This window comes from Bubalus kerabau, chromosome 5 (genome assembly GCF_029407905.1).
Source record: "Bubalus kerabau isolate K-KA32 ecotype Philippines breed swamp buffalo chromosome 5, PCC_UOA_SB_1v2, whole genome shotgun sequence".
In the NCBI taxonomy this organism is placed as follows: domain Eukaryota; kingdom Metazoa; phylum Chordata; class Mammalia; order Artiodactyla; family Bovidae; genus Bubalus; species Bubalus kerabau.
Genome location: NC_073628.1, coordinates 13,370,817 through 13,442,905, shown reverse-complemented (window position 1 = coordinate 13,442,905; position 72,089 = coordinate 13,370,817). Strand labels below are relative to the sequence as shown.

Genomic DNA, 72,089 nt, shown 5'->3' with positions numbered 1-72,089 from the left:
TGTCTAGCTCTAGGTGAGTGATCACACCATTGTGGTTATCTGGGTCATTAATATCTTTTTTGTACAGTTCTATGTATTTTTTCAATCTCTTCTTAATATCTTCTGATTCTATTATCTCCATATCATTTCTGTCCTTTATTGTGCCCACCTTTGCATGAAATGTTCCCTCCTTATCTATAATTTTCTTGAGCAGATCTCTGGTCCTTCCGATTCCATTGTTTTCCTCTATTTCTTTGCACTGATAACTTAGGAAGGCTTTTTTAAAAATCTTTCCTTGCAATTCTTTGGAACTCTGCATTCAGATGGGTATCTCTTTCTTTTCTCCTTTGCCTCCTGCTTCTCTTCTTTTCTAAGTTATTTGTAAGATCTTCTCAGACAACCGTTTTGCATTTCTTTTTCTTAGGATGGTCTTGACATGGTATGTACAGATCAAAAAACGAAGATCATGACATCCCATTCCATTACTTCATGGCAAATATATGGAGAAACAATGAAAACAGTGACAGGCTTTATTTTCCTGAGCTCCAAAATCACTGGAGATAGTGACTGCAGTTGTGAAAAAAGAGACGCTGATCCTTGGAAGATAAAGCTATTAAAAACCTAGACAGCATACTAAAAAGCAGAGACATTATTTACCAGCAAAGGTCTGTATAGTCAAAGCTATGGTTTTGCCAGAAGTTGTGATGGGTGTGATAGTTGGACCATAAAGAAAGCTGAGCACAAAAGAATTGATGCTTTTAGACTCTGGTGTTGGACAAGACTCTTGAGAGTCACTTGGACTGCAAGCAGATCCAATCAGTCCACCCTAAAAGATATCAATCCTGAATATTCATTGGAAGGACTTATGCTGAAGTTCAACCTCCAATACTTTGGCCACCTGATGGGAAGAACTGACTTAGTAGAAAAGTCCCCAATGCTGGGAAAGATTAAAGGCAGGAGGCAAAGGGGAAGACAGAAGATGAAATCGTTGGGTGGCATCACCAACTTGACGAACATGAGTTTGAGCAAGCTCCAGAAGTTGGTGTTGGACAGGGAAGCCTGGTGTGCTGCACTCCATGATATAGTAAGAAGTTAGCATGATATAGCAAGTCCTCTGAACTGATGTACAGAGGACAATCAGGGAGCAGGCAGAAGTCTTTGAGGAAGGAACAGTTCCTGGATAGCTGACAATGATAGGTTGGTAGGCCTTTTCAAGCAAGAGAAGCTGTAAGGAGGCAATTCTATTCCAGGTTCAGAGAATGGTAAGAGAAAGGCAGGGCAGCAGTGCTGGGATTTCCCAGGGGGCAATATCCCTGTTCTATTAAACTTTATCAATGCTCAATATTGTTAGGTGACTGGAGACATGAGTTTTGTTTTGGAAGTGGTAGAGCAATATTCAATGCAAAGACTGATGCTGAAGATGAAGCTCCAAAATTTAGGCCACCTGATGTGGAGAGCCAGCACACTGGAAAAGACCCTGATGCTGGGAAAGATTGTTGGCAGAAAGAGAGGTGTCAAAAGGATGAGATGATGAGGTGGCTTCACTGACTCAATGGACATGAGTTTGAGGAAACTCCACAAAATAGTGAAAGACAAGGAAGCCTGTTTTGCTGCCGTACATGTAACCACAAAGTGTCAGACATGACTTAGCAACTGAAAAATACCAGTGAGGACACAGGGTCCAGTGAAGCCTCTGGCCCTGGTGGGAATAGAGAAAGATTTAGGTGGAAGGGGAGGCTTCCCATCCTCTGGTACAAGCCCTTGAATCCAAGGCAAGGAGCACAAGATTTTGAATGTGTTACCGAACATTGTTTTCTAAAAAAACAAAAGCTGTTTTCTGCATAAGTGAGGGCTTTGACTGAGTTTGTTCTCCAGATTTTACTGACGGATGTGGAAAAGATCTGGATTGGGTAAGTCTGCAAAAACCAGGTGACCAGATGCTGGAGGGCCAGGCTTGTGGTAGACATTCTGCACTAGGTGGAAAATGAATCCAGAGGAAAATTGTCCCATCTAGAGTTTACATGCCAATGTATCAGATTGTTGTGGCAGATCACTTCAGTATTGTTTTGAGGTAAGGGAGAAATGTATGATGGGTAGTTTGCTTTTGTCAATTTCTGTGGGTAGTTAGATGAGTAAATGTCTGGTTCCTTCAATGCCCAGTTGGAATCATGCTTGGAAAAGCAAACTAGATCAGGTCCACACATATTTCCTCACTAAACAGCAGGCATAGGAAGGTTTCTAAGGCCACTGTAGGTATTTTAACCATGAGGGGCCATATGGGGACACTTTATATTAACAGGCTGAGATTGGAATGTGCGGGTTCCCATAGTTGTTGCTATGACAAGTAGCCATAACAACCTACTTGTTGCTACACTGGAGATTTGGGAAACTGAAAAGAGACCAAAAGCCTTACAACTCTCCTTGCAGTGTGATTTCAGGCTAGAAGCAGTTGGCAAGGAAAGGCTGACTTGTAAGGCTGAGGAAGGGTGACTTCTGAGACAGTAATCATTAGCTCTCTGGGACCCCAGAAAACAGAAGCATCGGCTCAGTCAGAGTTCTGTGTCATGGTTCAGAGATAGATGTCATTTGGCTTGAATCAATATTTAGCCTTGGGGATGGCAGTCATAACTTCTAAAGAGAAGATTGCCTTCTCCCCAGGTGGCAGAATAATTCATATTTGTTTCAGATTCAGGAACCCAGAAAGACCTCTCAGGGCCACCTGCTCTTTGCAGGCACGTATGCAATCTAAAAGGTTGAAGTATCATGGTGCCCATTTTCCAGATGAGAAAACTGAGGTTAAGGGACTTGATCAAGGTCACACAGCTAAGTATGTGAAACGCCAGAACAAACCTAGGGTCAGTTCAGTTCAGTCGCTTAGTCGTGTCCGACTCTTTGAGACCCCATGAATAACAGCATGCCAGGCTTCTCTGTCCGTCACCAATTCCTGAAGTTCACTCAAACTCATGTCCATCGAGTCGGTGATGCCATCCAGGCATCTCATCCTCTGTAGTCCCCTTCTCCTCCTGCCCCCAATCCCTCCCAGCATCAGGGTCTTTCCCAATGAATCAACTCTTCGCATGAGGTGGCCAAAATATTGGAGTTTCAGCTTTAGCATCAGTCCTTCCAATGAACACCCAGGACTGATCCCCTTTAGCATGGACTAGTTGGATCTCCTTATAGTTGAAGAGACTCTCAAGAGTCTTCTCCAACACCACAGTTCAAAAGCATCAATTCTCTGGTGCTCAGCTTTCTTCACAGTCCAACTCTCACATCCATACATGACCAATGGAAAAACCATAGCCTTGACTAGATGGACATTTTTTGGCAAAGTAATCTCTCTGCTTTTCAATGTGCTATCTGGGTTGGTCATAACTTTCCTTCCAAGGAGTAAGCGTCTTTTAATTCCATGGCTGCAGTCACCATCTGCAGTGATTTTGGAGCCCCCCCCCAAATAATGTTTCCACTTTTCCACTGTTTCCACAGTTTCCCCATCTATTTTCCATGAAGTGATGGGACCAGATGCCATGATCTTCATTTTCTGAATGTTGAGCTTTAAGCCAACTTTTTCACTCTCCTCTTTAACTTTCATCAAGAGGCTTTTTAGTTCCTCTTCACTTTCTGCCATAAGGGTGCTGTCATCTGCATATCTGAGGTTATTGATATTTCTCCTGACAATCTTGATTCCAGCTTGTACTTCTTCCAGCCCAATGTTTCTCATGATGTACTCTGCACAGAAGTTAAATAAGCGTGGTGACAATACACAACCTTGATGTACTCTTTTACCTATTTGGAAACAGTCTGTTGTTCCATGTCCAGTTCTAACTGTTGCTTCCTGACCTACAAACAGGTTTCTCAAAAGGCAGGTAAGGTGGTCTAGTATTCCCATCTCTTTCAGAATTTTCCACATTTTATTGTGATCCACACAGTCATAGGCTTTGGCATAGTCAATAAAGCAGAAATAGATGTTTTTATGGAACTCTCTTGTTTTTGTGATGCTCCAGTGGATGTTGGAAATTTGATCTCTTGTTCCTCTGCCTTTTCTAAAACCAATTTGAACATCTGGAAGTTGACGGTTCATGTACTGCTGAAGCCTCTCTTGGGGAATTTTGAGAATTACCTTACTAGCGCATGCTACTGCTAAGTCGCTTCAGTCGTGTCCGACTCTGTGTGACCCCATAGATGGCAGCCCACCACGCTCCCCCGTCCCTGGGATTCCCCAGCAAGAACACTGGAGTGGGTTGCCATTTCCTTCTCCAATGCATGAAAGTGAAAAGTGAAAGTGAAGTAGCTCAGTCGTGTCTGACTCTAGTGACCCCATGGACTGCAGCCTACCAGGCTCCTCCATCCATGGGATTCTCCAGGCAAGAGTACTCTAGTGGGGTGCCATTGCCTTCTCTGAGATGAGTGCAATTGTGTGGTAGTTTCAGCATTTTTTGGCAATACCTTTCTCTGGGATTGGAATGAAAACTGACCTTTTCCTGTCCTGTGGCCACTGCTGAGTTTCCAAATTTGCTGGCATATTGAGTTCATCACTTTCACAGCATCATCTTTCAGGATTTCAAATGCTCAACTGGAATCCCATCACCTCCACTAGCTTTGTTCATAGTGATACTTTCTAAGGCCCACTTGACTTCACATTCCAGGATGTCTGGCTCTAGGTGAGTGATCACACCATCATGATTATCTGGGTCATGAAGCTCTTTTTTATACAGTTCTTCTGTGTATTCTTGCCACCTCTTCTTAATATCTTCTGCTTCTCTTAGGTCCATACTATTTTCTGTCCTTTATCGAGCCCATCTTTGCATGAAATGTTCCCTTGGTATCTCTAATTTTCTTGAAGAGATCTCTAGTCTTTCCCATTCTATTGTTTTCTTCTATTATTTGCATTGATTGCTGAGGAAGGCTTTCTTATCTCTCCCTGCTATTCTTTGGAAATCTGCATTCAGATGCCTACATCTTTCCTTTTCTCCTTTGCTTTTTGCTTCTCTTCTTTTCACAGCTATTTGTAAGGTCTCCTCAGACAGCCGGGAGAAGGCAATGGCACCCTACTCCAGTGCTGTTGCCCGGAAAATCCCATGGATGGAGGAGCCTGGTGGGCTGCAGTCCATGGGGTCGCTAAGAGTCAGACATGACTGAGTGACTTCACTTTCACTTTCCACTTTCATGCATTGGAGAAGGAAATGGCAACCCACTCCAGTGTTTTTGCCTGGAGAATCCCATGGACAGAAGCCTGGTAGGCTGCAGTCCATGGGGTCGCACAGAGTCGGACACGACTGAAGTGACTTGGCAGCCTCAGACAGCCATTTTGCTTTTTTGCATTTCTTTCCATGGGGATGGTCTTGCTCACTGTCTCCTGTACAATGTCATGAACCTCCATCCATAGTTCATCAGGCACTCTGTCTATCAGATCTAGTCCCTTAAATCTATTTCTCACTTCCACTGTATAGTCCTCAAATTGTGTTTTTTGCTCCATACCGACAGGGAGTGGTGGGTGGTAATCTAGCACTATTGTTTAGGCAGAAGCAAGCAATATTCAGGCCTCAATTGAAGAAAATAAGGAAAACCACTAGACCATTAAGCTATGACCTAGATCAAATCCTTTATGATTATACAGTGAAGATGAAAAATAGCTTCAAGGGATTAGTTCTGGTAGCCTGAAGAACTATGGATGGAGGTTTGTAACATTATACGGGAAGTGGTGACCAAAAGCATCCTCAAGAAAAACAAATGTGAGCAGGGAAAGTGATTGCCTGAGGAGGCCTTCAAAACGGCTGAGAAAATGAGAGAAGTGAACAGCAAACAAGACAGGGAAAGATACACCCAATGAAATGCAGACTTCCAGAGAATAGCAAGAAGAGATCAGAAAGAATTTGTAAGTGAAAAATGCAAGAATTATAGGACAATAATAAATTGTAAAGAGTATAGATCTCTTCAGGAAAACTGAAGATTCCATAGGAATACTTCATGCAAAGTTGGGCACAATACAGGACAGAAAAGTCAGAGACCTAACAGAAGCAGATGAGATTAAGAGGAGGTAGCAAGAATGCACAGAAGAAATATACAAAAATGGGCATAATGACCAGATAGAGATGATGTTGGGGTCACTCATGTAAAGCCAGATATACTAGAGCATGAAGTCAAATGGGCCTTAGGAAGCATTACTACAAGCAAAGCTAGTGGAGGTGATGCAATTCCAGCTGAGCTGCTTAATACATCCTAAAGAATGAGGCTGTAAAAGTGCTGCATTCAATATGTCAGCAAATTTGGAAAACTCAGCAGTGGCCACAGTGCTAGAAAAGGTCAGTTTTCATTCCAATCCAAAAGAAATGCAGTTGCAAAGAATGTTCAACCTATCATGCAATGGCACTCATCTCACTTGCTGGCAAGGTAATGCTCAAAATCCCTCAAGCTAAGCTTCACAGTAAATGAACTGAGAACTTCCAGATGTACAAACTAGTTTGAGGAACCAGAGACCAAATTGCCAACATCCATTGGACCATTGAGAAAGCAAGGGAATTCCAGAAAAACATCTACATCTGCTTCACTGAGTATGCTAAAGCCTTTCACTGTGTGGACCACAGCAAACTGTGGAAAATTCTTAAGAGAATGGGAGTAGCAGATCACCTTACCTGTCTCCTGAAAGTCTGTATGTAGGTCAAAAATTGGCAGTTAGAAACAGACATTGAACAACTAAAAGATTTAAATTGGGAAAGGAGCATGACAAGGTATACATTGTCACTCTGGCTATTTAACTTATATGTAGACAAGATCATTTGATATGCTGGACTGCATAAATCCCAAGATGGAATCAAGATTGCTGGTAGAAATATCAACATCCACAGATATGAAGATGACACCACACTAATAGCAAAGAGCAAAGAACTGAAGACCAATTGATAAGGAGAGGAGATTAAAAATGCTGGCATAAAACTCAACATTCAAAAAAACTATTCACAAAAAGACAGTCAACATTCATGGCATCCAGTCCCACCACTTCATGGCATATAGATGAGGGAGAAGTGGAAACAGTGGCAGATTTTATTTTCTTGGGTTCCAAAATCACTATGGACCTTGACTGCAGCCACAAAATTAAAAGACACTTGCTCCTTGGAAGGAAGAAATGGTATGAAAAACCTGGACAGTGTATTAAAAACCAGAGACTCACTTTGCTACAGAGGTCTGTAGTGTCAAAGCTATGATTTTTCCAGTAATCAGGTACAGATGTGAGATCTGGACCATACGAAAGGGTGAATGCCAAAGAATTTAGTTTTTGAACTGCAATGTTTGTGAAGATTCTTGAGAGTCCCTTATACAACAAAGAGATCAAACCAGTCAATCTGAAAGGAAATCAAATTCTGACCCCTGCTGTCTTAGCTGCGGTATCTACTGAGGGTCTCCAGGTGGAAAGAACAGATGCTTCCACTGCAAAAGTGCCTAACCATGGCAGCTCCAAGTAAATAGTTTGTAGCTCCACCCCAGGAGGAAGCTCAGAAAGGCTGAAGGCTCTGTGTACTCTGGTTCCCCGAATACATGTGTTTCATTCTCCCCAGCAGCACTGGAGGCCAAGGAAGGGATATTCTGGGCCCTGGAGGAGGTGGATGGCTCAGGGATCGACTGGGGCCACCACTTACCAAATAGGACTGGAAAGGACAGAGCAGGCATATGTGGCAGAGAGCTGGTGACTGGGGTGTGGGGACAAAAGGGAACCAGCTCTGCATGAAGTACCTCACCCAAAATACCCTGGAAGAGAAGCCCAGTGATAAGATCATCTGAGATGGGATGAAGAGAGTTTATTTCATTATCCCTTACAATTCCTCCAGAGAAGGCAATGGCACCCCACTCCAGTACTCTTGCTTGGAAAGTCCCATGGATGGAGGAGCCTGGTAGGCTGCAGTCCATGGGGTCACTAGAGTCAGACATGACTGAGCGACTTCACTTTCACTTTTCACTTTCATGCATTGGAGAAGGAAATGGCAGCCCACTCCAATGTTCTTGCCTGGAGAATCCCAGGGACGGGGGAGCCTGGTGGGCTGCCATCTATGGGGTCACACAGAGTCAGACATGACTGAAGTGACTTAGCTTAGCTTAGCTTACTATTCCTCTGAATGAGGAGGCTGTGGAGTTGGTGGATCATCACAAACTCTTCCATGGCCTAGACCATCCCTCAGTTGCTATCCTTGGGGCTGCTTCTCCCCAGCTTCAGTCATGTAGTTCTGGAGGAAATTGACAATCATGTGTCCTGCTGGGTCAGGGTCAATGACCATGTAAAGCTAATCATAGGACCCCATGGCCCTGCCAGGATGGCTGATCTAGGCCTGTACATGTGAACTGAGGTGCGTCATTCAGAGAACACACTTGAACTCTAATGGCTCCAAGCTTCTTTCCTTACTAGGAGATACCTTCGGGATATAAAACCCTAGGGCAGGTACCTTGGACTCCCTCACTGGGTGTAGAAGCCTTAAGGAAGAAAGTTGTCAAGATAAGATCATCAAAGAATTGGGAAGGGAAACAGCGAGGGTGAGAGCGAATTGATAACTTCTGATTTCTTGGGTCCAGTCACTGAGATCTTTGTATTTGTTCTTAGTCTTGAGTCCTGGACTCCCAGAATCATTTCAATGAATCTCCCCTTTCCTTGAAGCCAGTTGGAGGTGGGCTCCTCTCAACTGTGATTCAGACTGTTCTAGATCCTTCCCAATCATTGTACACCTCCCAGACTCAAACAGAGACACCCATTTGTTTCAGCAACATTACGAGTGAAACCCTTTATTCTTTAATGAGAATGGGGTTTGCAGCCCACCAAATACAGTTCACCAGCATCCTGGGCAAGAGTGCCCAAAGTGTGAGTGAGTGTTTTCTCGGAGCAGCCTTACTGATTCCTGAGCCACACCAAGCATTTACACTGCCTGTGCCAGGCCAATCCTGTCATTTCCTTGATCATAAACCTAGAAGTACTGCCTCAGGAAGACGTTACCCAGGATCCAGGTCTGTAGATATACTCACTGCGTTCTCTTTAAAGGTGGTATAGCAGTGGCCTCTAGAATCTTGGGGAAGTCAAAGACAAACACTAGTCAGCCTGAGCTCTTACCTGCGACTCCCACCATATTCAAATCCAGCACAATTATTGGTTTTATTTTCCTCTTTTGGTAAGTATCAAGGGGTTTTATGAGCAGCAGGGAATGTGAGAGTTCATCCAAAACCAAAACTGAACAAGACATGCCTTTGCCATAAGGAAGGGTATGGGGGAGTGGAAGACTGGGAGTTGGGGATACGACAAAATGATAAAAAACAAAGTCTTACTGTAGAGCGTAAGGAACTATATTCAACATTCAGTGATAAATCACATGAAAAAGAATATACATTCTTAAACGAATGTGTAGTTTTTATGTGTATAACTCAGTCACATTACTGTACAGAAGAACTTAACACAACACTGAAGATCAGCCATACTTCAATAAAATTTTTAGAAAAGAACAAGAGTGTCCATAGTTCTCCTCATTCCCTGTGTCTTTCCTTCTGACTCCTGCTCCTTGTTTTCTCTGCAGAGAATGCTGGTTCTCCACCTGCATCCCCACAATCCATACTTTATTAACAAACTTTATTTTGTATTGGAGTATAGCTGATTAAAAATATTCTGAGTTTCAGTTGGAGAGTAAAGGGCCTCAACTGTATGTATCTGGGCATCCTGGTGCCAAAGATACCCCTCCCATCCAGGTTGTCATATAGGTGAGCAGAGTTCCCTGTGCTACAAAGTACTAGTTGCTGGTTATCCATCTTAAATAGAGCAGTGCCCAAAACACGTTCTTGAAGACTTAACTCAGGAACTCTGGGAAGCTTCCTTTGGCCCACACTCACCCTCTTTGGCCACTCCAGGCTTGGTTGGGTAACTTACTCTGGTTCCCCATCCCCACCGGTCAGTCCATAGCCCTCATCACCCCATGCCCCAATGCAGAGCACCTTGGGATGCCATTTGCATGGAATCCAGTGCAGTTTTTCCCAGAACCAAGAAACCCTCCAAATGGCCCCATGAGTTTACAGTTTTAAAATTCCTGAAATTCCCTCAATTCCCCAAAGCCTTCTTTGAGCCCATCAGCCAGCTCTGAACTCCCACAGGGAGCTGACATGAAGCCTCCACCCTGTGCCAGGGCTGAGCAGTCACTGTGCACCCTTTATTCACATTAGCATCCAGCCTCCCCACAGAGAGGTCAGGTATCCCAACTGACAAAGGGGGCACCCGGCCAGAGCAAGGGGAACATGCATCTGAGAACTAGGGTGACCATGCAATTTATCACCAAACCAGGAAAACTGCGAGAAGGAAATGGAGACTGTTAATCCCTATGGTGGGAGAGCACACTGGGAGTGTCCCCAGTCATTCTTCTTTTCACATGGCCTATTTCAGTGACCGCTAGAGCTGACTTTCATGTTCATGCATCTGAGGTTTCAGATTGAATGAAGCTCTTTGAGGACTGAGGACCATAGTGTTCCCCTCTCCTTGTGACTCCCACCATGCCAGCATGGTGTGGCATCTCCACATTTATTTCAGGATGATCAGTGTCCCAGACGGCCCTTTACTCTCAAGTGGTTGATTTTGTGGCAAGCTCTGGCCCAGCCACAGGGCTCAGCAGCGTCTGCAATAGTGCGAGATGGCCTGCAGAGGGCGCCCTCCTCCCAGCAGCAGCCCAAGGGTTCCTGCAAGTTCCTATTTGAAAACCACCCCTCAGGGTTCTCCCCTCACCTTGAGGATGTAGGCTCGAGCCAGCTCTGGGTATTTGATGCCATGATAGTGAAGATAATAGAGGGCAGGGTATTGACCGCAACATGAAACAAAGTGCTGTTAGAGAGAGAGGGTGAGAGGTTGGCCCTGGAGATCCTTCTTGTGTGTGGAACCTGGGAGTGACCCTGGGGCATGACCCTTCACCTCAGAACCCCGTGGCCTGGCGCCGATGAACTTCTGGATGTTACTGACCAGTCTTCTTGGGCCAAGGATCAATGATGTCCTAGAGTCCACAAGGGCCTCACAGCAGCCAGAACAAGCAATAACCTTTCTTTACATGGAGATGCTGAGAGACAGTGTGACAAAGCGGGCATCAAGGCCACTCTGAGTCTCCCCAGAGCTGCCCCCTTCCCGACTGTCCCCTAAACATCCCTTCATCTTTTGGACTGACTCTTTTCCTTTGCTCTCCACACGGCACCTTCCTTGACATCCTTGAGTGCAGTATTCAAATACACCATGATCTTTTGTATCTTGACACAAGCTGGTCTTCCTTCCTAGAAGAGTCCCCTCCCCTTTGACTAGCAAATTTCTTCTGTGGAATCTTCCAGATTCCATCTTAATTGTCATCGATTCAGGGAAGTCTTTCCCTCAGTGTTTATCAGTGTCCTGTCTTGGTCACTTTCTGTAGACCCTTTCTCATGTCTGCTGCTGCTGCTACTGCTAAGTCGCTTCAGTCGTGTCCAACTCTGTGCGACCCATAGATGGCAGCCCACCAGGCTCCCCAGTCCCTGGTATTCTCCAGGCAAGAACACTGGAGTGGGTTGCCATTTCTTTCTCCAATGGATGAAAATGAAAAGTGAAAGTGAAGTCGCTCAGTTGTGTCCAACTCTTCGTGACCCCATGGACTGCAGCCTACCAGGCTCCTCCATCCATGAGATTTTCCTGGCAAGAGTACTGGAGTGGGGTGTCTCCCATGTCTAGCATGTAACAAAGTCACAATTCACTATGTTGCCCTAACATCTAAGAAGGCAGATGCACAAGAAATGAAACACACACATAATGAATTGTGACTTTGTTACATGCTCATGACACACGCACATAGTGAATTCTGACTTTCAAAGTCACAATTCACTATGTGTGTGTGGCATTTCTTGTGTATCTGTCTTCTTAGATGTGAGGGTGTGTTTTATTGCTTCCCTAAAGTGCCTGGCACACAGTGAATGACCAATGCTTGTCTGTTTAGTGAGTGGATGAAGACTGTGAAAATAATGAATGAGAAACATCCAGAGAGCTGTATCTGGTGGGAAGCAAATAATGGGTCAACCACAGAGTGAAGTTGGAGATTCACAGGGACAGCAGATTCTCATAATGGAGGGAGAGAGGGGCTCCTCTGGCAGAAGGTGTCTCCCAGCACTGCTCCTACAACCAGCTCAGACCCTGAGACCCTGGCCAGGAAATACATGACTAGCCCACAGAAACTCCAAAGGACAGGTCAGCTTTTGTCTGAGGGTATCACACAGAATCCTATCAATTATGCCTCTTGTCCTCAGGTCACTCCTGGATCACTTTCCTGATTCTCTGTTCTAGCCCCTGCCCCATGGTGTGCCCAGGTACGTGGGGTGTCTTTTTTATTAGTTATTTTCAAGTCTTAAGACTGCAGCCAGCCTCTCTCCACTGCTGGGTAGCTGCTCCCTAAGAAGACCAGTTTTCCCCATTTGCTCAGGAATTTCCCTGTTTTTAAACTCACATTTATCTGTACTGAGAACTTCCTTGGTCCCAAGTAGCCCTGGACAGTTGATCATCTTATAACTCTGTCCAGGCTAGTGAAATTCTCCCTGATCCTCTGTACACCAAACTGTAGAGTCCTCTAACCATGCTCCATGCCTCTCATAGGGCAGTGGGTGCAGCCCTCTCCCAGCTGCAGACCTCTCTGGACCCTTTTAAAGCCCTAGTCAGAGCCCTGGTCAGAAGGCCTGGGGATTATGAACCCATGGGTTGTTTGTGTATCTATGTGTTTATGTGTTTGTATATGTGTTTGTATGTGACTCTAATTGTGCTTTTGTGTCTCTGACTAGCTATGCATGTTTATATGTGTCTCTGTTTATATGTGTTTGCTTCTGTGTTTTCATGTGTCTGTGTGTCTGTCTGTGTCCTTGTGGGTGGTGTATATGTCTGTGTCACTATGTGTCTGAGAATGTATTTGTGTGTGTTTGCCTGTGTCTGTGTACAGATGTGGAGCATCACTTGGGCTGACCCTCAAAGTGAGAGGCTTACTGGTCCATGTGTACATGCCAGTCTCCTGCTTGGATCAATGGTATCCAATTGCACACTTCTGGTAGTAGGCTTTGTCTACCCCACCAAACATCACCATACTGCCCTTCCCCTGCATCTGTAGAGAGAAAAGAGGGGGAGATCTTTGGAGGACAGTAACAACAGCACTGTTGGAGAGCTTGTGTTTGTGCTTGTCTACCCATCAAGGCCCTAATAAGGTCTCCATTTACAGGTGCAGAAATCAAGGCTAGGAGAGATTGAGAACCAGACTGAGGTCAGTTACTGGCTAATGAGTGGCACAGAGGAGGTTAGAAGCTGAGTCACATGGCTGGGCTCCACCCACTATGTCTTCTGAAGAGGCCCAGGACCTCCTGCTACCTGTGTGCTCAGAAACCCTCACATGACAGGGTGCTGAAAAGTTTTTGCTTTCCCATTGTCCATCTTGTCATTTTTCAGGAAAATCAAAGCCTGGGAGTGCTAAGGATGTGGGTTCAAGTCACCCAGAGTTGGCCCTGCTGGCCTGTGACCTCTACTGTCCAAAGGGCCCCACACTCAGAAGGGACCCCACCTCTGCTCTCCCTGTCTTAAAATGACTACTGTTTCTTGAACAAGGGATCCCACATTTTGTTTTGTGTCCCATACTTTTCTTTTTCACTGGCTCCTGCAAATTGGGTGGCTGGTCCTGGGCTTCCAGTGGAAAGCTATGAGGAAGGAATGATATCCACCATCCTTCTTCTTCCTTCCTTATCAAATTCATAAGCAAATTGTATTGCTTTTTCCTTCAACTTGCTTCCTGTTGCTTTCCATTAATCTTCCTCCTCACACCCCTCTAGACTAAGTTACTGGTCTTGAGCCCAGGAGTAGGGATGTGTTCCAATAAAACATTATTTATAAAAACCAGCGGTGATGCCAGGTAGGGCCCTGGGGCCATAGTTTTCCTGGGTTAAATTATCTCTCAGGATACTTCTTTATTAAGAGTTCTATAATTTTTGTGCAACTGAAAGCATCTTACAGCTAATTTGGAGAAAGGTATTGTCCATCTCAGGCTTACATGCTCAATTAGAAGGCAAAAACAGGCTCAGAAATGGCACCTTGATTCTTCAGGTTGGCAAAGATGGGGATGGCTCCAGTAAGGGATATGTTAGGGTAGTTCAAGCCCAAGATGCCATCGAAAGGTATACCCTCAAACCTGGATTCTGCCAGGCTTATACCAAACGGCTGGTCAGTACTTACAAGGTCCCCAGTCTGTGGGAGAGAAGATTGCTCCCACTTACAGATAGGTGAAGTGGGGCTAGAACTGGGCTGGGGTGCATTGCCGTTAGATCCTCAAAGAAGAACTGAGGCTGGGCTGTGTCTTTGGTGGACCTCAGACGGTTAGACCAAGCTTGGAGGGAAATTTGGGTTCCATTTGTGAGAGGCTGTGAATTTTAAAACATCTGCCCCTCTGAAAAACACCACCTGAGTGAGTCAAATTGGCCTTGTGGCTTCTGTCCAGGTGGGGCAATCAAGAGTCAGGCCAGGACCCATTGGCGCCACCTTGTGGACAAAACGATCAAGAGCAAGATAGCCTTCTCTTTGACATGATGTAATGACAGGAATGGACTGCATTCTCTGTAAGGTGCTGTGGATTCTGCATCTGACCGGGAAGGCAGAAGCCGAAAACACAGTCTTACTTGCAGGGTTCTATGAAATTCAGTTCAGTTCAGTCTTTCAGTCGTGTCCGAATTTTGCGACCCCATCAATCACAGCACACAAGGCCTCCCTGTCCATCACCAACTCCTGGAGTTTACTGAGACTCATGTCCATCGAGTCAGTGATGCCATCCAGCCATCTCATCCTCTGTTGTCCCCTTCTCCTCCTGCCCCCAATCCCTCCCAGCATCAGAGTCTTTTCCAATGAGTCAACTCTTCATATGAGGTGGCCAAAGTACTGGAGTTTCAGCTTTAGCATCATTCCTTCTAAAGAAATCCCAGGGCTGATCTCCTTCAGAATGGACTGGTTGGATCTCCTTGCAGTCCAAGCGACTCTCAAGAGTCTTCTCCAACACCACAGTTTAAAAGCATCAATTCTTTAGCGCTCAGCCTTCTTCACAGTCCAATTCTCACATCCATACATGACCACAGGAAAAACCATAGCCTTGACTAGACGGACCTTTGTTGGCAAAGTAATGTCTCTGCTTTTCAATATGCACTATGAAATTACTGCCTGGGAAATTTCCTTTTAGGGATATGTGTGTATTTCTGTGAGTGTGATTTAAAGAGAAAGAGAAAGAGAAGGGAACTACTCAAGTACTTTGGAGAGGTAGGCCATAGATTTTATTAGACTCTCAAAGGTCTCCTAGAGTGAGAACTCATTTATCAAGGCCCCTGACATTGCTGGCCTCCAGTTTCCCACTATGAATACTTGAAGCTCTTGACTGTCCCCAGGGTCCCCAGACCAGTTTTATCTTGTCCCAAACACCCCACAGCAAGTACAGTCTTGAAAAGCCAGCACAGCTCCACCACTTACCATATATGTGACCTCAGCAAGGCCCTGAGACTTTTTGTTTATTGTTTATTAGTTTATTTCAGGTAATAAACTAGTTATTACCTGAAAGTGGCTGGAACAGCCTGTGAATATACAAGTGGGTGCTTTTATCCCCTCTTCTTGCTCCCAACAAAATGAACCTTGAACTGCTCATGGGCAGAGGAGCTGCAAGTCCACACCTCAAGTCACTCTCTAGGTTAGCTAATCCGTTTGCTTGTGTTTCACCATGGGCAGTGCCTCTCCAGAGACATGATCCTATGGGTAAGATGGCCAATATCTATGGGAGTTAGGCTAGGAAGGGTCCTGCCAGATGGTCCTGCATCTGTTTTGCAAGCAAGGGTCACTCCATAGCTAGTCCTGACTCAGCTTCTCTTTACACGTTACCGGAATGGTGTCATAAGCAAGAAATCCCTTCATGCTCCCAGATCCATAGGCAAGCCTGAAGGTCTTCTGGGTAGGCCGGAAGGTGGAGGACTTGTAATATCTGAACCTAACTTGTGTAGCTGCAGACACTAGAGATGAGTGTCATCAGGTGCCAAGGGTGGAAAACAGGGTGGCAGGGCAAGTGAAAGCTGATCTGGGTAAGGGATGTCTGTACTTACAACAGGCTGGACTGGGGCAAAAGAGAGAGAGCACCCACAAGTCAGATGAGAATCTGTCAAAGATAACCTCGAATTCCTAAGGGAGTGTTCCAATGGTGATGTTACCTACATAGAGCATCTACAGCGAGAAGGAGGGAGTGGGTTAGTGCAGAACTTTCTACCCTCTATTCCCACACTGCTGCCTCCCTTTGGGTGTCACACATCTCTTGAGATCACTTTCTAACCACTGTGCAGCTCACAGCCTTTGAACACAAAAGTGCTTCATTTTATATTTTTTTTTTCCTGTGCTACACTGTATGCAGGATATCAATTCTATCACCAGGTGTTGAAGTGGTACTTCTTGCATTGGAAGCCCAGAGGCATAACCACTGGGCCTCCAGGACCACTGGACATGCAGGGAAGTCCTGCTGCCTTCATTTGAGAAGCTCTCTCGTCTCTTCAAACTCAGCCTTAGCACCCCCTTCTCCAAGAGGTCCTTCTTGATCAACCCCAGCCACTCCTTTCAAACTCAGACAACATGCAATCAACACCACACAGGTGACCCTTTCATTTGACATGTATTTACTCTTTGCCTATCTTTGAGGCTGGCATGGGCATTTGGTAAGACAAAATAAGCCCTTTTCTAATCTAAAAACAGTAAGCACTCTGTTAGCTTCTGATGGCTTTACATAGAATATGGGTTCAGTAACTTTTTACTGCTGTGATTCTTGCATCTCTGGAAACTGAATTCCTCTGCCTGGGGATTCACAGTTGCTTTGCAGTTGGTTCTACCTTTTGATAAGATACGGTTCACTCTTCATCTGTAACTGAGTGACTCCCTTAGTTCATAAGGATATGCTGCTGCTGCTGCTGCTTCTAAGTCACTTCAGTCATGTCTGAATCTGTGCAACCCCATAGACAGGAGCCCACCAGACTGCCCTATCCCTGGAATTCTCTAGGCAAGAACACTGGAGTGGGTTGCCATTTCTTTCTCCAATTCAGAAAAGTGAAAAGTGAAAGTGAATTCGCTCAGTAGTGTTCGACTCTTAGCAACCCCATGGACTGCAGCCTACCAGGCCTCTCCGTCCTTGGGTTTTTCCAGGCAAGAGGATGGAAATGGGTCGCCATTGCCTTCTCAGAAGGAACAATCTCCATCAAACTAATGACACATCTTTGACACAGAAATGGATGTTTACCTGCCACCTGGTAATTTCTGGGCCCAGTCACCAAGACCAAGATTGAGGATGATAGTGCCTTCTGCTCTGGGTGGGGCCTCTGTTGCCCAGGGTTTCTGTCTACTGCTGGAGCCCCAGGCCCAACATCCCACCTGTCACCTCCAGATGACCCCAGTGCTAGGCTAGAGCACCAGGGGGTGCTGTGGAGCATGATCCTCCCAAAATACTCACATCCATGATGTTCCTCAGGGGGTAAATAGTAATATTTGAGCCATGAGAAGAAATCTGGGACAGTCTGTAAGCATGTTCCTTCAGGAAATTGTTCAGCATGTTTTTTTCACAGAGGGTTTTTCTCATGATCTTCACTTTTGTTAGAGGTATTCTTTCATCGAGCATTTGACAAAGAAAACAAATAAGAAGCTACAATTAGCTGTCAGTGTTAAGCTATAACTGTCATTGCAATGGCACTGTGTATTTTCAAATCATTTTTATGAGTCACCTTATTATCAGAATTTTATGCATATACCATGGCAAAGACATAGGTTTGAATAAAGATTCGGTTATGTAACGTTGGGTAGGCCATATGACCATGTGGGGTCTCAGTCTCTCCTCAATAAAATGATGGAATGCAATGATTCAAACCTTCCAAATAGAATATTTTGGGGATAAGTGAAGTGATGGATATAAGGTACCTGATAAATAGGAAATCTCAACAATGACAGTCATTAGCATTGCTGTTGCCATCCCACTGTATCCTTCTCATAGAAGCTCAGGGAAGGAGGTAGAAGTGGGATTCCTATCCTCTTTTACAAAGGAGGAATTTGAAATGCAAGAGGTTTGAGAATTGGCTGTGGTCACACTGCTTGTCAGATATAAAACAGTGTATAAGTAGCTCTGCCAATCTTTCTCCAAGTTGAAAGAGAAGAGATAGTTGAAAAAAGAATCCAGGACACAGGGAAAAATTTAGGGCAATGTGAAGGCTTGAGAAGGGACGACAGAGGATCAGATGGATGGATGGCATCACTGACTCAATGGACGTGAGTCTGAGTGAACTCCAGGAGTTGGTGATGGACAGGGAGGCCTGGCGCGCTGCGATTCATGGGGTCGCAAAGAGTCGGACATGACTGAGTGACTGATCTGATCTGATCTGAAAGGCTTGAGAAGGAAGGATGAGTCAAATGAAATATTAAAAGAAAACAACACAGGGAGAAATACACTCAGAGCCTTCCAAAGAGATAGAGAGATAAATGATAGTGATACAGAGATGCAGACATAAACATATACACACTGAAGTAGAGAGGAAACAAAGAGAACATGCTAAATAAAATGTAGAAAAGTGCTATTCCACAGTACCACACCTACATCTGCATTGACTGTGCACTGAACAATTGCAAGGAGTTCCAATTTCAATAGGTCATGACATGACTGGACCCCAGAGTTGTGCAACTATGCAAATCTACACCAAGAACCTTGGGACCCACAGTTCCTATAGAAAGATACTTATCAATAAGTAAGGGTTGAACTTCAAGATTGTCAGGGAAATATTCCATTCCTGTGTAAACCTGATGAATAGAAGAATCAGATGAAAAGAAAAATCACAGAAATGAACATGATGTGCCTTACAGTCTCCATACTTAATGACTCTGCAATCTGAGCAGGCCACCAGCCCGAGGAGCACAAGCCATTTCATGCTTCTTTCCTGGGTCCAAGTACTCAGGGAAGTTCAAGTTCTTAGCATGTAGTGGTGACCAGGAGCCCCTGGTTACATATGCTCTGACATGCCCTAGTTTAGCCCTTTAGGCCAATAATAGGTCTGCAAAAAACAGAACGATCTTGATAAAATCTTTACCTTCATCAGTGTCCTTGGCGAGTGGACTTTGAAGCTTCACAGAATACAGAGAATTGAACTGCAATCTCCTCTTTGAAACTTGGTTGGATAATCAAACTGATCTGTATGGACTCTAAGAAGATGGAGAAACTTGCCTACTTGGAGAAAAAACTGCTAAGAACATCATGAAAATGGATACTAAGGACCATACTCAACATTCTTGGTTTCATGTCATCTTCCTAGCCACTTCATGAGATATGCATTTCTGTCTTCATTGGAGAGGAGATTGCTAGGAGGATAAGTTGTCAAATGGCAAAGTGAAGACTTCAGGGGCAGCCCAGGGACATACGACTGGCTTTAGGTAGTGAGTCTAATGGCAGATATCAGGGGCACCTATGATGCCAGCCTGCAACAAAGATTTAGGGAATAGTAGTACTTCAGTTGCATGGTTTCAGTATTGGAAGAAATGTCATATGCATCCATAAGATATTTTATATCATCCAAAAACTATACAAGGAAGAAGTGTGTTCTGGGTTCTGGGTTAAAGGCTTCAAAGTCAAAGTTGATCAAGACAAAAGTAGTCTTTATCTTAAGAGAGCTAGAAGTCTAGTTCTCACAAACTCATGGCCCTAGGAGGCAAGATAAATGATACTAGGACCAGGTTGCCATGTTGGACCCTGGGCAGCACAGGACCCTCCCAGCACAGCACTGGGAGCAGCCTTTCCGACACTTCACCCATGCTGAAAGCAGGCCAGTTGGCCATCTTTTCAAGAGAATCAGAAGTTTGGATATTTACTTACAATCTACTGACTTTAATATTAGCAACTAATCCCCCCCCCCCCAAAAAAAATGGTGGGAATGAAATCTCCACAGCGATGTTCTGGAATCAGCTTTCAGTCTCTGCAGGTTTTTATTTCTCACCTAGAGTTGGGACTGCAGTGGGGACAGAGAGGAATTTAATTCATGTTGGCTGATTTACAAAGAGACTGAATGCATACTGAACAAATGTGTTTCCTTTCTATTTATAAAGAAATATCACCAGGGACATACAAATCAACGAATTTAACTGCTGAAGATAAATGGATATATTTCTGAAATAATTTCCTCATAGGTTCTATGCCATGAAAAATTTTGTCTGCCAAACCAAACATACAAAAAAACAATTTTGAAGTGTCTTCCCAATCAAAGAAGACAAAACAATTGTGGCAGCCAAGTAAAGACAATCGTGTTTAATGACTCATCCAGGATTCCCAGGTCCTATTCCTGCCTGAGATCTATCAATGACTGTCCCTTGAATACAACAGGAGCCTCTCCTAGTCTCCAGATGTGTGTAGATGGGCCACTGTGTCTTAACACTCATTTTTGCACATTGCTTAAATTCAGTTTTGGTGGTTAAATCCCAACAGGGGTAATATGATGTCACTGACAAATGACACACATATATGCCCTTTGAACTATGGTGTTGGAAAAGACTCTTGAGATTCCCTTGGACTGCAAGGGGATCAAACCAGTGCATCCTAAAAACATCAGTCCTGAATATTCACTGGAAAAACATGCTGAAGTTGAAGCTCCAATTATTTGCCCACCTGATGGGAAGAACTGACTCATTGGAAAAGACCCTGATATTAGGAAAGATTGAAGGCAGGAAGAGAAGGGGAAGACAGGATAAGATGGTTGGATGGCATCACCAAGTCGAGGGACATGAGCTTGAGTAAGCTTCAGGAGTTGGTAATGGATAGGGAAGCCTGGCATGCTGCAGTCCATGGTGTTTCAAAGAGACCGACACAACTGAAGGATGGAACTGAACTGAACAAATTGAGAACAAAGACTGATTAATTGCATCAAGTTGGTGACTAGCTGCCCAAAACAACACATTACTTAAGTGGCTTTAAAATTCAGAATTATGACTACATTCAGAGTGGAATATCTTCTAGGAAAAAACAACAATACTGCCCATCCAAAACAAAACCAAAGAAAATAAAAAGATACACATGAAAGAAATCTGAAACTATATTCAACAACTTATTATTCCTCATGTTGCTTCTTTTATTGTGACAGAATCATGTATATATTAACAGGTAAAAGCAACACAATAATTAAAACTAATGTTCTGAAGTAAGCCTTTCAGTGACTAGAAAAAGAGGTTCACTCATAATATAAAGAACTTTAATTAAAACTTTGCTGTCTTAAATCTTGAACTGAAAGCATGTTTGTATCAACTAATTATATTCCTTTTTATTTTATTTTTTAAGGAAAATGTGTCCTTCCTACTCTGACCAATGTAAAGTCTGCAATCAATGAAAACTTGATAACAGTGACTATTCTGAGGTATAACATGTAGCTTCTAAATACATTTCCCATCAGATGATGCATGGATTCTTAAAGAGATGGCTGATTTCAGGACTGGGTAAAGAAATGTACAATATAATCTTGGGAATCATGAAGGACCAGAAAGCTAAGGGACTTCAAAGACCAATGGGGACTGGACAGAAAGTTTAGGAATCCAAATGAAAAGGCCAAACATTTGCCAGTTTGTTGAGCAGAATGATGCTTCTGCTTCTCAACACACTGTTTATGTTTCTCATAGCTTTCCTGCCAAGAAGCAGAAACCTGATTTCACAGCTGCAGTCACCATCCACAGTGGTTTTAGAGGCTAAGATGAAGAAATCTGTCACTCCTTCTGCCTTTTCTCCTTCTATTTACCATGAAGGATGGGACTGGATCCCATGATCTTAGTTTTTTAATATTTAATTTTAAGCTAGCCAAATGTGTCCAAATGTTAACAGGCAACATCTTATTTGTCTATGTGATAGATTGCTAAGGCACCAACTCACAATTCTGAGCACTGAGAAAGGAAAATGATCATCAATATTTAAGCTATTTTTGTTTCTATTAAGCATAGCTTATGTAACTACAAAGAGTTCCAGGAAAACAAGCTAGATTGTCTCTTCTGGGGGTGATGAGAGAGTGTGATGGGCAGCAGCTATAATACACATGAAGCCTCACCCACTGGCCTGAAGCTCACCTCCTGCTGTGGAGATCTGATTCTAATAGACCAAGGACTGGTACTGGTCCTGACCCACTGTGCTGGTATTGTGGACTCCTGCTCTAAACCCAATAATGGGACATTCTGTAAAACAAACTACCCTGCTTCCTCCCAGTTTCTGAACAAATGAATGGCATTAAAATTGGGAGAGGAACAGTTATTTCATCTAAAGGAAGACAACCAAGTGCAACATATGACTACATTCTTTCAATAAACTGTGAAAATACATCTGCTTTAGAGATTCAGGAAAATTTGTACATGGACTGGATATTAAATGTTAACTTTATTGGGAACAAAGAGCATTTTTTAACATCCAATTGTGTTACCCCAAATTATGTACATTTTGTGAATTGTTCATCTAGTCCCTAAAACACTTCAGGAAAAATGAATAAGTAAAAGCGAGAATGAAATGAGTGTCTATCTTGATTTAAAAACAGATCTGCATAGCTGCTATGGATTGAATTGTGTCTACCCTTGACTCCCAATGTGATGGTATTAGGAAGTAGGGCCTTTGGGAGGTACCCAGGTTGACATGGGGTTTTGATGGTTGTCCCTCATGATGGGATTAGCCTCTCCCTATTTTTCTCTCTTATTCTCCCTCTTCCTCTTTCCCTTCAACAACCACATGTGAGAAGATATAAGAAAAGAAAGACAGATGCAAGTCAAGAAAGTCTTCACTGGGAACTCAGTTGGCCATCACCTTGATGTTGCATAGTCTCTAGTCTATGACAACCTGTGAGACTATGAGGTTAGTTTTGTAGTTATTGATGCCGAATTATGAAATATAGGATTTATGACACTCTTATTTATTATATTTGTTATGTTTGAAATCATTTTGTAGTAAGAAGTTAATAGAAAGTACATTTTAAAGTTTCTGTCTTAGTTATACCCTGAGGATCCCAAGATAACAGATTCAGGAAGGTCCCCAATAAATGAGTGGTGGGAGGACAACATGCTCCTTACTCCAACTCATCTCTTGTCATCTGAAAACAGTCCCCTACACCTGACACTCTTACAGCCTCCCTCCTTCATCTTCATCTCCATTCCCCTGCTAAGCTGAGTCATCTAGCTGGCAATGTTGATGATTCAGGACAGGGTCTGGAAGCAGAAGGAATGCAGACAGTTTTAGAAAGAATGAACTGGGAAGACCCATCTTGGTTTTCCCTTCTTTAGTGTCATTTGCAGGTAAGGGATTGAGGCAGGGCAGGGATGGAGCCACAAGTGGGACTGCCTAGATAGCTACAAGTGAAGGGAGGAGGAATTCAGAACCCAGTAACAAGAAGTGTTCTGGGCAGCTTACACAGGACCCAGGAGGGAAGGAAGAAGCAATGGGAAAAGAATAGTGCCTACCTGAGGACCAGACCTTCTTGAGTCTTCCGGTTAAACTTGGAGGTCATGTCCTTCGGCTGGAATTCCCGCCCCAGATGTGGAGGGGAGAGAGCTGTACTCAATGCTAATGAATCACAGGGAGAGGGACTGCCTCCCCCTGAGGCCCTTTTATTCCAGTCTAACTGTGAGTATCATCCCAAGCCAGAGAGCAAATGGCAGGTCATCCAAAAGATGACTTATTTTAATTGGTATTTAAAATATACAAATATTGTCTAAGAGTCCTGGCATATCTAGTTCCCAGAGTTTTTTTTTGGAGAGATGATTCATCAACCTAATTTGGGTTTCTGCTGAGGAATCTACAATATTCTCCACTGGTAACTTCTGACTTATAACTACCTGATCTCATCCCACAGAACCCAAATGATGGTAAGTTCCAGTGGGCAAGGCCTTTAAGGTCCTCAGTGTCACAGTAGCTGTGTTCCAAGTGGTCTACCACTCCCAGTCCTGAGCCCAGGACCCATGAACATCACCAGACAGTTACAGCCCCCTGACCACCACAGGCAGTCTCAGCAGCCTTAGCAACAGGCACCTCTGATCCACTTGTCCACTGATTGGCATTGAGTCTTAGTCTGGAACAAGTGTTCTGGAGCAAGACCAGTCTCCATCTTCCAAGAGATGGGAAATTGAACCCTGGGGTGTATGACTCACCTTAGCTGTAGGTGAGTTAGTGAAGACTTGGGACCCAGGAACTCTGGTTCTCAGGCTAGGTGACTTCCAGGAAGGGAATGAAGTGAGAAGCTCAACTGCATCCACTTCTGGGTGACTCTCAGATGTCTGCAAGCACCAGAATGGAAGTTTCTTTCCTGTTGCCCCTCAAGTCTGGTTCTGATTTTATCAGCATACCTGCCTCCACGTAGCAGAAGGAAAGCAATATTCAGGGCTCTTTCTTCTGGGTTCCAGGCACAATGGGAGAGCCCCAGCTGTAGTGACCCTAGGAGGCAGTCGTACAGGTGGTGACTGACTCACTCCCAACTCAGATCCCCAGAGCTCCCGCTCCTCATTCACACAAGACAGACCCTTGGCTGACTGGGTATCATGAACCTGCATTCACAGCAAGGAGCATTCTCTTCTCAGCCTTCTTCCAACTTAGATATGTGCCTTATGTTTCCTCAGGGAACCACTGGCTGAGCGAGGTCAGGTCTGAGACTAGCCTGGATGCAGGGGATGTGTTCCCTCTTTGATGCTCCAAATAGACCTTGGAGATTTTGCAATCGCCCTTATGTTCTGTAGGGACTTTGCTTTATGAATCTGGTTGGAGAAAAAAGACAGAAACACAGGACAAGGCTGGACATCTCTGGGTCCCAGCTGACTGTGAGTTGAGTTCCAGCCACCAGGCTTCACAGTCAGGTGCTGATGTTATTCACAAGCCACCTTTGAAGATGGAATAGAGGAAAGAGATTTTTGTCAGAGAGCAGTGTGGTCAAAGGGCCTGGGAATCACATGGGGCAAGATGAAACAAGAACACATGTATACTTGTAGCGGATTCATTTTGATATTTGGCAAAACTAATACAGTTATGTAAAGTTTAAAAATAAAATAAAATTAAAAAAATTAAAAAAAATAATAAAAATAAAAATTAAAAAAAAAAAAAAAAAGAGTCATTACTTGTTTCTTGCTCTATTTGTTCCTTGGCGTTTGTGCTCCCGAGCACAAGTACATGGAGGTAGTCAGAGGCATTGGTGGTGCCCCTGGCACCTGATGCTCCTGGTGATAACCAGTTTGTGGACACGTCCCTGAGTCCAAAGCATATTCAGCCTCGTGATAGCCCCAAGTTCTCCCTTCTTGGGAAGGCTGACATGCTTCATTGCCGCTAACCCACAACTGAAGCATGGGATGAGCTCATGCTGGTTGACCTGTAGGCCAAGTTCCAAGCATGGAAAGAAGATTCGTAGTGGAAGGGTAGCCATTCATTAAACTTGGTTACCTTGGTCCTTAGCAAGGGCTACTTCCCACATCTACAATGTTTTTCTCCCAACTTTTTGCTTTGCCGGGTCCTTCTCAACATTTAGCATTATCTCAAATGAGTCTCTCTCAGGCTTCCTTTCAGACCCTGATCCAAAAAGCACCTAGACCCTTCCCTCCATCAAAACAATAATTATAGCTAACAAAGTGGAAAGGTGGGAGAGGGATAAATTGAGAGTTTGAGATTAATATATGTATACTATTCTATTTAATAGATAATCAACAAAGACCTACTGTACAGCACAGGAATTCTGCTCAATAGTCTGTAATATGCTGCATGGGAAAAGAATCTAAGAAACAATGGGTACATATATATATGTATAAGGTAATTAATTTCCCATACAACTAATATTAATACAATGCTATAAATCAACTACACTCCTATATAAATTAAAACCTGATTAAAAAAAATGCTTACATGTAGAGACCCATGGAGTTCTTTAGACTCGTAGGATTTCAGATATGATGCTGAAGATGACAGACTGGGTGCAGAAATCTAGACATTATCTGAGGTTGCATTTTCCTGAGCTTTGGTGTTTTTTGCTTCTAGCATCACCTTTGATTTGTCTTTGAAGGATCTAATACAAGGGCTTGGAGACACCAGCTGGGTATTTGTTGAAGGATGAGAGTGAGGCGCTAGTGGGAGAGTTAAATCCCAGCTCCTTAGCCTTGGGTTAGGGCATGTTTGAGGCACAACTTATATCCCAAGTTCCCTGTGAAAACAGGCTGTAGCTTCCCTCTCAATACTTGTTGAAGCTGAACCTCCATTACTTTGGCCAATTGATGGGTAGAACTAACTCATAAAAGACCCCGATGCTGGGAAAGATTAAAGGCAGGAAGCAAAGGGGAAAACAGAAGACAAAACTGTTGGGTGGCATCATCATCTTGATGAACATAAGTTTGAGCAAGCTCTGGCAGTTGGTGATGGACAGGGAAGCCTGGCATGCTGCACCCCATGATATACCAAAGAGTTGGACATGACTGAGAGATTGAACTGAACTGATGTACACAGGACAATCAGGGAGCAGGCAGAAGTCTTTAAGGAAGGAGGAAAGAAAAATTCCTGCATAGCTGACAATTTTGGGTCAGCAGGCCATTTCAAGCTGGGGAAGCTCTAGGGAAGCAATTCTATGCCAGGTGGAGAGAATGGTAAAAGAAAGGCAGGGTGTCAGTGCTGGGATTTCCCAGATGACTAGATCCCACTTCTATTAAACTTTATCAATCGTCAATATTGTTAGGTGATTGGAAATATGAGTTTTGTTTTTTTAAGTGGTAGAGCAATATTGAATGGAAGTACTGATGATGAAATGAAGCTCCAACACTTAGGCCAATGATGTCAAGACCCAGCTCTTGGAAGAGACCTTGATGCTGGGAAAGATTGTGGGCAGAAGGAGAGGGAATAAAAGGATGAGATTGTGAGATGGCATCATCTACTCAAAGGACATGAGTTTGCAGAAACTACATGAAATAGTGAAAAACAGGGATCCTGTTTTGTTGCCAAACATGTAATCACAAATAGTCAGACATGGCTTAGCAACTGAACGATACCAATGAGGACAAAGGGTCCAGTGAAGTCTCTGGTCCTGGTTGGAGTGGAGAAAGATTTAGATGGAAGGGGAGGCTTCCCATCCTCTGGTGCAGGTCCTTGGATCAAAGGCAATGAGCACAAGATTTTGAATGTGTTACCACGTATTGTTTTCTAAAAGACAAAATCTCTTTTCTGCAGGAGAGAGAGCTTTGACTGAGTTTGTTCTCTAGATTTTACTGATGGATGTCAAAGAGATCTGGAGTGGGATCAGTCTGCAAAAACCAGGTGACCAGATTCTGCAGGGCGAAGCTTGTGGTAGACATTCTGCACTAGGTGGAAAATGAATCCAGAAAAAGCGTCCCTTCTGGCATGCACATGCCAATGTATCACATTGGTTCAGCAGATCACTTCAATGTTGTTTTGGGGCAAGCAAGAAATGGATGGGTGGTTTGCTTTTGCCAATTCCTGTGGGTAGTTAGATGACTAAATGTTTGGTTACTTCATTGCATGGTTGCAATCATGCTTGGGAAGGAAAACTAGATCAAGTCCATACATATTTGGTCATTAAACAGCAAGCATAGGAAGGTTTCTAAGGCAACTGTAGGTAATTTAAACATGAGGGGCCAAATGGGGACAGTTTCATTTAACAGGCTGAGATTGGACTGTACAGGTTGCCATCACTGTTGCTATGACAAGTAGCCATAAAAGCTACTTCTTGCTACGCTGGAGATGTTGGATACTGAAAAGAGACAAAAAGCCTTACAACTCTCCTAGAAGTGTGATTTCAGGCTAAAAGTAGTTGACAAGGAAAGGCTGACTAATAAGGCTGGGAAGGGAGCAATCTGAGCCTGTAATCATTAGCTCTTGTTGGGGCCCAGAAAACAGAAGCATCGGCTCCGTCAGAGTTCTGGTCAGGGTTCAGAGATAGATGTCATTTGGCTTGAATCAATATTTAGCCTTGGGGATGACACCCATAACCTCTAAACAGAAGATTTCCTTCTCCCCAGGTGGTAGAATAATTCATATTTGTTCCAGACTCAGGAACCTGAAAGCCCTCACAGGGGCCACCTGTTCTTAGCAGGCACACATGCAATTAGAAGTAGAATTATCATCATTGTGCCCATTGACCAGATGAGAATACTGAGGTTAAGGTAGTTAATCAAGGTCACACTGCTAAGCATGTGAAAAGCCAATCAAAACCCAGGGTAACAGTCCTCAAATTGTGTGTTTTTGTTCCACACCCACTGGGAGTGGTGGGTGGTTATGTGGCAACAATGCTTCTGCAGAAGCAAGCAGTATTCAGGCTTAAATTGAAGTAAGTAAGGAAAACCAGTAGAACATTCAGCTATGACCTAAATCAAATCCATTACGATTTTATAGTGGAGATGAAAAAATATATTCAAGGGATTAGGTCTGGAAGCCTGAAGACCTATGGGTGGAGGTTTGTAACATTGTACAGGAGGTGGTCACCAAAGAAAAAGAAATGTGGGAAGGAAAAGTGGCTGCCTGAGGAGGCCTTAAAAATAGCTGAGAAAATAACAGAAGTGAAAGGCAAAGGAGAAAGGGAAAGATATACTCAATGGAATGTGGACTTCCAGAGAATAGCAAGGGGATATAAGAAAGTCTTCATTAGTGAACAGTGCAAGATTTAGAGGAAAACAATAGAATTGTAAAGAGTATAGATCTCTGCAGGAAAATTGGAGCTACCAGGGGAAAATTTCATGCAAGGATGGGCACAATAAAGATCAGAAAAGTCAAAGACTTAACAGAAGCAGATGAGATTAAGAAAAGGTGCAAGAATGCACAGAAGAACTGTACAAAAACGGTCATAATGACCTGGATAGGGATGATGCTTGGGTCACTCATGTAAAGCTCGATATAGTGGAGTATGAAGTCAAGTGGGCCTTAGGAAGCATCACTACAAACAATGATAGGAGAGGTGATGGAATTCCAGCTGAGCTATTTAAAATTCCTAAAGAATGAGGCTGTAAAATTTCTGCATTCAATATGTCAGCAAATTTGGAAAACTCAGCAGTGGCCACAGTGCAGGAAAAGGTCAGTTTTCATTCCAATCCAAAAGTAAGGCAAATCCAAAGAATCTTCAACCTATTATGCAATAGAGCTCATCTCACTGGCTAGCAAGGTAATGCTCAAAATCCTTCAAGCTAAGTTTCAACACTACATGAACTGAGAATATCCAGATGTACAAACTGGTTTGAGGAACCAGAGATCAAATTGCTAACATCCATTGGATCATAGAGAAAGCATCATTCCCAGAAAACATTTCCATCTGCTTCACTGATTACGATAAAGCCTTTCACTGTCTGGACCACAACAAACTGTGGAAAATTCTTAAGGAAATGGGAGTACCAGATCACCTTACCTGTCTCCTGAAAAGTCTGTATGTAGCTCAAAAAACAGTACTTAGAGACAGACACAAAACAACTGAAAGATTTAAAACTGGGAAAGAAGTGTGACAAGGTGTACATTCTCACTCTGGTTATTTAATTTCTATATAGGATACATCATTCGATATGCTGGACTGCATAAATCCAAAGCTGAAATAAACATTGCTGGGAGAAATATCAACATCCACAAATATGAAGATGACATTGCCCTAATAGCAGAAAGCAAAGAAGAACTAAAGAGCCCCTTGGTGAGGAGAGGAGATTCAAAAACCGGCTTAAAACTCAACATTCAAACAACTATTCACAAAAATATACTCAACAATCATGTCAACCTGTCCCACCACATCATGGCATATAGATGAGGGAAAAGTTGAAACAGTGGCAGATGTTATTTTCTTGGGCTCCAAAATCAATATGGACCTTGACTGTAGCCACAAAATTAAAAGACACTTGCTCCTTGGAAGGAAGAAAGGCTATGGAAAACCTGGACAGTGTATTAAAAAGCAAAGAATCACTTTGCTACAGAGGTCTGTAGTGTCAAAGCTATGATTTTTCCAGTAATCATGTACAGATGTGCAATCTGGACCATAAGAATGGGTGAATGCCAAAGAATTGAGCTTTTGCACTGTGGTGCTTGAGAAGATTCTTGAGATTCCCTTATAAAACAAGGAGATCAAACCAGTCAATCTGAAAGGAAATCAACCTGTGACCCCTGCTGACTCAGGTGAGGCATCTACTGAGGTCCTCCAGGTGGAAAGAAGGGATGCTTCCACTGCAAAAGTGCCTAACCATGGCAGCTCCAAGCAGTTTGTAGCTCCACCCCTGGAGGAAGCTCAGAAAGGCTGAAGGCTCTGTGTACCCTGGGTCCCCCGATACATGTGTTGCATTCTCCCCAGCAGCACTGGAGGCAAGGAAGGGACATTCTGGGCCCTGGAGGAGGGGGATGGCTCAGGGATCCACTAGGGCCACCACTTACCAAGTAGGACTGAAAAGGACAGAGCAGACATAATTGGCAGAGAGCTGAGGACTGGGTGTGGGAACAAGAGGGAACCAGTTCTGCATGAAGTACCTCACCCAAAAACCCCTGGAGGAGAAGCCCAGTGATAAGATCATCTGAGATGGGACAAAGAGAGTCTATTTCATTATCCCTTATAATTCCTCTGAATGAGGAGGTGGTGGAGTTGGTGGGTCATCACAAACTCTTCCATGGCCTAGACCATCTGTCAGTCGCTATCCTTGGGGCTGCCTCTCCCCAGCTTCAGTCATGTAGTTCTGGAGGAAATTGACAATCATGTGTTCTGAGGGTTCAGGGCCAAAGACGATGTAAAGCCATTCATAAGACCCCATTTCCCTGCCAGGATGGCTGATCTAGGGCTGTACATGTGATCTGAGGTGGGTCATTCAGAGAACACCCTTGAATTCTGATGTCTGCAATCTTCTTTCCTTACTAGGTGATGCCTTTGGGATTTAAAACCCTAGGGTAGCTTGAACTCCCTGATGGTGTAGAAGCCTTAAGGAAAATAGTTGCCAGGCTAAGACCATCAAAGTAGACTGAAAGGAAAGAGCGAAGGTGAGAGAAAATTGATGACTTCGGATTTCTTGGGTCCAGTCACTGAGATCTTTGTATTTGCTCTGATTCTTGTTTCCTGGATTCCCAGAATTGTTTCAATGAGTCTCCGTTTTCCTTGAAGCCAGTTGGAGTAGGGCTTCTCTCAATTTTGATTCAGACTTGGTTTTAGATCCTTCACTCCCACTCACAGAGGCAACAATTTGTTTCAGCACCATTAAGAGTGAAACACTTTCTTCTTTCCTGAGAATATGGTGTACAGACCACTAAATACAGTTTACCAGCATCCTGGTCAGGAGTGCCCAAAGTGTGAGTGAGTGTGTCTTAGGAGCGGCCTTACTGATTCCTGAACCACTCCAAGCATTTACACTGCCTGTGCCAGGCCAATCCTGTCATTTCCTCGATCAAAGACTGAGAAATAGAGCCTCAGGAAGACGTCACCCAGGATCCAGGTCTCTGTAGATGAACTCACTTTGTTTTCTCAAAAGGTGGTATAGCAGTGGCCTCTAGAATCCTGAGGGAGTCAGACACCCTCACGAGTCAGCATGAGCCCTTACCAGTGACTCCCCCCAGTATCCAGACCCAGCACAATTCTTTGTTTTATTTCCCTCTTTTGGTAAGTATCAAGGGGTTTTCTCTGCAGCAGGTGATGTGAGAGTTATTCCAAAACCAAAGAGGGCCAAGACATGAGGTTGCCATGAGGAAGGGTGTGGTGAGTGGAGGACTGGGAGTTGGGGAAACAGAGGAATGAAAAACAACAAAGTCCTACTGTAGAGCGTAAGGTACTATATTTCATATTCAGTGATAAATCACATGAAAAAGAATAAGAAAAAATATATTTTTATGTGTATAACTGAGTCACATTGTTGTGCAACAGAACTTAACATAACACTGAAGATTAGCCACACTTCAATATAATTTTTTAGAAAAGAACAAGTGTGTCCATAGTTCCCCTCAATCTCTGTGTCTTTTCTTCTGACTCCTGCTCCTTGTTTTCTCTGCAGAGAATGCTGGTTCACCTCCTGCACCCCCACAATACAAACTTTATTTAAAAACATTTTTTTCTTGTATTGGAGTATTGCTGATTAACAATATTCTGAGTTTCAGGTGGACGTAAAGGGACTCAGCCGTATGTATCCAGGTATCCTGGTCCCAAGGACACCCCTCCCATCCAGGCTGTCATATAACTGAGGGGAGTTTCCTGTGGTACAAAGTAACTCGTTCTTGGTTATCCCTCTTAAATAGAGCTGTGCCCACAACACATTCTTGAAGACTTAACTCAGGAAATCTGTGAAGCCTCCTTTGGCCCACACTCACCCTCTTTGGCCACTCCAGGCTTGGTTGGGTAACGTACTCTGGTTCCCCATTCCCACTGGTCAGACCATAGCCCTCATCACCCCTCAAAAGTCCCCAGTGCCCAAGTGCAGACCACTTTGAGATGACATTTGCATGGAATCCAGTGTAGTTTTGTCTAGAACCAAGTAATCTTCCAGATGGCTCAAGAATTTGTGCTTTTAGAATTCCTGAAATTCCCTCTCTTCTTCAAAGCCTTCTTTGAGCCCATCAGCCTGCCCTGAACTCTCATAGGGAGCTGACATGAAGCCTCCACCCTGTGCCAGGGCTGAGCAGTCACTGTGCACCCTTTATTCAACTTAGGATCCAACCTCCCCACAGAGGGGTTGGGTACATCAACTCACAAAGGAGGCACCTGGCCAGAGCAAGGGGAAGATGCAGCCGAGAACAAGGCTGACCATGTAATTTATCATCCAAAACAGGAAATCTTTGAGAAGGGAACAGAGACTATTAACTTATGCGGGGACATCACACTGGGACTGTCCCCAGCCATTCTCCTTGTAACATGGCCTATTTGAGGGGCTGCTAGAGCTGAATTTCATGTTCATGCACCTACGGGTTCAGATTGAATTTTGAATTAAAGCTCTTTGAGGACTGAGGACCTTAGTGTTCACCTCTCCCTGGCTCCCAACATGCCATGAGGTGTGGCCTCTCCACGTATTTCAGGAAGATCCGTGTTCCACACGGCGCTTTACTCTCAAGTGTTTGGTTTTGTGGAACGCACTGGCCCAGCCACAGGGCTCAGCAGCATCTGCAATGGTGTGACATGGCCTCTAGAGGGCGCCCTCCTCCCAGCAGCAGACCAAGGGTTCCTGCAAGCTCCAGTTTGAGAACCACCCCTCAGTATTGTCCCCTCACCTTGAGGATGTAGGCTTGAGCTGGCACTGGGTAGTTGATGCCATTGATGGTGAAGATAATAGAGGGCAGAGTATTGACTGCAGAACATGAAACATAGTGCTGTTAGAGAGAGAGGGGAGAGGTTGGCTCTGGAGATCCTTGTTGTTTGTGGAGACTGGGAGTGATCCCGGGGCATGACCCTTCACCTTGGAACCCCGAGGCGTGGTGCCGATGAGCTTCTGTATGTTATCTACCAGTCTTCCTGGGCCTTGGATATGTGATGTCCCACTGTCCACAAGGGCATCACAACCATGAGAACAAGCAATAACCTCTCTCTTCATGGTGATGCTGAGAGACAATGGAAGAAAGCAGGCATCAAGGTCACTCTGAGTCTCCCCAGAGTTATCCCCTTCTTGACTGTCTCATAAACAGCCCTTTGTCTCTTGCCCTCTTTCCCTTTGCTCTCGACACAGCACCTTTCCTGACATCCTTGAATGCAGTACTTGAATACACCAGGATATTTTGTACCATGACACAAGCTGGTCTTCCTTCCTAGAAGACTGCACTCCCCTTTGACTAGCAAATTTCTTCTCATCTTCCAGATTCCATCTTAATTGTATTGTTTTCGGGAAGTCTTTCCCCTGGTGCTTATCAGTCTCCTGTCTTGGTTACTCTCTGTAGATCCTAACTCATGACTGCTGCTGCTGCTGCTGCTAACTCACTTCAGTTGTGTGCAACTCTTGTGACCTCATAGAAGGCAGTCTACCAGGCTCCGCAGTCCCTGGAATTTTCCAGGCAAATTACTGGAATGGGTTGCCATTGCCTTCTCCTCCTCATGTCTAGCATGTACCAAAGTCACAATTCACTATGTCGGCGAGTCACTTCATATACATCTGCCTTCTTATTTGTGAGGGCGAGTTTTATTCTCCTTGCCTCCCTAAAGTGCCTGGCATGCAGTGGATGCCCAATGCTTGTCTGTTCAATGAGTAAATGAAGACTGAGAAAACAATAAGAAACCTCCAGAGAGCTGTATCTGGTGGGGAACAAATAACCGGTCACACACAGAGTGAAGATAGATTCCCAGGGGCAGCAGATTCTCATAGTAGGGGGAGAGAGGGGCTCCTCTGGGAGAGGGTGTCTCCCAGCACTGCTCCTACAACCAGCTCAGACCCTGAGACCCTGGCCAGGAAATACATGACTAGCCCACAGAAACTCCAAAGTCAGGTCAGCTTTTGTCTGAGGGTATCACACAGAATCCTATCAATTATGCCTCTTGTCCTCAGGTCACTCCTGGATCCCACCTTCCTGATTCTCTGTTATAGCCCCTGCCTCACTGTGTGCCTATGAACATGGGATGCTTTTTTTATTAGTTGCTTTCACATCTTAAGACTGCAGCCAACCTCTCTCCACTGCTGGGTATCTGCTCCCTAAGGAGTCCAGTTTTACCCATTTGCTCAGAACCTTCCCTGTTGTTAAACAGACATTTATCTGCAGTGAGAACTTCCAATGTCCTAGGTAGCCCTGGACTGTTGGTCATCTTATCATAACTCTGTCCAGGCTGGTGAAATTCTCCCTGATCCTCTGTTCACCACACTATAGAGTCCTCTAACCATGCTCCCCACCTCAAAGAGCAGTGGGTGCAGCCCTCTCCCAGCCACACAGACCTCTCTGGACCCTTTTAGGACCCTGGTCAGAGCCTTGCTCAGAAGGCCTGGGGATTATGAACCCATGGGTTGTTTTTGTATTTATGTGCTTGTGTATTTGTTTGTATGTGTGTTTCTATCTGTCTCTGGGTGTGCTTGTTTGTCTCTGACTGGCTATGCATATTTTTATGTGTCTCTGTGTAGGTTTATATGTGTCTGCTCGTGTGTTTCCAAGTGTCTATGTGTCTGTCTGTGTCGTTGAGGGTGGTGTATATGTCTGTGTGACTGTGTGTCTAAGAATGTATTTGTGTGTGTCTGCCTCTGTCTATGTACAATAGTGGGAACATCACTGGGCTGACCCTCAGAGGGAGAGGCTTACCAGTCTATGCGTACAGTCCAGTCGCCCACTTGGACGAATGGTACCCAGTTGAGTTCTCCCTTGTAGTAGTGGTGGTCCACCCCACACTGCCTTCCCGCTTGTCTCCGTAGAGAGAAGTGAGTGGGGGTTTCTTAGAAGACAGTAACAACAGCACTATCTGAGCGCTGTGCTTGTCCATCCATCAAGGCCCTAATAAGGTCCCCATGAACAGATGAAGTAATAGCATCTAGGAGAGATTGGGATCCAGAAAGAGGTCTGTTACTGTCTCATGAGTGACACAGAGGAGGTTAGAAGCTGAAACACTTGTCTGAGCTCCACCTACTATGTCTTCCGAAGATGCCCTGTACTTCCAGTGACCTGAGTGCTCAGACACCCTCAGAGGACAGGGTGCTGAAGTGTTTTGGCTTTTCCCTTGTCCACCTTATCATTTTTTCAGGAAAATCAAGGCCTGGGAGCTCTAAGGGTGTGGGTTCAGGTCACCCAGAGTTGACTCCACTGGCCTGTGGCCTCCATTGTCCAAAGGGCCCCACATTCAGAACAGACCCCACCTCCGCTCTCCCTGTCTTGAAATGCCTAATATTTCTTGAACAAGGGGTCCCACACGTTTGTGTCCTACAGTTTCATTTATCACTCGCTCCACAATTTGGGTAGCTGGTCCTGGGCTCCCAGTGGAATGCTAAAGAGGAAGGAAAGATATCCACCATCCTTCTTCTTCCTTCCTTATCAAATTCATAAGCTAATCATATTGCTTTTTCTTCCAATTTGTTTCCTGTTGCCTTCCATTAGCCTCCTTCATAACTCACCACCCTAGACCAAGTTACTGGTCTTGAGCCCAGGAGTAGGGTTGTGTTCCAATAAAATTCTATTTATAAAAGCCAGTGGTGAAGCCAGGTAGGGCCCTGGGGTCAGAGTTATCCTGGGCTATATTATCTCTCAGGATACTTCTTTATCAATTGTTCTATAATTTTCATGCAACTGAAAGTGTCTTACAGCTAAGTTGGAGAAAGGAATTGTCCATCTCAGACTTACTTGCTCAAGTAGAAGGCAAAAACAGGCTCAGAAATGGCCCCTTGATTCTTCAGCTTGTCAAAGAGGGGGATGGCTCTAGAGAAGGATATGCTGGGGTAGTTCAAGCCCAAGATGCCATCAAAAGTTCTACGCACAAACCCATATTCTGCCATGCTTAGACCTAACGTCTGGTCAGTACTTACAAGGTCCCCAATCTGTGGGAGAGAAGAGTGTTACCACTTACAGATACGTGAAGTGGGGCTAGGACTGGGCTGGGGTGCATTTCCATTAGATCCTCAGAGAAGAATTGAGGCTGGGCTCTGTCTTTGGTTGCCCACAGACGGTTAGAGCAAGGTGGAAGGGGAATTTGGGTTCCATTTGAGAGAGGCTGTGAATTTTAAAACATCTGTCCCTGTGAAAAACACGACCCGAGTGAGTCAAATTAGCCTCGTGGCTTCTGTACAGGTGGGGCAACCAAGAGTCAGGCCAGATCCCATTGGTGCCACCTTATGGACAAAACAATCAAGAACAAGATAGCCTTCTCTTTGGCATCACTGTGACCTAATGACAGGAATGGACTGCATTCTCTGTAGTGTACTGTGGAGTCTTCTGTCCGGTAAGACAGAAGCTGAAAACACAAGCTTGCTTACAGGGTTCTATGAAATTACTGCCTGGAGAATTCACTTTTGGGGATATGTGTATATTACTGTGAGTATGTATGAGAGAGAAAGAGAGAGAAGATTTCTATACTTAAGTATACAAATACTTAAGTATTTGGGGGGAGACAGCTCATAGGTTTACTAACTCTCAAGGGTCCTCTAGAGCGAGAACTCATTTATCAGGCCCCTTGACTTCTCAGGCCTCCAGTTTCCCACTCTGGATACCTGAAGCCCTTGACTGCCCCCAGGGTCCCCAGATCAGTATTATCCTGTCCCCAAACACCCCACAGCAACTTCAGTCCTGAAAAGCCAGCCTAACTCCACCTTTTACCAAATGTGTGCTCTCAGCAAGGCCCTTGCTGCCTGGAACTCAGTTTCCTCATATATTTCATGAGCTAATCAGAGTAACTGCTTTGTGGGTTTGTTGCAGAATTCACCAATTATAACCTGAAAGTGGATAGAACAGTCTGTGAATATAAAAGTGGGTGCTTTTATCCCTTCTTCTCACTCCCAGTGAAATGAACCTTGAACTGCTCATGGGTAGAGAAGCTGCAAGTCCAAACCTCAAGCCACTTTCTGGGTTAGCTAATTTGTTTGCTCAATGGTCACCACGGACACTGCCACACCAGAGACACGAACCTGTGGATAAGATGGCCAATATCTATGGGAGTTAGGCTAGGAAGGGTCCTGTCAGATGGTCCTGCATCTGTTTTGTAAGCAGTGGTCACTCCATAGCCAGTCCTGACTCAGCAGCTGTTACACTGTTACCTGAACTGTGTCATGAACAACAACAACTTTCATTCTCCCAGATCCATAGGTGATCCTGAAGGTCTTATTGGTAAGCTGGAAGGTGGAAGACTGAAGATATCTGAACCTAACCTGTGTAGCTGCAGACACAAGAGATGAGCGTCATCAGGTGCCAAGGGTGGAGAACAGGTGGCAGGGCAAGTGAAGGATGGACCGGGTAGGGGGTGTCTGTACTCACAACAGGTTGAGCTGTTGCAAACGATGGAGGGCACCCACAAGTCAGATGAGGCTGTGTCAAAGACAATCTGGAATTCCTGAGGGGGTGTTCCAATGGTGATGCTACCCACATAGACCAACTAAAGGGAGAAGGAGGGAGTGAATTAGGGCAGAACTGACTACCCTCTATTCCCGCACTGATGCCTCCCTCTGGGTGTCACATATCTCTTGAGATCACTTTTTAACTACCGTTCAGCTCACAGACTTTGGTCATAGACGTATCTGCATTTGATATATTTTCCCTGTGCTTCATTGTATGCAGGATATTGACTGTATGACCAGGTGTTGAAGTGGTACCTCTTGCATAGGAATCCAGAGGCATAACCACTGGGCTCCCAGGACCGCTGGACACCCAGGGAAGTCCTGGTGCCTTCATTTGAGAAGCTCTGTAGGCTCTCCAAACCAAGCCTTAGCACCCCCTTCTCCAGGAGGTCCTTCTTGATCAACCCCAGCCACTCGCTCTAAACTCAGATCATATCCAATCAACACCACACAGGTGACCCTTTCATTTGACATGTATTTACTCTTTGCCTATCTCTCAGGCTGGCATGGGCATTCTTGAAGACAAAATAAGCCCTTTTCTCATCTAAAAAAAGTAAGCACTGTGTTAGAGTCTTATGGCCATGCACGGAATACAGGTTCAGTAACTTTTTTCTGCTGTCATTCTTACATCTGAGAAAATTGAATTCCTCTACCTGGGGATTCACAATTGCTTTGCAGTTGGTTCTACCTTTTTATCAGTGATGGTGCATTCTTCATCTGTAACTGAGGTGCTCACTTAGTTCAGAAGGAACAATCACCCTCAAACTAATGACACATGTTTGACACAGAAATGGATATTTACCTGACACCTGGTAATTGCCAGCCCAGTCACAAAGACCAACAGTTGAGGATGAGAGTGCCTTCCCCTCTGGATGGGGTCCCTGTTTTCCAGTGTCTCGGCCTCCTGCAGGAACCCCAACCCCAACATCCCACCTGGCACCTCCAGATGAGCCGCATTCCAGACTAGAGCACCAGGGGGCGCTGTGGAGCACCATCCTCCCCAAATACTCACATCTCTGCTGTTTCTCAGTGGGTGAATAGTCAGGTTTGAGCCACACACACACACAAAATCTGGGACCGTCTGTAAGGATGCTCCTTCAAGAAATTGTTCAGCATGTTTTTTCCACTGAGGGTTTTTCTCATGGTCTTCACTCTCCTTAGAGGTATTCTTTCATTGAGCATTTGACGAAGAAAACAAAGAAGATGCTACAATTAGCTATCAGTGTTAAGGTATAACTGTCATTGTAATGGCCCTGTGTGTTTTCTAATCATTTTAATGAAGCAGATTATTATTAGAATTTTATGCATATACCATGGCAAAGATATAGATTTGAATACAGGTTCTTTTCTGCCATCTTGGGTAAGCCATATGAACATGTGGTGTCTCAGTATCCCCTTTGGTAAAATGGTGGAATGTAACAATACAAACCCTCAAAATAGAATATCTTGGGGATAAGTGAAGTGATGGATATAAGGCACCTGATAAATAAGAAGTCTCAGCAATGACAGCCATTAGCATTGCTGTTGCCATTCCACTCATTCCTTCTCAAAGAACCTCAAGGAAGGAGGTAGAAGGGGGACTCTTATCCTCTTTTACAAGGGAGAAAATTGAAATGCAAGAGGTTTCTGAGTTGGCTGTGGTCACATTGATTTTAAGATATAAAACAGTGTATATAAAACAGTGTATCTTTCTCTAAGCTGAAAGAGAAGAGAGAGTTGAAAGAAGAATCCAAGATATAGGGAACAAGTATGGGAAATTCAGAGGCTTGACAAGGAAGTAAGAGTCAAATGAAAAATTAAAATCAAACAACACAAAGAGAAATAGACTCTCAGTGACTTCCAAAGAGATGGAGAAATAAATGACAGTGATACAGAGATGTAGACATAGGCATATACACACTGAAATAGACAGGGAAAAAAGAGGACATGTTGATCAAAATGTAGAAAAGTGCTATTCTACAAGACCACATCAACATCTGCATAGACTGTACACTGAACAGCTGCAAGGAGTTGCATTTTGAATAGGTCATGACATGACTGGACCCTAAGATTTGTGCAATCAAATCTACACCAAAACCTTGGGATCCGCAGTTCCTATAGCAAGTTACATATCAATAAGAAAGAGTTGAACCTTAAGACTCAGGGAAATATTCTATTCCCTTCTAAGCATGATGGGTGGAAGAATAATCAGATGAAAAGAAAAATCCAAGAAAGGAATATGATGTGACATACAGTCCCCACACTTACTTGACTATGCACTCTGAGAAGGCCACCAGACCGAGGAGCACAAGCCATTTCATGTTTCTTTCCTGGCTTCAAGTACTCTGGGAAGTTTTGGTTCTTAGCATGTAGTGGTGACCGGGAGCCCCTAGTTATGTATGCTCTGACCTATCCTAGTTTTCCCCTTCAGGCCACTAAAAGATCTGAAAAAAAACACCAAGGTCTCAATAAAGTCTTTACCTTCATCAGTGTCCTTGATGAATGGACTTTGAAGCTTTTCAGAATACACAGAATTGAACTGTAATCTCTTCCTTGAATCTTGGCTGAAAATCAAACTGATCTGCATGGACATCTAAGAAGACCAAGAATCTTGCCCAGTTGGAGAAATAACTGCTAAGAACATCATGAAAATGGATACTGAGGGCCATGCTCGACACGCGTGGTTTCATGTCATCTTCCGAGCCACCTCATGAGATATGCATTGCTGTCTTCATTGGCGAGAACGTTGCTAGGATGATAAGTTTTCAAATGGCAAAGTGAAGATTTAAGGGACAGCCCAGGGACATACAACTGGCTTTAGGTAGTGGGTCTAATGGCAGACATCAGGGACACCTATGATGCCAGGCCGCATCAAAGATTTAGGGCAGAGCAGTACTTCAATTGCATGGTTTCAGTATTGGAAGAAATGTCATATGTATCCACAAGTGTTTTATGTCATCCAACAACTGTACAAGGAAGAACTGTGTGCTAGGTTCTGGGTTAAAGGCTTCAAAGTCAAAGCTGATCAAGACAAAAGTAGTCTTTATCTTAAGAGATCTAGAAGTCTCATTCTCATGAACTCATGACCCCAGAAGTCAGGAGATATGATACAAGGACTAAGTGGCCATGTTGGAATCTGGGCAGCACAGGCCTTACCACTGGGAGCAGCCTTTCCTCCACTTCACCCATGCTGGAAAGCAGGCAAGTTGACCATGTTTTCAAGAGAATCAGAAGTTTGTATATTTATGTACAATCTACTGATTTTAATGGTAGCAATTAATTTTATTTTCCTGAAAAAAAAAAAGTGGGAACAAAATCTCCACAGCGATGTGCTGGAATCAGCCTTCAGTCTCTGCAGTTTTTTGTTTCTTGCCTATAATTGGTAGTGCAGTGGGGACAGAGGAATTTAATTCATGTTGGTTGATTTTAAAAGAGACTGAATGCATACTAAGCATGTTGACTCATTGGAAAAACCCTGATATTAGGAAAGATTGAAGGCAAGAGGAGAAGCAGAAGACAGAGGATGAGATGGTTGGATAGCATCACCAAGTCAATGGACATGAGCTTGAGAAAGCTCTGGGAGTTGGTTATGGATTAGGAAGTCTGGCATCCTGCAGTCTATGGTGTTGCAAAGAGATGGACACAACTGCAGGACTCTACTGAACTAAACAAATTGAGAACAAAAACTAATAAATCTAATTGCATCAAGTTGTTGACTAGCTACCTATAACAACACATTACTTAAGTGGCTTTAAAATTCAGACTTATGACTCTACATTCAGAGTGAAATATCTTCTAAGGAAAAACAAAAGTCCTGCCCATCAAAACAAAACCAAAGAATACCAAAAGGAAAAAAGGAAAGAAATCTGACACTATATTCAACAACCTTAGTTCAGTTCAGTTGCTCAGTCATGTTCAACTCTTTGTGAGCCCATGAACGTCAGCACGCAAGGCCTCCTTGTCCATCACCAACTCCCGGAGTCCACACATATTCATGTCCATTGAGTTGGTAATGGCATCCAACCATCTCTTTCTCTAACATCCCCTTCTCCTCCTGCCCTCAATCTTTCCCAACATCAGGGCCTTTTCGAATGACTCAGCTCTTTGTATCAGGTGGCTAAGTATTGGAGTTTCAGCTTCAGCATCAGTCCTTCCAGTGAACATTCAGGACTCATTTCCTTTAGGATGGACTGGTTGCATCTCCTTGCAGTCCAAGGGATATTCAAGAGTCTTTTCCAACACCACTGTTCAAAAGCATCAATTCTTCGGGGCTCAGTTTTCTTTATAGTCCAACTCTCACATCCATACATGACCACTGGAAAAACCATATTCTTGACTACACGGACCTTTGTTGACATAGTAACATCTCTGCTTTTCAATATGCTGTCTAGATTGGTCTCACCTTTCCTTCCAAGGTGTAAGCGCCTTTTAATTTCATGGCTGCAATCACCATCTGCTGTGATTTTGGAGCCCAGAAAAATAAGGTCAACCACCATCTCCACTGTTTCCCTATCTATTGGCCATGAAGTGATGGGACTGGATGCCATGATTTTAGTTTTCTAAATGTTGACCTTTAAGCCAACTTTTAACTCTCCTCTTTCACCTTCATCAAGAGGTACTTTATTATTCTTCACTTTCTGCAATAGGGTGGTGTCATGTGCATATCTGAGGCTATTGATATTTCTCCCAGCAATCTTGATTCCAGCCTGTGCTTCCTCCAGCCCAGCATTTTCATGATGTACTCTGTATATAAGTTAAATAAGCAGGGTGACAATATACAGCCTTGGCATGTTCCTTTCCTGTTTGGAACCAGTCTGTTGTTCCATGTCCAGTCCTAACTGGTGCTTCTTGACCTGCATACAGGTTTCTCAAGAGGCAATTCAGGTGGTCTGGTATTCCCATCTCTTTTAGAATTTTCCACATCTTACTGTGATCCACACAGTCAAAGGCTTTGGCATAGTCAGTAAAGCAGAAGTAGGTGTTTTACTGGAATATCTTGCTTTTTTGATAATCCATCAGATGTCGACAATACGATTTCTGGTTCCTCTGCCTTTTCTATAGCCAGCTTGATCATCTGAAAGTTCATGGTTCACGTATTTCTAAAGCCTGGCTTGGAGAATTTTAAGCGTTACTTTACTAGCATGTGAGATGAGTGCAATTGTGGGGTAGTTTGAGCATTCTTTGGCATTGCCTTTCTTTGGGATTGCAATGAAAACTGACCTTGTGGCCAGTTTTCCATGCTGTGGCCACTGCTGAGTTTTTCAAATTTGCTGGTGTTTTGAGTGCAGCACTTTCACAGCATCACCTTTCAGGATTTGAAATAGCTCAACTGGAATTCCATCACCTTCACTAGCTTTGTTCGTAGTGATGCTTCCTAAGGCCCATTTGACTTCACATTCCAGCATGTTTGGCTCTAGGTGAGTAATCACACCATCGTGATTATCTGTCTCATGAAGATCTTTTTTGTACAGTTCCTCTGTGTATTCTTGCCACCTCTTCTTAATGTCTTCTGCTTCTGTTAGGCCCATACCATTTATGTTCTTTATTGAGCTCATCTTTGCATCAAATATTCCCTTGGTATCTCTACTTTTCTTGAAGACATCTCTATTCTTTCCCATTCTATTGTTTTTCCTCTATTTCTTTGCATTGATCACTGAGGAAGGCTTTCTTATCTCTCCTTGCTATTCTTTGGAACTCTGCACGCAAATGGGTATATCTTTGTTTTTCTCCTTTGCTTTTTGCTTCCCTTCTTTTCAAAGCTATCTCAGCCCTCCTCAGACAGCCATTTGGCTTTTTTTGCATTTCTTTTTCTAGGGGATGGTCTTGATTCCTGTCTCCTGTACAATGTCATGAACCTCTGTCCATCGTTCATCAGGCACTCTGTCTATTAGATCTAGTCCCATAAATCTATTTCTCACTTCCCTTGTATAGTCCTAAGGGATTGATTTAGGTCATACCTGAATGGTCTAGTGCTTTTTGCTACTTTCTTCTATTTCTATCTGAATTTGGCAATAAGGAGTTCATGATCTGAGCCACCATCAGCTCCCAGTCTTATTTTTGCTGACTGTACAGAGCTTCTCCATCTTTGACTGCAAAGAATATAATCAGTCTGATTTTGGTGCCAGCCATCTGGTGATGTCCATGTGTAGAGTCTTCTCTTGGATTTTTGGAAGGTGTTTGCTATGCCCAGTGTATTCTCTTGGCAGAATGCCTTTACGCTGCTTCATTCTGTATTCCAAGGCCAATTTGCATGTTACTCCTCGTGTTTCTTGATTCTTACTTTTGCATTCCAGTCCCCTACAATGAAAATGACATGTTTTTGGGGTGTTAGTTATAGAAGGTCTTGTAGGTCTTCACAGAACTGTTGAATTTCAGCTTCTTCAGCCTTATTGATCGGGGCATAGACTTGCTTTACCATGGTATTGAATGGGTTGCCTTGGAAACAAACAGAGATGATACTGTCATTTTTGAGATTGCATCCAAGTACTGCATTTCAGGCTCTTTTGTTGACTATGATGTCTACTCCATTTCTTTTAAGGGATTTCTGCCCACAGTAGTAGATATTATGGTCATCTGAGTTAAATTCACCCATTCCAGTCCATCTTAGTTTGCTGATTCCTAGAATGTCTATGTTCACTCTTGTCATCTCCTGTTTGACCACTTCCAATTTGTCTTGATTCATGGACCTAACAATCCAGGTTCATATGCAACATTGCTCTCTACAGCATCGAATCTTGCTTCTATCACAAGTCCCACCCACAACTGTGTGTTGTTTTGCTTTGGCTCCATCCATTCATTCTTTCTAGAGTTATTTCTCCACAGATCTCCAGTAGCATATTGGGCACCTATCGACCTGGGGAGTTCATTTTTCAGTGTCCTATCTTTTTGCTTAGCACACTTTTCATGGGGTTCTCAAGGCAAGAATACGGAAATGATTTGCCATTCCCTTCTCCAATGGACCACATACTGTCAGACCTCTCCACCATGACCCGTCCATCTAGGGTGGCCCCAAACAGCATGGCTTAGTTTAATTGAGTTAGACAAGGTTGTGGTCTGTGTGACAGATAGGCTAGTTGTCTGTGAATGTGGTTTCAGTCTGTCTGCCATCTGATGCCCTCTCTCAGAGCCTACCATCTTACTTAGGTTTCTCTTACCTTGGACGTGGGGTATCTCTTCACTGCTTCTTCAGCAAAGCACAGCCGCTGCTCCTTACCTTGGAAGTAGTGTAGCTCCTCTCGGCTGCCACCCCTGATTTGGTCATGGGGTAGTTCCTCTCTGTCACACTTCTGGGCTACCATTGCAGCTGCCATTCATCTGCACCGCGATTGCAGCTGAGGTGAGCAATAATTCAACGACTTATTGTTCCTCATAATGTTTCTGTTATTGTGACAGAATCGTATGTATGTTAACAGGTAAAAGCAAGATGATAATTAAAACTAATGTTTTGAAGTAAGCCTTTCAGTGGCTAGAAAAATAGGTTCACACATAACATATACAAGTTTAATTCAAACCCTGTCCTATTAAATCTTGAGCTGAAAGCATAAGTTTGTAACAACTAATTATATTTCTTTTTATTTTAATTTTAATGAAAATGTGTACTTCCTCCTGCAACCACTGTAAAGCCTAGAAGCAGTGAGAACTTGATGACAGTGACTATTCTGAGGTCTAACATGTAGCTTCTAAATACATTTCCCATCGGATGATCTTAAAGAGATGGCTGATTTCAGGACTGGGTAGAGAAATGAACAAAATAATCTTAGGAATCATGAAGGACCGGAAAAGTGAGGGACTTCAAAGACCAATGGGGACTGGACAGAATGTTTAGGAATCCAAATGAAAAGCCCAAACATCTACCAGTTTGTTGGGCAGAATGATGTTTCTGCTTTTCAACACACTGTTTATCTTTCTCATAGCTTTTCTGCCAAGAGGCTAATGTCTTCTTATTTCATGGCTGTAGGCACCATCCACAGAGGTTTTAGAAGCTAAGATGAAGAAATAGGTCATTGCTTCCACATTTTTTCCTTCTATGAAGGATGGGACTGGATCCCATGATTTTAGTTTTTTAATATTGAATTTTAAGCTGGCCAAATGTGTCCAAATGTTAATAGGCAACATCTAATTTGTCACTGTGATAGACTGCTAGGAAAACAACTCAACATTCTGAGCACTGAAAGGAAAATAATCATCAATATTTAAGCTATTTTTGTTTCTATTAACCATAGGTTATGTAACTACAAACAGTTCCAGGAAAACAAGCTAGACTCTCCCTTCTGGGGGTGATGAGAGTGTGATGGGGAGCAGCTATAATACATATGAACCACCCTGCTTCCTCTGTTTCTGAACAAATAAGTGACATCAAAATTGGGAGAGGAACAGTAATTTTGTCTTAAAGGAGAACAACCAAGTGCAACATATGACTACATTCTTTCAATAAACTGCGAAAAGACATCTGCTTTTTGAGAATCAGGGAAATTTGCACATGGACTGGATATAAAATGTTCATTTTATGGGGAACAAAAGAGCATTTTTTTCATATCCTATCATTCTACCACAAATACTCATTGTGTACATTTGGTGAAATGTTCATCTTGTCCCTAAAATATTTCAGGGAAAATGAATTAGTCTTCACAGAGAGAAAAAAAATGATGGTCTGTCTTGATGTAAAAACAGACAGCTGCTATGCTATGCATAGCTGCTATGGATTGAACTGTATCCACCCTTGACTTCCAATGTGATGGTATTAGGAAGTAGGGCCTTGGGAGGTACCTAGGTTGACATGGGGTTTTGATGGTGGTCCCTCATGATGGGATTAGCCTCTCCTTCTTTTTCTCTCTTATTCTCCCTCTTCTTCCTTCCCTTCTGCCACCACATGTGAGAACATAGCAAGACGAGAAAGACTGATGCAAGTCAAGAATGTCTTCACTGGGAACTCAATTGGTCACCACCTTGATGTTGCATAGTCTCCAGTTTATGACAACCGGTGGGACTACGAGGTTATTTTTGTAGTTATTGTTGCCAAATGATGAAATATAGGGTTCATGACACTCTTCTTTCTTATATTTGTTTTGTTTGAATTTTTTTTCAGTAAGAGGTTTATGGAAAGTCCATTTTGAAAGTTCTGTCTTAGTGATACCCTGAGGAGTCTAAGAATACAGATTTAGGCAGGTCCCAAATGAATGAGTGGTTGGAGGACCACATGATCCTTACTCCAATTCATCTCTTGGCATCTGAAAACTGTCCCCCACAGCTGACACCCTTACCACCCCCTTTCCCAATCTGCATCTCCATTCCTCTCCTAAGCTCAGCCATCTAGCTGAAGATGTTGATGACTCAGGACAGGGTCTGGAAGCAGAAGGAATGCGGACATTTTTAGAAAGAATGAACTCGGAAGACCCATCTTGGTTTTCCCTTCTTTAGTGCGATCTACAGGTGAGGGATTGGGCCTGGGTAGGAAGGGAGCCACAAGTGGGACTGCCTAGATATCTACAATTCAAGGGCAGAGGAATTCAGAACCCAGTAACCAGGAGGTGGGCAGTGTGCACACGACCCAGGAGGGAAGGAAGAAGCAATGAGAAAATAATAGTGCCTACCAGAGGGCCAGACCTTCTTGAGTCTTCCAGTTAAACTTGGAGGTCACACCCTTCCTGCTGGAATTCCTGCTCCAGATGTGGAGGGGAGAGAGTGGTACTCACTCCTACTGAGTCAAAGAGAGAGGGAGAGAGTCCCCCAGAGGCCCTTTGATTCCACTCTAACTGTGGGTATCATCCCAAGCCAGAGACCAAAAGGCAGGTCATCCAAAAGGTGACCTGTTTTAATTGGTATTTAAAATATACAAAACTTGTCTAAGAGTCCTGGCATAATTAGTTCCCAGAGTTGTTGTTTTTTTTTTTTTGTTTTTTTTTTTTGGAGAGATGATTCATCAGCCTAACTTGGGTTTCTGCTGAGGAATCTACATGCTTCCCCATTGATAACTTCTGACTTATAACTACCTGATCTCATCTCACAGAACCCAAATAATGGCAAGTTCCAATGGGAAAGACCTCTAAGGTACTCTATGGCAAAGCAGCTGTGTGCCAAGTGGTCTACCACTCTCAGTCCTGAGACCAGGACCCATGAACATCACCAGACAATTACATCCCCCTGCCTACCAGAGGCAACCTCATCATCCTCAGCAACAGCCACGTCTGAGCCACTTGTCCACTGATTGACATTGAGCCTCATTCTGGGACAAGATTTTCTGGAGCATGTGCAGTCTCCCTTATCAAAAAAATGGGAAACTGAACCCTGGAGTGTATGACTCACCTTAAGGCTGCAGGTAAGTGAGTGAAGACTTGGGGTGCAGGAACTCTGGTTCCCAGGCTAGGAGGCTTCCAGGTAGGGAAAGATGAGAGAAAACTCCATTGCATTCACTGCTGGGTAGTTCTCATTATCTGCAAGCATCAGAGTGGAAATTTCTTTCACGTTGCCCCTCAAGTCTGGTTCTGACTTTTATGAGCATACCTGCCTCCATGTACAGCAGGAATGCAATATTCAGGGCTGTTTCTTCTGGGTTCCAGGCACAGTGGGAGAGCCCCAGCTGTAGTGACCCTAGGAGGCCATCATGCAGGTGGTGACTGACTCACTCCCAACTCATATCCCCAGAGCTTCCAATCCTCATTCAGACAACACAGACCTTTGGGTGACTGGGTAACATGAACCTGCATTCACAGCAAGAACAATTCTCAACTCAGCCTTCTGGCAACTTAGATATGTGCCTTATGTTTCCTCAGGGAACCACTGGCTGAATGAGGTCGGGGTCTGAGACTAGCCTGGACGCAGGAGATGTGTTCCCACTCTGATGCTCCAAATAGGCCTTGGAGATTCAAAGGCCTTGAGAGAATTTCAATCACCCTTATATCTTGTAGGGACTTTGCTTTATGAATCTGGTTGGAGAAAAAGGACAGAAACACAGGACAAGGCTGAACATTTCTGGGTCCCAGCTGACTGTGATTAGAGTTCCAGCCACCAGGCTTTACAGTCAGCTGCTGAAGTAATTCACAAGCCACCTTTGAAGAAGCAAAAGAGGAAAGAGTTTTGGGCAGAGAGCAGGGTGGTCAAAGGGCCGTGGGAATCACACGGGGCAAGATGAAACAAGAGTCATTGCTTGTTTCTTTGCTCTATCAGTTCCTTGGTGTTTCTATTTCTGAATACAAGTACATGGAGATAGAGCATTGCTGGTGCCCCTGGCACCTGATGCTCCTGGTGATAACCAGTTTGTGGTCAAGTCCCTGATTCCAAGCATATTAAGCCTCGTGATAACCCCAGGTTCTCCCTTCTTGGGAAGGCTGACATGGCTCATTGCTGCTAACTCACAATTTAAGCATGGGATGAGGTCATGGTGGTTGGCCTGTGGGTCAAGTTCCAAGCATGGAAGGAAGACTGGCAGTGGAAGGGTAGCCATTTATTAAACTTGTTTACCTTGGTCCTTAGCACAGCCGACTTCCCTTATCTAGAATGTTTTTCTCCCAGATTTTTACATAGCCAGGTCCTTCTCCACACTCAGCATCATCTCAAATGAGTCTCTCTCAGGCTTGCTTTCCCTGGCCACTCCACTCTCACAAGCACAGAGCCTGATCCAAAATTTGCCTAGACACTTCCCTCCATCAAAACAATAATTATAGTTACAAATGTGGAAAGGTGTGAGAGGGATAAATTGAGAGTTTGAGATTAATATATGTATACTACTTTATTTAATAGATAATCAACTGTACAGCACAAGAATTCTGCTCAATAGTTTGTAATATACTGTATGGGAAAAGAATCTAAGAAACAATGGATACATGTGTATGTATAGGGAAATTAATTTCCCATACAACTAATATTAATACAATGCTGCAAATCAACTACACTCCTATATAAATTAAAACCTGAATTAAAAAAAATGCTTACATGTAGAGACCCATGGAGTTCTTTAGACTCACAGGATTTCAGATATGATGTTGGAGATGGCAGACTGGTTGCAGAAATCTAGACATTATCTGAGGTTGCATTTTCCTGATTGTGGTGTCTTTTGCTTCTAGTGTCACCTTTGATTTGTCTTTGGAGGATCTAATACAAGGGCTTGGAGACACCAGCTGGGTGTTAGTTGAAGGATGACAGGGAAGCACTAGTGGGAGAGTGAAATCCCAGCTCCCTAGCCTTGGGTTGGGACATGTTTGAGGCACAACTTATATGCCAAGTTCCCTGTGAAACCAGGCTGTAGCTTCCCTCTCCATGACTTGCATGATATCAGACCCAGACTGGTTTCATCCTTTTTCATGTCCTGCTTCCCCTGAGACCTCACTGATTTCTCTGGGAGAATCTTTTTTTTTTTTTTTTTTTCTTTTGCCAGCACTAGGTCTTCATTGCAGAGAAGACAATGGCACCCTAATCCAGTACTCTTGCCTGGAAACTCCCATGAACGGAGGAGCCTGGAAGGCTGAAGTGCATGGGGTCGCTGAGGATCAGACACGACTGAGCGACTTCACTTTCACTTTTCACTTTCATGCATTGGAGAAGGAAATGGCAAACCACTCCATTGTTCTTGCCTGGAGAATCCCAGGGACGGGAAGCCTGGTGGACTGCCATCTATGGGGACTCACAGAGTCAGACTGAAGTGACTTCGCGGCAGCAGCATGTCTTCATTGCTGCTCAGGACTTCTCTATTTGCAGCTAGCAGTGGCTACTCTGTAATTGCAGTGCACTGGCTTTTCAATCCTGTGCTTCTTTGATGTAGATCATAGGCTTTAGGGCACTCAGGCTCAGTCGTTGTGGCCCACCAGCTTAGTTGCCCTGGAGCATTTGAAATCTTCCCAAACCAGGTCTCAAACGCATGTCTTAAGCACTGGATCAAAAGAGAAAACCCTCTGGAAGGAATTTGAAATAAATCACTTTTACATGAAACTTGGCACCATGGCCTATTTATGAGGAGACTGAAAGAGGATTGTCCCTGCTTCAGGCAACCTCCTGATATCAGGACTGATTGAGGTTCCCCTCCCAAGGGTTCCTACAGGATCATGAATCTCTCCTGCATGTGGCTTTGTTCTTGCTTCAGTTTCTGAATCCCATACTAGAGTAAAGCTTCCAGAGGGCAAGGCTGTCACTTGACTCACTTGTAAGTATACGTCAGTAGATATTGTCTCATTCAGACCCTAATGTCAAGACAAGGCTAACACAAAGATCAGTTATTTTATTATGAGTGTTAGGTTACAGGTTCAACGACTGTAATCAAAACCTAAATAACATTGTCTTAAATACAATACAATTTCAATTCTCTGTCATATAATGTTAGTGCAGGTCTCTCCACAGAGATTGAAATGTTGTTGTTGAGTCTTCACGCGGGGATTCTTGGCCCCCGTAGGAGAAGAATTCAATCCAGGGCCAGAGATGAGGCTTAATCACTCAGAGCTTTTGTGTGATAAAGTTTTATTAAAGTATAAAGGAGATAGAGAAAGCTTCTGACATAGGCATCAGAAGGGGGCAGAAAGAGTACCCCCCTGCTAGTCTTCAGCTGGATGTTATATAGTACTAGCAGTCTGTTAATGAAAGAAAGAAATGTCTCAAAACTCAGAATTACACCAGGCCCCTCACCCATAAGATGCATTTTAGGATAATCTTGGCACCAAATGGTTTATCTTGGGCCATAACATGATTAACTTGAATCTTGAAGAAGGGCAGATCACCATACAAATAGTTTCATTTACATAGATTAGAGGAACAATAACTGAGTATAACATACTGGTTTATCAAATAGGTTCTGAGCCAATAGTGCAGTGGGGAGTGAGAGGAATTTAATTCATGTCAGTTGATTTAAAAAGAGACTGAATGCATACTGAACATGTGTGTTTCCTTTCTGTTTATAAAGAAAGATCATCAGGGACACACAAACCAACAAAATTTAACTGATGAAGATAAATGGATATATTTCTGATATAATTTCCCCATAGGGTCTATGTTATGAAAAATTTTGTCTGCCAAACCAAACATACAAAAAAATAAGTTTGAAATGTCTTCCCATTCAAAGAAGACAAAACTACAGTGGCAGCCAAACTAAAGACAATCGTGTTCAATGACTCATTCAACCCTCCAGGGCCTATTCCTTCATGAGATCTATCCATGCCTGTCCCTTGAATACAACAGGAGCATCTCCTTTTGCCAGGTGTGTTTAGATGGGGCACTGTGACTTAATCCTAATTTTTGCATGTTGTTTAAATTCAGTTCTGGTGCTTAAATCCCAACAGGGGGAATATGATGTCACTGACAAATGACACACATATATGCCCTTTGAACTATGGTGTTGGAGAAGACTCTTGAGATTCCCTTGGACTACAAGGAGATCAAAGCAGTCCATCCTAAAAAAAAAAAAAAAAAAAAAAAAAAAATCAGTCCTGAATATTCACTGGAAGGACTGATGCTGAAGCTGAGGCTCCAATTATTTGCCCACCTGATGGGAAGAACTGACACATTGAAAAAGACCCTGATGTTAGGAAAGATTGAAGGCAGGAAGAGAAGGGGAAGACAGAATGAGATGGTTGGATGGCATCACCAAGTCGATGGACATGAGCTTGAGTAAGCTCCTAGAGTTGGTAATGGATAGGGAAGCCTGGCATGCTGCAGTCCATGGCATTGCAAAGACAGGACACGACTGAAAGGATCCAACTGAAATGAAAAAATTGAGAACAAAGAGACTGATAAATCTAATTGCACCAAGTTGGTGACTAGCTGCCCATAGCAACACATTACTTAAGTAGCTTTAAAATTCAGAATTATGACTTAAACAAAACCAAAGAAAATCGGAAGAAAAACAGGAAAGCAATCTAAAACTATATTCAACAACTTATTGTTCCTCATAACTTCTGTTATTGTGACAGACTTATATGCATGTTAACAGGTAAAAGAGAGACAATAATTAAAACTAATGTTCTGAAGTAAGCCTTTCAGTGGCTAGAAAAAGAGGTTCACAGGTAACAGAAAGAAGTTTAATTCAAACCCTGCTGTCTTAAATCTTGAACTGAAAGCATAAGTTTGTATGAAATAATTATATTCCTTTTTATTATTTATTTATTTTTTTATGGTTCATTTATATATATATATTTTTTTGTTTCTTTTTTTAAATTTTATTTTATTTTTAAACTTTACATAACTGTATTAGTTTTGCCAAATATCCTTTTTATTTTATTTTTTAAGGAGCATGTGTACTTCCTATTCTGACCAATGTAAAGCCTACAAGCAATGACAACTTGATAACCGTGCCTCTTCTGAGGTCTAACATGTAAATTCTAAATACATTTCCCATCAGACAATGCATGGATTCTTAAAGAGATGGCTGATTTCAGGACTGTTTAAAGAAATGCACAAAATAATCTTGGGAATCGTGAAGGACCAGAAAACTAAGGCACTTCGAAGCCCAATGGGGACTGGACAGAAAGTTTAAGAATTCAAATGAAAAGGCCAAAAATCTACCAATGTGTTGGACAGAATGATGTTTCTGCTTCTCAACACAGTTTATGTTTCTCATACCTTTCCTGCCAAGAAGCAAACGTCCTATGATTTCATGGCTTCAGGCACCATCCACAGTGGTTTTAGAAGCTAATATGAAGAAATCTGTCACTGTTTCCACCTTTTGTCCTTCTGTTTACCATGAAGGATGGGGCTGGATCCCATGATCTTAGTTTTCTAATATTTAATTTTAACCTGGCCAGTTCAGTTCAGTTGCTAGTCGTGTCCGACTCTTTGCGACCCCATGAATTACAGCACGCCAGGCCTCCATGTCCATCACCAACTCCTGGAGTTCACTCAGACTCAAGTCCATCGAGTCAGTGATGCCATCCAGCCATCTCATCCTCTGTCGTCCCCTTCTCCTCCTGCCCCCAATCCCTCCCAGCATCAGAGTCTTTTCCAATGAGTTAACTCTTCGCATGAGGTGGCCAAAGTACTGGAGTTTCAGCTTCAGCATCATTCCCTCCAAAGAAATCCCAGGGCTGATCTCCTTCAGAATGGACTGATTGGATCTCCTTGCAGTCCAAGGGACTCTCAAGAGCCTTCTCCAACACCACAGTTCAAAAGCATCAATTCTTTGGCACTCAGCTTTCTTCACAGTCCAGCTCTCACATCCATACATGACCACAGGAAAAACCATAGCCTTGACTATACGGACCTTTGTTGGCAAAGCTGGCCAAATGTGTCCAAATGTTAATAGGCAACATCTTATTTGACACTGTGATAGGTTGCTAGGGCACCAACTCACCATTCTGAGCACTGATAAAGGAAAATAATCATCAATATTTATGCTATTTTGTTTCTATTAAGCATAGGTTATGTAACTACAAACAGTTCCAGGAAAACAAGCTAGACTGTCGATTCTGGGGGTGATGAGAGAGTGATGGGGAGTGGCTATAATACAGATGAAGCCTCACTCACTGGCCTTCAGCTCACCTCCTTCTGTGGAGGTCTGGTTCCTAATATACCAAGGACTGGTACTGGTCCTGACCCACTGTGCTGGTATTGTGGACTCTGCTCTAACCCAATAGTGGGACATTCTGTAAGACAAACCACCCTGCTACCGCCCAGTTACTGAACTAATGATTGACATTAAAATTTGGAGAGGAACAGTTATTTCATCTTAAAGGAGAAAAACCAAGTGCAACATATGACTACATTCCTTCAATAAACTGTGAAAACTGCTTTTTGAGAATCAGGGAAATTTGTACATGGACTGGATATTAGATGTTAATTTTATTGGGAACAAAGTACATTTTTTCAACATCCCATTATTTTACCCCAAATACTAATTATGTACATTGTGTCAATTATTCATTTAGTCCCTACAATACTTTCTGAAAAATGAATAAGAAGTAAAAGAGAGAATGAAATGAGTGTCTGTCTTGATTTAAAAACAGATCTGCATAGCTGCTATGAATTCAATTGTGTCCACTCTTGACTCCCAATGTGATGGTATTAGGAAGTAGGGCATTTGGGAGGTACCCAGGTTGTCATGGGTTTTTGATAGTGGTCCCTCATGATGGGATTAGCCTCTCCCTTTTTTCTTTCTTATTCTCCCTCTTCCTCCTTCCCTTCAACCACCACATGTGAGAAGATAGCAAGAAGAGAAAGACTGATGCAAGTCAAGAATGTCTTCACCAGGAACTCAATTGGCCACCACCTTGATGTTGCATAGTCTCCAGTCAATGACAACCAGTGGGACTAAGAGGTTAGTTTTGTACTTATTTATGCCAAAATAATAAAATATAGTGTTTATGACACTATTCTTTATTATATTTGTTATGTTTGAAATCGTTTTGTAGTAAGAAGTTTATAGAAAGTCCATTTTGAAATTTCTGTCTTAGAGATACCCTGAGGAGTCCAAGATAGCAGATTCAGGCAGGTCCCCAATGAATGAGTGGTTAGAGGACCACATGCTCCTTACTCCAACTCATCTGTCATCTGAAAGCCATCCCCCACACCCAACAACCTTACCACCGCCACCCTGCCATCTGCATCTCCATTACCCTGCTAAGTTGAGTCAACTAGCTGGAGAGGTTTGTGATTCAGAACAGGGTCTGGGAGCAGAAGGAATGCGGACATTTTTAGAAAGAATGAACTGGGCAGACTCGTCCTTGGTTTTCCCTTCTTTAGTGCCATCTGCATGTGAGGGATTGGGCCTGGGTAGAGAGGAAGCCACAAGTGGGACTGCATGGATATTTGCAAGAGAAGGGAGGAGGAATTCAGAAGCCAGGAACCAGGAGGTGGGCAGCTTTCACAGGACGCAGGAGGGAAGGAAGAAGCACTGGGAAAAGAATAGTGCCTACCTGAGGGCTACACCTACCTGAGTCTTCCGGTTAAACTTGGAGGTCACGTCCTTCCTGCTGGAATTCCTGCTCCAGATGTGGAATGGAGAGAGCTGTACTCACTCCTACTGAGTCACAGGGAGAGGGACCACTTCCCCCAGAGCCTTTTGCTTCCACTCTAATTGTGGGTATCATCCCAAGCCAGAGAGCAAATGGCAGGTCATCCAAAAGATGACCTACTTTAAATAGTATTTAAAATACTACAAAATTTGTCTAAGAGTCATGGCATATCTAGTTCCCCGAGTTGTTTAGTAGAGATGATTCATCAGCCTAATTTGGGTTTCTGCTGAGGAATCTACAAACATCCCCATGGGTAACTTCTGATTTTTAAGTACCTGATCTCATCTCACAGAACCAAAATGATGGTAAGTTCCAGTGGGCAAGGCCTCTAAGGTCCACGGTGTCACAGCATCTGTGTGCCAAGTGGCCTACCACTCCCAGTCCTGAGCCCAGGACCCATGAAAATCACCAGACAGTTACAGCCCCCTGCCCACCAGAGGCAACCTCAGCATTCTCAGCAACACCCACCTCTGAGCCACTTGTCCATTGATTGGCACTGAGCATCAGTCTGGGACAAGTGTTCTGGAGCAAGTCCAGTCTCCCTCATCCAAGAGATGGGAAACTGAACACTGGGTTGTATTACTCACTCTAAAGCTACAGGTACCTTAGTGAAGACTTGGGACCCAGGAACTCTGGTTCTCAGACTAGGAGACTTCCAGGAAGGGAAAGATGAGAGAAAACTCCGTTGCATCCACTGCTGGGCAGCTCTCAGATATCTGCAGGCACCAGAATGGAAATTCCTTTCCCTTTGGCCCTCAAGTCTGGTTCTGATTTTATCAGCAGACCTGCCTTCTTTTAGCAGCAGGAAAGCAATACTTCATGCTATTTCTTCTGGGGTCTAGGCACAGTGGGGGAGCCCCAGCTGTAGTGACCCTAGGAGGCCATTGTGCATGTGGTGACTGACTCACTCCCAACTCAGAATCGCCAGAGCTCCCAATCCTCATTCAGACAACACAGACCTTTGGGTGACTGGATAACATGAACCTCCATTCAGAGTGAGAAGTATTCTCTTCTCAGACTTCTGACAATAAGATAAGTGTCTTATGTTTCCTCAAGAAACCCCTGGCTGAGTTCTGAGACTAGCCTGGATGCAGGGGAATATGTTCTCTCTTTGGTGCTCCAAATAGACCTGGAGATTCAAAAGCCTTGAGAAAATTACAATCACCCTTATGTTTTTTAGGGACTTTGCTTAATAAACAAGCCACCTTTGAGGAAGCAAAAGAGGAAAGAGTTTTTGGGCAGAGAGCAGTGTGGTCAAAGTGTCATGAGAATCACATGGGGCAAGATGAAACAAGAGGCATTATTTGTTTCTTTGCTCTATCAGTTCCTTGTCATTTTTACTTCTGAGAACAAGTGCATGGAGATAGTCAGAGGCATTGTTGGTGCCCCTGGAACCTGATGCTCCTGGTGATAACCAGTTTGTGTACACATCCCTGAGTCCAGAGCATATTCAGCCTTGTGATAGCCCCAGGTTCTCCCTTCTTGGGAAGGCTGTCATGGCTCATTAATGCTAACTCACAACGAAGCGTGGGATGAGGTCATGATGGTTGACCTGTAGGCCAAGTTCCAAGCATGGAAGGAAGATTGGCGGTGGAAAGGTAGCCATTCATTAAACTTGGTTACATTGGTCCTTAGCAGGGCTACTTCCCACATCTAGAATGTTTTTCTCCCAGCTTTTTGCATGGCCAGGTCCTTATCAACACTTACCATCATCTCAAATCAGTCTGTCTCAAGCTTGCTTTCCCTCGCCACTGCACTCTCACAAGCACAGACCCTGAACCAAATAGTGCCTAGACACTTCCCTCCATCAAAACAATAATTATAGTTACCAATTTGGAAAGGTGCGAGAGGGATAACTTGAGAGTTTGAGATTAATATATGTATACTACTTTATTTAATAGATAATCAACAAAGACCTCCTGTATTGCACAGGAATTGTGGTCAATAGTCTGTAATATCCTGTATGGGAAAAGAATCTAGGAAAGAAAGGATACATGTCTATGTATAAGGGAATTAATTTCTCATACAACAAATATTAATATGATGCTGTAAATCAACTATACTACTATACAGATTAAAAGTTGATTAATTTCTCATACAGCTAATATTAATATGATGCTATAAACCAACTATACTACTATATAGATTAAAAGCTGATTTTTTTAAATGTTTACATGTAGAGACCCATGGATTTATTTAGACTCTCAGGATTTCAGATATGATTCTAGATATGCCAGAACAGATGCAGAAATCTAGACGTTTTCTGAGGTTATATTTTCCTGAGCTTTGGTGTCTTTTGCTTCTAGTGTCACCTTTAATTTGTCTTTGCAGAATCTAATGCAAGGGCTTGGAGACACCAGCTGGCTGTTAGCTGAAGGATGAGATGGAGGCGCTAGTGGGAGAGTGAAATCCCAGCTCCCTAGCCTTAGGTTGGGACATGTTTGAGGCACAACTTATATCCCAAGTTCCCTGTGAAAACAGGCTCTTGCTTCCCTCTCCATGACTTGAATGATATCAGATCCAGACTGGTTTCATCCTTTTTCATGTCCTGCTTACCCTGAGACCTCACTGGTTTCTCTGCAAGAATTTTTATTTATTTATTTTTTTAATTTTGGCTGCACTAGGTCTTTATTGCTGCTCAGGACTTCTCTATTTGCAGCAAGCAGTGGCTACTCTGTAATTGCAGTGCACTGGCTTTTCAATCCTGTGCTTCTCCTGATGTAGATCAGTCTCTAGGGCACTCAGGCACAGTAGTTTTGGCCCACTGGATTAGTTTCCCTGGGGTATTAGCAATCTTTCCAAACCAGGTCTCAAAAATATATCTTAAGCACTGGATCAGAAGGGAAAACCCTCTGGAAGGAATTTGAAATAAATCACTTTTACATGAAACTTGGCACCATGGCCTGTTTATGAGGAGACTGATAGAGGATTGTCCCTGCTTTAAGCAACCTCCTGAGATCAGGACTGATTGAGGTTCCCCTCCCAAGGGTTCCTACAGGATCATGAATCTCTCCTGCATGTGGCTTTGTTCTTGCTTGAGTTTCTGAATCCCACACTAGAGCAAAGCTTCCAGAGGGAAGGGCTGTCACTTGACTCACTTCTAAGTATACATCAGTAGATACTGTCTCATTCAGACCCTAATGTCAAGACAAGGCTAACACAAAGATCAGTTATTCTGTTATGAGTGTTCGGTTACAGGTTCAACGACTGTAATCAAACCCTAAATAACATTATCTTAAATATAATACAATTTCAACTCTCTTTCATATAATGTTAGTGCAGGTCTCTCCACCGAGATGAGGGCCCACTTCTTTCTTGTCATATCTTCCACCTGTGCTACTTACTTCTGGTCTAACATGGCCGCTCCAGGTGCTGTCATTACATCTGCATTCCAGCTAGTGGAACAGAAAATAATACTTCAATTTGGAAGTGACATATCACCTCTACTCAAATTCCACTGGCCAAAGTATCTTCCATGTTCATGGAAAACTTGGCGGTTGTGGGCACACAGAAGGGCAGGGGAAAGTGATCCTACTTCAGAACATTCATGATGAGTAACAAGGGCCACCACCCTTCATTCATATCCTTATATTCATTCTTGTTTCATTCTCCCCACAGAGCTCTTGGTCTGTTTTGGCCTGCAGATATGGATATGGATGAGGTTAACAGAGAGGACATGATCCAGGCTGTACCAATATGGATAAAACAAGAAAGGAAAGAAGATAAGAAAGTATAAAAATTCAAAATCTAAAAGAAAGCATGCTTATAATCATAATTTTGCATTTATACAATTTAGGTATAATGGTTGATGACTCAATTTATAAAATAAAAAAATAGAGAAATGTAAAACATAAATATATTCACTAAACCCAACAAAATAATAAGGCTATATTATATCAAACACATAGTAGTATCAGGACTAAGTTTGGATGCACTTTGCAAAAATCTAAAACAACTATAACTTTATCAAGATAAACTTGATTTTTCTCTCCCACTGAAACAAAGCTGGAGGTGGGCCAGCCAGAGCTTAGGTAGTATCCATCTCCTAGGTTACATGATTGTCCAATACAACTGCAGGAGATCCAGCCATCACAACTAAAATCCAGACAACAGTTAGGAAGAAAGTAGGGAAGGGAAGAGTTCCATCTCTCAGCTAAAATCAGCTCCTTGAAAGCAGTCTTCCAAGAAATCCCTCTTACAGATCTGCTTGCATTTCTAAGTCACCAGTCATGACTAAGAGCATGGGTGGGTAGGAAGGTCAGTCCTGTAGCTACTGGGCTCATGGCTATATAACAAACTATTTTCAGTTTTGAAAGAGAAGCAGAGAATAGATCATTTTGTAGGCAGCCTGCATCACCTGCCTAAAAGAACAATCCTTTTCTGAATGGATTAGGCTGAACGGCTGGGCACAGTGTGGAAGCCATGAGAAAGGAACAGCAATGAGAAACAGCTAGATGGACCTGAACTGTGCTCCAGAAAAAAAGAGGCAGACTGGTCATTAGAGATCTTCTAAGGACTGAAGTGAGGATTATACACATCATATGGCCCAGTTTGGTTTGAAAACTGCTTTTCCAACTCAGGTCCCAAATCTCTCTCAATTCTTCAGCTTCTAAATACCTTGTCTTTGTTTCCTCACATTCTGACCTACCTGTCTCACCTTCCTTACTTCTGTTCACATCACTTCTCCATCTAGTCCACCAGCATTGCAAGATCCAGAACTGAGGAGTTAGCAATACTTTCTCAAAGTGGGTAGAAATACAATGACTATTTCTACTTTAATATTTGTTTGTCCTTATAAAGGTCTTTTGAAGGACTGAGATTGCTAGAATTATGGAAATCTCACGTTTGAGACCTGGTAAAAAACATTTCCTGTTACATTGGTTGTTGGTGGTGATGCAGTCTCATAGTTGTTTTACATCTGAGAAAGTTTTTTATCTTGTTTTTGATATGTATTTTTCTTGGGTATAGAATTCTAAGTCAATTATATTTCTCTCAGCATTTTAAGGTGTGCTGCCAGTGTCCTCTGTCTAACATTGTTTCACATGCCTAATCTGCTGTCTTTCCCATTTTTGTTCTATTGTGTCTGTTTTTCTTTCCGGTTACATTTCTTTGGTTGATTGATTTAAACAATTAATTATCATGCACCTTTGAATAGTTGTCCTATTTCTTGTCCTTGAATTAATTGAACTTCTGTGTTAATAAGTTTAAAGCTTTCATCATATCTGGAAAATTTTCAGCCAGTAATAATGAAGTTCTTTTCTCTATTCTCCGTCTTTCACTTCCTGTGGAATTCCATTTACATATATTTCAGTATTCTTAAAGTTGTTTCAAATCTCTGTGATGCACAATTAATTGTTTCCCACAGTCTTTTCATTCCTATATTCTGTGTCTCTATTTAACATACTCAATATTCTTCAGCTTCATGACACTAAAGATTATTATTCCAGGAAGCATTTTAATGTCCTTCCCTGCTAATTATGTAATGTATATTTTAACTGTGTTTTTACTAATTGATTTTTCCCTCATTTTGGATATTTTATTGCTTCTTTACATATTGGAGATTTTTTTTCTTCTTAAATTTATTTATTTATCTTAATTAGAGAATAATTACTTTACAATATTTTGATTGATGTGGGCCAAATATTTTCACAATTTATATGGAAATTTTAAGTTGGATATTTTTTTTTAACTTTGTTTTATTTTTAAACTTTACAATATTGTATCAGTCTTGCCAAATATCAAAATGAATCCGCCACAGGTATACATGTGTTCCCCATCCTGAACCCTCATCCCTCCTCCCTCCCCATACCATCCTTCTGGATATGACAATTTTTACCCTTTGGATGCTGGATATTCTCAATTTTTAACAATTATTCATGGCACTGTTTACAGACACTGTTAATTTCTTGGAAACAATTGTATTTTTTGAAGGCTTGCTCTTCAGGTTTTTTAGCTGATATATAAAGGTTTAGACCAGGTTTACTATTCCCCACTAGCAAGGCAATATTGTCTTCAGGGCCATACTGATGTCATGGGAATTATGAGGTTTTCCATGCTGGTGGGTGGGGACACCATTAGACTTGGTGCAATTTGAGACTCAAGGATTGTTCCCTATAATCCTCACCAGTACTATTAACTCTCTGCTGTAAACTGGAAGGGTATCACCTGTACACTCACACAGCTTTCTGTGTGTAGCTCTCTCTGGTGAACTCTAACTATCTAGAGTCTCAAATCTTTCTTCTTGGGAGACCGTTTGTCTCTGCCTAGATAGCCCTTCCATGTATGTGTTGGAAACTATTTCTAGAGTTGGGGCAATTGTAGAACTCACCTTACTTGCTCCTCACTTCAGGAATCCATTCTCTGCTGCCTGACATTTGATGTAAAAAACTGCTCTTTCATTTATCTCTTCATTTTCAAGTTGTTTGAGACAGGAGAATAAATGTGTCCTTTGCTCCTCTATGTTTAGCAAAATGGAGGTCTTCCTGCAATCAGAACTCACTGAATGCCTTTTGCATGCTAGGCAGTGACTTCTGTGCATGGGTGCAGACTAAGCAGGGATATGGGGCTTTGGGGAACCCAGTCTTGCTGGAGAAACATGACAGTTACAAATAGCATTTGCTATGGGGTATATTCAGTTCATTTCAGTTGCTCAGTCATGTTTGACTCTTTGTAACCCCCTGGACAGCAGCAAGCCAGGCTTCTCTGTCCTTCACCAATTCCTGGATCTTGCTCAAACTCATGTCATCAAGTCGGTGACGCCATCCAACCATCTAATCCTCTGTCATCCTCTCTTCCTCCTGCCTTCAATCTTCCCCAGTAATAGGGTCTTTTCTAATGAGTAAGTTCTTCACATCAGTTGGCTAAAGTATTGGAGTTTCAGCTTCAGCATCTGTCCTTCCAAAGAATATTCAGGATTGATTTTCTTTAGCATGGACTTGTTGGATCTCCTTGTAGTCGAAGGGACTCTCAAGAGTCTTGTCCAACACCACAGCTCAAAACCTTCAGTTCTTCATTACTCACCATTCTTTATACTCCAACTGTCACATCCATACATGACAACTGGAAAAATAGCTTTGATTATACTGAACTTTTTCACCAAAGTAATGTCTTTGCTTTTAAAAATGCTACTAGGCTTGTCATAACTTTTCTTCAAACAAGCAAGCATCTTTTAATTTCAGGGCTGCAGTCATCATCTGCTGTGATATTGGAGGATGGGAACACGTGTATACCTGTGGCGGATTCAAGTTGATATATGGCAAAACCAATACAATATTGTAAAGTTAAAAAATAAAATAAATAAATAAATAAATTCTTTCACTGTTTCCATTGTTTTCCTATCTATTTGCCATGAAGTGATGGGACGAAATGCCATGATCTTCATTTTTTGAATGTGGAATTTAAGCCAGATGTTTCACTCTCCCCTTTCACTTTCAACAAGAAGCTCTTTAGTTTCTCTTCACGTTCTGCCATGAGAGTGGTCTCTTCTGCATATCTGAGTTTATTGATATTTCTCCCAGCAACCGTGATTCCAGCTTGTGCTTCATCCAGTTGGGCATTTTGAATGATGTACTCAGCATATAACTTAAATAAGCAGGATGACAATATACAGCCTTTACACACTCCTTTTCTGATTTGGAACCAGTCTGCTGTTCCATGTTCAGTTCTAACTGTTGCTTCTTGATCTGAATACAGATTTATCAGAAGGCAGGAAAGATGGTCTGGTATGCCAATCTCAGTAAGTTTTCCACAGTTTGTTGTGATCCACACTGTCAAAGGCTTTTACATGGTCAATAAAGCAGAAGTAGTTATAGTTCTGAAATTCTCTTGGTTTTTCTATGATACAATGGATGATGGAAATTTGATCTCTGGTTCCTCTGCCTTTTCTAAATACAGCTTGAACATATGGAATTTCACAGTTCATGTACTGTTGAAGACTTGCTTGGAAAAATTCCTTTGGTAGCATGTGAGATGAGTGCAAGTGTGTGGTAGTTGAACATTCTTTGAAATAACCTTTCTTTGGTATTGCAATGAAAACAACCTTTCAAGTCCTGTGGCCACTGCTGAGTTTTCCAAGTTGCTAGCATATTAAGTGCAGCACTTTAACAGCATCATCTTTTAGGATTTGAAATAGCTCAACTGCAATGCCATCACAACCACTAGCTTTATTCATAGTCATGCTTCTTAAGGGCCTATTGACTTCACATTTCAGGATGTCTAGCTCTAGGTGAGTGATCACACCATCGTGGTTATCTGAGTCATTAATATCCTTTTTGTATAGTTCGTCTATATATTCTTTCAACCTCTTCTTAATATATTCTGCTTCTCTTAGGTCCATGCCATTTCTGTCTTTTATTTGGCCCATCTTTGCATGAAACGATCCTTCCCTGCCTCTAATTTACTTGAGAAGATCTCTGGTCTTTCCTATTCTATTGTTTTTCTCTATATCTTTGCACTGATCACTTAGGAAGGCTTTTTTTGAATTGCTTCTTGCTATTTTTGGAACTCTGCATTCAGGTTTGTATGTGTTTATTTTCCCTTTTGCCTTTTGCTTCTCTTTGCTATGTTATTTCTAAGGCATCCTCAGACAACCATTTTGCCTTTTTGCATTTCATTTTATTGCGGATGGTCTTTCTTAGCTACGTACAGATAAAAAAACGAAGATCACTGCACCCAGTTCCATTATTTCATGGCAAATACATGGAGAAACAATGAAAGCAGTGACAGCCTTTATTTCCCTGGGATCCAAAATCACTGCAGATAGTGACTGCAGCTGTGGGAAAACAAAAACAAACAAACAAAAAAAAAGTTGGTCCTCAGAAGAAAACCTTGACAGAATACTAAAAAGCATAGACATTACTTTACCAGCAAAGATCTGCAGAGTCAAAGCTATGGTTTTTCCAGAAGTTGTGAGAGGATGTGAGAGTTGGACCATAAAGAAAGCTGAGCACCAAAGAATTGATGCTTTTGAACGGTGTGCTGGACAAGACTCTTGAGAGTCCCTTGGACTGCAAGGAGATCCAACCATTCCATCTTAAAGGAAATTAGTCCTGAATATTTACTGGAAGGACTGATGTTGAAGCTGAACCTCTATTATTTTGGCCAATTTATGGGTATAACTGACTCATTATAAAAGACCCCGATGCTGGGAAAGATTAAAAGCAGAAGGCAAAGGGGAAGACAGAAGACAAAATTGTTGAGTGGCATCATCAACTTGATGAACATGAGTTTGAGCAAGCTCTGGGAGTTTGTGATGGACAGGGAAGCCTGGCATGCTGCACCCCATGATATAGCAAAGAGTGGACATGACTGAGAGATTGAACTGAACTGATGTACAGAGGACAATCAGGGAGCAGGCAGCATTCGTTAAGGAAGGAGGAAGGAACAATTCCTGGATAGCTGACAAATTTGGGTCAGCAGACCATTTCAAGCTGGAGAAGCTGTAGGGAAGCAATTCTATGCCAGGTGGAAAGAATAGTAAGAGAAAAGCAGGGCGGCAGTGCTGGGATTTCCCAGAGGACCAGATCCCACTTCTAATAAACTTTATCAATGTTCAATATTGTTAGGTGATTGGAAACATGAGTTTTGCTTTGGAAGTGGTAGAGCAATATTCAGTGGAAGGATTGATGATGAAGATGAAGCTCCAACACGTAGGTCAATGATGTCAAGACCCAGCTCTTTGGAAGAGACCCTGAAGCTGGGAAAGATTGTTGGCAGAAGGAGAGAGATGAGAGTATGAGATGGCATCACCTACTCAAAGGACATGAGTTTAAGGAAAATACATGAAATAGTAAAAGACAGGGAGGCTTGTTTTGTTGCTGAACATGTAATCACAAAGAGTCAGACATGGCTTAGCAACTGAACGATACCAATGAGGACACAGGGTCCAGTGAAGGCTCTGGTCCTGGTTGGAGTGGAGAAAGATTTAGTTGGAAGGCGAGGCTTCCCATCCTCTGGTGCAGGTCCTTGAATCCAAGGCAAGGAGCACAAGATTTTGAATGTGTTACCAAACATTGGTTTCTAATAAAACAAACAAACAAACAAACAAATTGTTTTCTGCAGGAGAGAGATCGTTGACTGAGTTTGTTCTCTAGATTTTACTGAGGGATGTCAAAGGGATCTAGAGTGGGCTGAGTCTGCAAAAACCAGGTTACCGGCTGCTGGAGGGCAAGGCTTGTGGTAGACATCTGACACTAGATGCAAAACAAATCCAGAAAAAACTATCACTTCTGGAGTGTACATGCCAATATATCACATTGTTTCAGCATATCACTTCAAAGTTGTTTTGGGGCAAGCAAGAAATGGGTGGGTGGTTTGCTTTTGTCAATTCCTGTGGGTAATTAGATGACTAAATGTGTGGTTACTTCATTGCATGGTTGGAATCATACTTGGGAAAGAAAACTAGATCAAGTCCACACATATTTGGTCATTAAACAGCAAGCATAGGTAGGTTTCTAAGGCAACTGTAGGTAATTTAAACATGAGGGGCCAAATGGGGACAGTTACATTTAACAGGCTGAGATTGGACTGTACAGGTTGCCATAGCTGTTGCTATGATAAGTAGCCATAACAGCTACTTCTTGCTACGCTGGAGATGTGGGAAACCGAAAAGAGACCAACAGCCTTACAGATCTCCTTGCATTGTGATTTCAGGCTAGAATTAGTTGACAAGGAAAGGCTGACTGGTAAGCCTGGGAAAGGAGCAATCTGAGCCAGTAATGATTAGCTCTTGTTGGGGTCCAGAAAACAGAAGCATCAGCTCAGAGTTCTGGATCAGGTTCAGAGATAGATGACATTTGGCTTGAATCAGTATTTAGCCTTGGGGATGGCAGCCATAACCTCTAAACAGAAGATTTCCATTTCCCCAGGAGGCAAAATAATTCATACTTTTTCCAGACTCAGGAACCAAGTAAGCCCTCTCAGGGCCACTTCTTCTTAGCAGGCACATATGCATCTAGAGGTGGAATTATCATCATCGTACCCATTGACCAGATGAGAAAACTGAGCTTAAGGGACTTGATCAAGGTCCCACAGCCAAGCACGTGAAAAGCCAAGCACAAACCCAGGGTAACAATCCTCAAATTGTGTGTTTTTGCTCCACACTGACTGGGAGTGGTGGGTGTCGATCTGGCAACAATGCTTAGGCAGAAGCAAGCAGTATTCAGGCTTTAATTTAAGTAAGTAATGAAAACCAGTAGAACATTCAGCTATGACCTAAATCAAATCCCTTATGATTTTATAGTGGAGATGAAAAATAGATTCAAGGGATTAGGTCTGGAAGCCTGAAGATCTATGAATGGAGGTTTGTAACATTGTACGGGAGGTGGTCACCAAAACCATTGCCAAGAAAAACAAATGTGAGAAGGAAAAGGGGTTACCTGAGGAGGCCTTAAAACAGTGAGAAAAAAAGAGACGTGAAAGGCAAAGGCGAAAGAGAAAGATATACTAAATGGAATGCAGATTTCCAGAGACTAGCAAGGGGATATAAGAAACTCTTCATAAGTGAACACTGCAAGCATTAAAGGAAAATAATAGAATTTTAAAGAATATAGATCACTTCAGGAAAATTGGAGCTACCAGAGGAGCACTTCATGCAAGAATGGGCACAATAAAGATCAGAAAAGTCAGAGACTTAACAGAAGCAGATGGGATTAAGAAGAGGTGGCAAGAACACACAGAAGAACTGTGCAAAAACAGCCATAAACACTGGGATAGGGATGATGCTTGCGTCACTCATGTAAAGCCAGATATACTGGAGTATGAAGTCAAGTGGGCCTTAGGAAGCATCACTACAAACAATGATAGGAGAGGTGATGGAATTCCAGCTGAGCTATTTAAAAATTCTAAAGAACGAGGCTATAAAAGTGCTGCATTCAATATGTCAGCAAATTTGGAAAACCCAGCAGTGGCCACAGTGCTGGGAAAAGTCAATTTTCATTCCAATCCAAAAGAAAGGTAATTCCAAAGAATGTTCAACCTATTATGCAATTGTGCTCATCTCACTTGCTTGCAAGGTAATGCTCAAAATCCTTCAAGCTAAGTTTCAACACTGCATGAACTGAGAACTTCCTGATGTACAAACTGGTGTGAGGAACAAGAGATCAAATTGACAACATCCATTGGATCATAGAAAAAGCAAGGGAATCCCAGAAAACATTTCTGTCTGCTTCACTGATTATGCTAAAGCCTTTCACATAAAGGACCACAACAAACTGTGGAAGATTCTTAAGGAAATGGGAGTACCAGATCACCTTACCTGTCTCCTGAAAAGTCTGTATGTAGGTAAAAAAAGCCGCAGTTAGAATCAGACACAACACAACTGACAGATTTAAAACTGGGAAAGAAGCATGACAAGGTTCTCACTCTGGTTGTTTAACTTCTATATAGGATACATCATTCGATATGTTGGACTGCATAAATCCCAAGATGGAATAAAGATTGCTGGGAGAAATATCAACATCCACAGATATGAAGATGACACTGTCCTAATGGCAGAAAGTAGAGAGGAACTAAAAAGCCTCTTGATGAGAGGAGATGCAAAAACTGGCTTAAAACTCATTCAAAACACTCTTCACAAAAATATACTCAACATTCATGGCATCTGGTCCCACCGCATCATGGCATATAGATGAGGAAAACGTGGAAACAGTGGCAGATTTTATTTTCTTGGGCTCCAAAACCACAATGGACCTTGACTGCAGCCCAAAAATAAAAGACACTTGCTTCTTGGAAGGAAGAAAGGCTATGAAAAACCTGCACAGTGTATTAAAAAGCAGAGACTCACTTTGCTACAGAGGTCTGTAGTGTCAAAACTATGATTTTTCCAGTAATCATGTACAGATGAGCGATCTGAACCATACGAAAGGGTGAATGCCAAAGAATTGAGCTTTTGAACTGTGGTGCTTGAGAAGATTCTTGAGAGTCCCTTATAAACCAAGGAGATCAAACCAGTCAATCTGAAAGCAAATCAACCTCTGACCATTGCTGTCTTAGCTGAGGAATGTACTGAGGTGTACAGGAGGAAAGAAAGGATGCTTCCACTGCAAAGGTGCCTAACCATAGCAGCTCCAAGCAAATAGTTTGTAGCTCCACCCCTGGAGGAAGCTCAGAAAGGCTGAAGGCTCTGTGTACCCTGGGTCCCCCGATACATGCGTTGCATTCTCCCCAGCAGCATTGGAGGCCAAGGAAGGGGCATTCTGGGCCCTTGAGGAGGGATATGGCTCAGGGATCCACTGGGCCCACCACCACTTACCAAGTGGGATTGGAAAGGACAGAGCAGGAATATGTGGCAGAGAGCTGGTGGCTGGGGTGTGGGAACAAGAGGGAACCAGCTCTGCATGAAGTACCTCACCCAAAAGTCCCGTGGAGGAGAAGCCCAGTGATAAGTTTGTCTGAGATAGGATGAAAAGAGTCTATTTCATTACCCCTTATAATTTCTCTGAATGAGGTGGTGGTGAAGTTCGTGGGTCATCACAAACTCGTCTATGGCCTAGACCATCTACCAGTTGCTATCCTTGTGGCTGCCTCTCCCCAGCTTCAGTCATGTAGTTCTGGAGGATATTGACAATCATGTGTGCTGCTGGGTCAGGGACAAAGACCATGTAAAGCCAGTCATAAGACCCCATGTCCCTGCCAGGATGGCTGATCTAGGGCTGTACATGTGAACTGAGGTGGGTGATTCAGAGAACACCCTTGAACTCTGATGTCTGCAAACTTTTTTCCTTACTAGGTGATGCCTTCAGGATTTAAAACCCTAGGGCAGGTAGCTTGAACTCCCTCACTAGGTGTAGAAGCCTAAAGGAAAATAGTTGCCAGGCTAACACCATCAAAGTAGACCAAAGAGAAATAGTGAGGATGAGAGAGAATTGATGCCTTCGGATTTCTTGGGTCCAGTCACTGAGATCTTTGTATTTGCTCTGATTTTTGTATCCTGGATTCCCAGAATCATTTCCATGAATCTCCCTGTTCCTTGAAGCCAGTTGGAGTAGGGCTCCTCTCAATTTTGATTCAGACTTGGTTCTAGATCCTTCACACCCAAACACAAACAGAGGCAACATTTGTTTCAGCACCAATTAGAGTGAAACCCTTTATTCTTTACTGAGAATAGGGTGTACAAACCACCAAATACAGTTCACCAGCATCCTGGTCAGGAGTGCCCAAAGTGTGAGTGACTGTGTGTTAGGAGCGGCCTTATTGATTCCTGAACCACTCAAAGCATTTACACTGCCGGTGCCAGGCCAATCCTGTCATTTCCTCGATCAAAGACTGAGAAATACAGCCTCAGGAAGACGTCACCCAGTAACCAGCTCTCTGTAGATCTCCTCACTCTTTGCTCTTTAAAGGTGGTATAGCAGTAGCCTCTAGAATCCTGGGGGAGTCAGAGACACACACCAGTCAGCATGAGCCCTTACCGGTGACTCTCCCCCAATATCCAGACCCAGCAAAATTCTTTATTTCCCTCTTTTAGTAAGTATGAAGGGGTTTTCTCAGCAGCAAGGGATATGAGAGTTCATCCAAAACCAAAGAGGGCCAAGACATCAGGTTGTCATGAGGAAGGGTGCGGTGAGTGGAGAACTGGGAGTTGGTGAAACAGAGGAATGAAAAACAACAAAGTCCTATTGTAGAGCATCAGGAATTATATTCAATATTCAGTGGTAAACCACATGAAAAACAATAAGAAAATAATATATTTTTATGTGTATAACTGAGTCACATTGTTGTGCAGCAGAATTTAACGCAACACTGAAGATTAGCCACACTTCAAATAATTATTTAGAAAAGAATAAGTGTGTCCATAGATCCCCTCACTCCCTGATTCTTTCATTCTGATTCCTGCTCCTTGTTTTCTCTGCAGAGAATGCTGGTTCTCCTCGTGAATCCCCACAATCCATACTTTATTAAAAAACTTTATTTTGTATTGAGTATAGCTGATTAACAATATTCTGAGTTTCAGGTGGATAATAAAGGGACTCAACCGTATGTATTGAGGTATCCTGGTCCCAAAGATACCCCTCCCATCCAGGCTGTCATATAACTGAGTGGAGTTCCTTGTGCTACAAAGTAACTTGATGTTGGCTATCCATCTTAAATAGGGCAGTGCCCACAACATGTTCTTGAAGACTTAACTCAGGAACTCTGAGAAGCCTCCTTCGGCCCACACTCACCCTCTTTGGCCACTCCAGGCTTAGGTGGGTAATGTATTCTGGTTCCCCATCTCCACTGGTCAGTCCGTAGCCCTCATCACCCCTAGTAATTCCGCAGTGCCTTAGTGCAGACCACCTTGAGATGCCATTTGCATAGAATCCAGTGCACTTTTGCCTAAACCAAGCAACCCTCAAAATGGCTCAATGACTTTGTCATTTTAGAATTCCTGAAATTCCCTCTCTTCCTCAAAGCCTTCTTTGAGTCCATCAGCCTGCTCTGAACTCTCCCAGGGAGCTGACATGAAGCCTCCTCTCTGTGCTAGGGCTGAGCAGTCACTGGGCACCCTTTATTCACCTTATTATCCAACCTCCCCACAGAGGGGTCGGGTATCCCAACTGACAAAGGAGGCACCTGTCCAGAGTAAGGGGAAGATGCAGGTGAGGACTAGGTTGAGCATGTAATTTATCATTCAAACCAGAAAAATCTTGAGAAGGGAAGGCAGACTGTTAACTTATGCTGGGACATCACACTGGGATGGTCCACAGCCATTCTCCTTATAACATGGCCCATTTCAGGGACTGCGAGAGCTGAATTTCATGTTCATGCATCTACGGGTTCAGATTGAATTGACGCTCTTTGAGGACTGAGGACCTTAGTGTTCCCCTCTCCCTGACTCCCACCATGCCATATGATGTGGCCTCTCCACATTTATTTCAGGAAGATCGATGTCCCATACAGTGATTGGTTTTGTGGGAGGCACTGGCCCAGCCACAGGGCTCAGCAGCATCTGCAATGGTGTGACATGGCCTCCAGAGGGCACCCTCCTTCCAGCAGCAGCCCAAGGGTTCCTGCAAGCTCCAATTTGAGAACCAACCATCAGTATTTTCCCCTCACCTTGAGGATGTAGGCTTGAGCTGGCACTGGGTAGTTGACGCCATTGATGGTGAAGATAATAGAGGGCAGAGTATTGACCGCAGAACATGAAACGTAATGCTGTTAGAGAGAGAGGGTTAGAGGTTGGACATGGTGATCCTTGTTGTGTGTGGAGACTGGGAGTGACCCTGCGGCATGACCCTTCACCTTGGAACCCCGTGGCGTGGCGCCAATGAGCTTGTGTATGTTATCGATCA

The 72,089-nt window shown here is 43.1% G+C and overlaps 1 protein-coding gene, 1 long non-coding RNA gene and 1 pseudogene across 2 annotated transcripts in view; 1 reads left to right on the top strand and 2 right to left on the bottom strand.

Annotated features, from left to right (window-relative positions):
• Positions 1-31,335: 31,335 nt before the first annotated feature.
• On the bottom strand, positions 31,336-40,263 carry LOC129653647 (pregnancy-associated glycoprotein 1-like; annotated as a pseudogene).
• A 14,725-nt stretch (positions 40,264-54,988) lies between these two features.
• Positions 54,989-60,179, top strand: LOC129653646 (uncharacterized). The gene is made up of 3 exons (XR_008715183.1): positions 54,989-55,121; positions 55,258-55,449; positions 59,437-60,179. It is a non-coding gene; the product is annotated as an uncharacterized LOC129653646 (long non-coding RNA).
• A 9,854-nt stretch (positions 60,180-70,033) lies between these two features.
• LOC129653645 (pregnancy-associated glycoprotein 1-like) overlaps positions 70,034-72,089 on the bottom strand; it is a 9,644-nt gene continuing 7,588 nt past the window's right edge. Inside the window, exons 7-9 of the mRNA XM_055583382.1 lie at positions 72,040-72,089; positions 71,854-71,952; positions 70,034-70,183 (exon numbers count right to left, since the gene is read on the bottom strand). The exon at positions 72,040-72,089 is cut by the window's right edge and continues 92 nt beyond it. Coding sequence (XP_055439357.1) covers positions 70,034-70,183; positions 71,854-71,952; positions 72,040-72,089 — 299 coding nt within the window. The remainder of the gene's footprint in view (positions 70,184-71,853; positions 71,953-72,039) is intronic.